The sequence below is a fragment of the Tasmannia lanceolata genome, unplaced genomic scaffold (genome assembly GCF_043159265.1).
Source record: "Tasmannia lanceolata isolate RefF3 unplaced genomic scaffold, GAP_Taslan_0.1 ptg000003l, whole genome shotgun sequence".
NCBI classification, from domain to species: domain Eukaryota; kingdom Viridiplantae; phylum Streptophyta; class Magnoliopsida; order Canellales; family Winteraceae; genus Tasmannia; species Tasmannia lanceolata.
The window spans coordinates 51,841,842-51,913,930 of NW_027518680.1; the positions used below are offsets into that span (position 1 = coordinate 51,841,842).

General features: G+C 40.0%; 1 protein-coding gene, 1 long non-coding RNA gene and 2 other non-coding genes across 4 annotated transcripts; 3 read left to right on the top strand and 1 right to left on the bottom strand.

The window, feature by feature from the left end:
* Nucleotides 1-16,301: 16,301 nt before the first annotated feature.
* On the bottom strand, nucleotides 16,302-19,488 carry LOC143869881 (uncharacterized). The gene is made up of 3 exons (XM_077376440.1): nucleotides 17,764-19,488; nucleotides 16,435-17,673; nucleotides 16,302-16,310 (listed from the first exon to the last, which is right to left on the bottom strand). The coding sequence occupies exons 1-3, from the start codon at nucleotides 19,486-19,488 to the stop codon at nucleotides 16,302-16,304; spliced, it is 2,973 nt and encodes a 990-aa protein (XP_077232555.1).
* Nucleotides 19,489-39,116: 19,628 nt separating this feature from the next.
* On the top strand, nucleotides 39,117-39,206 carry LOC143870149 (small nucleolar RNA SNORD96 family). The gene has a single exon (XR_013244942.1). It is a non-coding gene; the product is annotated as a small nucleolar RNA SNORD96 family (small nucleolar RNA).
* Nucleotides 39,207-39,527: 321 nt separating this feature from the next.
* Nucleotides 39,528-39,617, top strand: LOC143870145 (small nucleolar RNA SNORD96 family). Its single transcript, XR_013244939.1, has one exon. It is a non-coding gene; the product is annotated as a small nucleolar RNA SNORD96 family (small nucleolar RNA).
* Nucleotides 39,618-40,298: 681 nt separating this feature from the next.
* LOC143863015 (uncharacterized) lies at nucleotides 40,299-41,078 on the top strand. Its single transcript, XR_013240652.1, has 2 exons — nucleotides 40,299-40,460; nucleotides 40,547-41,078. It is a non-coding gene; the product is annotated as an uncharacterized LOC143863015 (long non-coding RNA).
* The last annotated feature ends 31,011 nt before the right edge of the window (nucleotides 41,079-72,089 follow it).

The following is a 72,089-nucleotide window of genomic DNA, read 5'->3' on the forward strand; positions in this document are numbered from 1 at the left end:
AAGCTCTCCATTCACGTGGATGATCCTGAGACTGCGCGTGGGGACACGTCCCCCGCCTCTCTCTCGGATCGGGGTCCACACGGGGATACGTAGGCTTCTTTGGATGAATACCAGACCATCCGAAGACTCGGGCTAATCATTTAGAGTCTTAGGATTTATTGTGTAATTATTGTATGATTTGATATGTTTTCTTACTTTTTTGTACTGATCCTATACTTTTAGCTATAGTTTGCATGTGTTTGCACATCAGAACTTAGATACCCATTAGGCATGTCACTCATAACCTAGCTATGCTTAGGTGACACATCTTTCATTTTATTTTATATGTGTTTATTATCTTTATCCTCATGAAATGCATGCTTAGGTAGACGATTCCTGAGGATTGTTCCCATTTCACATGATTTTTATCCAAACTTCTTTGGAGTTAATGAAAATGGCATAAGAGACCAAGTGCTTGCACTCGGACGAATTGGGGGTGCTCTCAGACCTTCTCCATTCGTAATCAGGCACGAACCCATATATATTTCTGGTTATCCATTACACAGAGGATTTGATTTTAGGGTTCCATGGCATATCCATGGATGGCGACTCTGAGTTTATTTCAGGTATGTCTTAGTTTCGAGCCTTGGCTCCGGATCGAGACATATCTCTTTCTTTTTATATCGCCACTCGTGCTATGCTATGAGGGTGGCAACCGTTTCGAGAGTTCCTTGGTAGAGCTCTCCTTCACATGTGGATGATCCAGAGAGGGTGTTAGGGACTAGTTCCCTCGCCGCTATTTCGGATCGGGGTCCACACATCTATACTATACCCAGAGCCAATACCTGCGTTTTCATTGCATGCATCTAAAATGACCTCTAAACCTTGTAACTTGATCATTGGGTCTATTATTGTACTTGAAAAATATAGAGGAATTTCTTGAAAATATTTTCTAAATTTATCCTCCTGTGGACCCCGATCCGAGGACGGTGCCGAGGGACGCGAGATCCCTCCTGCAATCCTCTAAGATCTCCACAACGGTGAAGGAGAGCTCTACCAGGGAACTCTCGAAACGGATGCCACCCTCACAGCACAGCATGAGTGGCGATATAAAAAGAAAGAGATACATCCTTATCAGGAGCCAGGGCTCGAAACCGAGATATATCTAGAAATAACTCAGAGTCGCCATCCATGGATGCGCCATGGAACCAAAACAAATGCTCTGTTTGCAATGGATAACCAGAGATACAAAAGGTCTGTGCCTGATGACGAATGAAGAAGGTCCGAAGAGCGCCCCCAATTCGCCGAGTGCGAACACTTGGTCTCTTATGCCATTTATTATTAACCTCAAAGAGTTTTGGGCAAAAATCATGTGAAATGGGAACAATCCTCAGGAGTCGTCTACCTAAGCATGCATTTCCTGAGGATAAAGATAATAAACACCCATGAAATAAAATGAAAGATGTGTTGCCTAAGCATAGCTAGGTTATGAGTGACATGCCTAAAAGGTGTCTAAGTTCTGATGTGCAAACACATGCAAGCTATAGCTAAAGGTATAGGATCAGTACAAGAAAGTAAGAAAACATATCAAAAGAAATACAATAATTACACAACAAATCCTAAGACTCTAAATGATTAGCCCGAGTCCTCGGATGGTCTGGTATTCATCCAAAGAAGCCTACGTATCCCCGCCTCCACGAGAATCAAGGCAACGTAGTTCTTCGCACTTATTCTAAACTATGATGCCTAAGACACCTAGACCTATATCTTAGACTCGATCTAAAAGACCGGACTAGTTCTTAAAGCTTATTGTATGATTATTTAAATTCCAGTGAATTGTAGATTTTAGGACACCCTATATGCCCTAACTGAATGCAGGTTAGCCCTAAGCTAATGCAGGTGGTTCCTACAACCTATGTGTAACTAGGCTGTATTTCCTAAGGAAAACAATGGGATCACTAGCGCATTCTAGACCTAGTCATCAGTCGCCGATGTGAATCGACAACTGACCGGACGGAGGCGCTCCTATAACTCTAGGACAAACCCCTAACTCTAAAACAAGCACACAATAACCACAACAAATCAAAGACAAATCCCCTAACTCTAAAAGAAACTCTTTATCTAGGAGAAACTCCTAACTCTAAAGGAAGAGCTTTTTGAAAACACGGTTTTAAAGAAAAAAGGTTAAAATATACTTATTTACAAAGTTTGGCTGGACCTGAGATGAGAATCTCAAGCTGCACTACGTACCTCGTGGAAGAGGATCAAGCCAACGTAGTTCGAAAGCAAACTTTCTTAACTACGCATAAAATGTTTTAAATTTTCAAATGTTGTTAATGCTTTCAGATTTTAAAATGAGTTAACACCCTTTCAGCTAGAGGGGATCCGATAGAAGAGCCTCTATACCCACCATATCGCGGTAGAGTATTACAGAGGGAAACGGGATCCCTAAAGCCTAAGGGGGGAAGAAATCAAAACGGGGGAACTAAAGTCCCAAGGAAAAGAACAATCGCAAAGAGACAAAAATAAAACTAACGAGCCCTAATCAATCTCCAAATGAGACGATATCTAACCCGCGAGGGAAAATCCTAAAAAAACGATAGATGAAAAGCTTCCTAAACAAAAGGGGACCGACAAGAACTCTATAAGAAAATCTATTAAACGACCAGTCACTTAGAAAAGGTCCTAACTAGCTAAACACTCTAAGAGGAGAGAATCCCTTAACCTACGAAAACTTTAAGGCAGGAAGGGAAGAGATTGGCTCAAGAAACGTTCCATCGTCGCCACCTGAACCCGAGAGAGGTGTTCCCAAAATCGATGAGATCCTGAAATGCAAAGGGAATCCCGAGGAACGCGTAAAGAGTAAACCCAAAGAACTGAGGTAGATCTCGAATGATAAAGATGATCCTGAAAAACCTAAGAAATTGCGAATAGGGGATGGTCACACAAACCTTACAAAGATCCTGAACGCTAAGGCAAAATCTATATGAGAGAAGAAAGAGAATTGGCCAGGGGCTTGTTCCTGACTTGTTCCATATGAAACGAAGTCGACTCAACAAGAAACACCACGATTGCAACCAATGCAAGGGACCTGCCGACAGCCGACTTGTTCCAAATAAAGTTAACTCGGCCTAAGCAATGGGATGTAGCTTGCGAATGAAATCAAAAGACTCAAGTCATGCATCCTCTTAAGGTGAGAGAGAAACAAAACCCTACACAAGTAATGTAACATCTCCAAAATAATACCGACAATTGGGTTGAGCCAAGCAAATGAGAATTTGATTCCTATATATAAAAGGGTGCTATACAGGATTTGATATTCACAACACAAGTAGAATATATCCAACACTCATCTGCCCATCAGCCCAATCGAGAACTTGTCATTCAAGTACACCTAAAGCCCTTCGAATGACACTTACCACATGCGGGGTTCAGGAACACAGGCTATTCTTTCTATACCAGTCCTTTTTTGATAAAAGTCAATACTTTGAGAATTCAACTACCATGCAAACAAGATTAGACAATCAATATGCGAACAACATGGAGAACATGTTTAGCATAGCAGGCTGTTGGCATTACTCAAACAATTAGGCCACTTCCCACTGGATATTCAAATGTCACCCAAACAAGAAAATTTTGTCTCTGAAATGATTTACTTAAATGAACTCCTGATGGTCTGAAATGCCATCATTGACTCAACCATGGATACATTCTTGAATCGGTAAGCATAAAAACTACCAGCTGCATTGGAATTCAATAAGAGACATACACTCTAGAACTTCCAAATTCAGGGACATAATCATCACAATTAACACAAGACAAAAAAAAAGGAGCGCTTTAGTAACCCAAAATACCAAACTACAAGCCTCTTCTAGAAATCCAGACACACATTCATAGATATCCACATCCAGAATCTACTAAAAAAAAAAAAAATTAAAGAAATTGGTAAGAACAATTTACCTTTGATTCTTGCAGTAGCTTGATTTAAAATCACAGATTCAACCCACGCTTCATCGAAATAAATGAAATCTGCTGGTCGATGAATAGAGGATTGCAGATCGGAGTCGGATTTTTGCAAAAAATTGACAGAGGTTAGCGACGGAGAACGAAGATGGCACCGATAACCGGAGAAAATGGAAACGTGGTCTGTGGAAAGGATGATGTACGGTGGGAAGATGGGGATTTTAAAAAACAGGGGAATAGGTCAGATAAGTAATGGGTAATGGTGATGAGAAATTGAGATGGTGGAGGTGGGAAATGAGAAGGGAAATGAGTTCCGTTGATGGGTTTGAGATGGTTGAGAAGAGGATGGGTTTCTATCGGGGTTTTGAAGTGGGTTTCAATGGAGGTGGAAGATGGTGATGGTGGGGGTTGGTTGCAATGGAAGCAAGGGCGGAGGCGCGTCCGGATTCCGGTTGGAGGCGTGGCCGGAGAAGATGCGAAGAATAAAAATGGTCGGTGCCTCTTTCTCTCTCTCTCTCTCTCTCTCTCTCTCTGTGATTTTCCAGAAAATGGGTTTTTGCTATAAAAAAAAATGGTGGTGGTGTGGACCCCGATCCGAGAGAGAGGCGGCGGTGAGGGACGTGTGCCCCCACGCGAGTCAGTCTCAGGATCATCCACGTGAATGGAGAGCTCTACCAAGGAACTCTCGAAAGAAGTGCCTCTCACAGCATGAGTGGCGATATAAAAGGTGAGATACCTCTCGATTCGGGGACTAGCCCAGATTCGAGGCGTACCTTAAACAAAGAAGAGTCGCCATCCAAGGAAGTGGGCCAAGGATCCCATACTATGCTCTGTTGCAACGGATAACCAGAGATTATAAAAAGAGGGTTCGTGCCTGGTTACGAATTCGGAAGGTCTGAAGAGCACCTCATCCGCCCAAGTGCAAGCACCTGGTCTCTTATGCCATTTGTTATTGATTTTGAAGAGTTTTGAGCGAAAGTCATATGAAATGGGAACATATATCTCTGAGAAGACGTCTACCTAATCATGCATGTCTCAGAGATGAAAATTAAACACATACACAAAATAAATGAAAGATGTGTCACCTAAGCAAAACTAGGTTATAAGTGACATGCCTAATGGGTGTCTAAGTTCTGGTGTGCAAACACATGCATGTCACAGCTAAATGTATAGGATCTGTACATGAAAGTAAGAAGACACAGCAAAAACAATACAACACAAATCAACTCTATACCTGACTGGACAAAATGAGTCCTAACTCTAATGCGACCTGACTCGGACCAAGATGGCCGTCCATCCCAGCTGCTCTACGTATCCCGGCCTCGGGAAGAATCGGAGTCAACGTAGTTCGATGCCCTATTCCAAACTACTATGCCTAACCATCTAGAACCACTATCCTAGACTCGATCCACTAGACTCGACTGATTTTTAAAGCTTTTTTGTACAATTGCTTAAGTTCATGTGAATTGTAATTTTTAGGACTCTCTATATACCCTAACTAATGCAAGTTGATTAACCTTAAGCTAATGCAGGTGGGCCCTATATCCTATGTGTAACTAGGCTGTGCAACCTAAGGAAAACCATGGGCTGACTATATGCTTCCTAGTCTAGCCATCGGTTTGACTGAATGTCTAACCGATCGACTTGATGCCTCCTAACTCTAGGGACACTCACACGACAGGACACACCATATCAACAAATCAGGACAGACTCCTAACTCTAAAACACCCGAAACGGCTAAGACAGACTCCTAACTCTAGGAGAAAGATCTTTTTGAAAAGGTTTTGAATTTTTTTTTTTTGTATTTTTTTGAATGTTTGAAATGTTTATTTTTGAAAGTTTGGCTGGACTTGGGATGTGAATCCCAAGCTGCACTACGTACCTCGTGAAAGAGGATCAAGCCAACGTAGTTCGGAAACAGAATTTCCTAGCTACTCCTAATGACTCGAGATTTTTGAGATTTTTGGTTTTTTTAGATGTTTTTGATGTTTTTTTGACTCAAGAAGACAAAATCCTATCATCGTAAGGGGAGGACAGGCTCCCGATATCCCGCAAAGGTTGGACAGCATCCTATGCTTTGCAGGGGAAAAAGACAGAAACACGACTCTGCAAGGGTTGGACAGCATCCTATACCTTGCAAGAGCGGATAGAAGAACATGATCTGATGAAAGGTTGGATAAAATCCTAACCCCTATGATGATAGAATTTGATTCCTGAACAAGAGGACTGACTCTCTAGACTAAGGACGGATTCCTATGCTAGTGGACTATCAAACTAAGATAAAGCTCACAAGTAATAAGGAAAAAGAAACCTTGTGCATATTTGGCAAAGGTAAAACACCCAGCCGGGCCGGACAGCTACCTAGCCATATGGTGCAACAAATGTGCAACCCAATACCCATAAGGGTAGGGGTATGTTGCCAAGCCGAGTAGGGTGTTCTCCCAAAACCAAACGACGCACAAAGAGGAGGTTTAGCAAGAGAGTGAGACTGGGTAAGTATCTTAGACACAGAGGTAGGATAGAGAAAAATGCCAGCAGGACTGGGCAAGTCTCCTAAGCACAAGGATGGGCTCCAAGAGAGGTGCTGCCGAGACATGGCATGTCTCCTAAAGGTGAACTCACTAATGAGACAAAGCTTGTCTCTAAAGGGTATAACTTTTCTTACATGAGACATAGCCTGTCTCTCTAAATTGGGGCTCTAAATGACAATGTTTAAGGGTATCTCAAAAGACTGGGCACGTCTTAAAAAACAAACGAGGGGAGGGCTACTCGGACTAAGAGAGTCCCCTAAGGATGGGCTTAGGCTAGCGCCTTCATCGCCCTTGCAATGAATGGAAACCTATGTTCGAGGATATTTAAAAGACTAAGAAATCCCTACTTAAGGAAGGGGAAGGAAGAGAGAGGGTACCACCATGATTAAGTAAGTCCCTCTAAAGATGTAGACACAAACATAAAAAAAAATGCTATGATCGCATATACATGCAACACTACACCTTTATTCTAACATCATTTTTTTTATAAGCAGCCACTATAGTATATAAGGAATCACTGACAATCATTAAAATAATCAAATGTGAGTGCCCCTCTTAAACCATCACTTTACACATCCCTAATGAACAATTTTAGGTTCACAGTTCACAAATATACAAATGAATCTCAATCACAGATATCATAGACCAAAATATCAAACAAAAATAAGTGTGACACAATCAAGGCAATATTAGATAAATGAGTTTAGCATTATTTTCCGCAAGCAACTACATTAGATTATAGCAAAGAAACATTGTCTGATCAATTCAAAGATAAGAGCTATGCTATATGAGAAGTAGAAAAGACAATAAATTCTTGTCACTTTAGATGAATTCAATTTGAGAAAATGAACTGACTATTAGAAAAATTTACTTGTTCCAAACCACCATGTACTAAGCTTTCTAAATTGGTTTTTGAAATAGTAGAAGTTCACAAGATGAGTGCCAAAATTAAAATAACTTGGTGCTATTTAAGACTCTTTCTCTACCACTTATGCTACTATTAAATGGCACCTAAGCTCTCTATTGAAATCTCATCAGAAGGCACATAGCATGGACTTCCCAAGTCCCACAGCTGCCATTATTAACGATGCAAGGGTTGCTACTATCACAAAGGCATGAGAGGGCTGCCACAGACAGAATTAATGTCACAACAGAGGCTGAATTATGGATAGAATTACACCAAAACTAGGGCTGAATTAAGGACAAAATTGTGCCAAAGTTGGGGGCTGAATCATGAGCAAAACGTACCAAAAACTGGGGCTGAATCATGTACAAAATTGTACCAAAACTAAGGCTGAATCATGTATAGAATTGTACCATAACTGGGGCTGAATTATGCTAAAAAAACAAGAGCTGTTTTGTGCTAAAACTGTGACTGAATTATGTCAAAACAAGGACAACAATATGGACTAGCATTCGTGTCAAAACAGGGACAGCAATATGGACTAGCTCTTATGTCAAAACAGGGACAGCACTATGGACTAGCTCTTGTGTTAAAACAGGGACAGCACTATGGACTAGCTCTTATGTCAAAACAGGGACAGCACTATGGACTAGCTCTTGTGTTAAAACAGGGACAGCACTATGGACTAGCTCTTATGTCAAAACAGGGACAGCACTATGGACTAGCTCTTGTATTAAAACAGGACAGCACTATGGTCATCACTGCATCTGCATCCTAATATATTTTGGAACTTTGAGTATCCCCTTAGCACGTCCTCCCAATATCTGATACAGACAACCTTATTCAGGTAACATAATATTCTACAACTGCCAGCCCCTAACACTGCGTTCAGAGGCATTGTTGATCTCCTTCATAGAGCCACTGTGTGGAAGAAGCAAGTAAAATTTCAAGAGTAGCTTCTACTTCACCAAAATCACCATCCCCATCAAGTATAATTGGAGGATTACCATTCACCTTTATACAAGTTTTCCTTTTGTGAAGAGTTTCAACTTGACAGTCAATGAAAACAACATAGTTGTGTAATCCCCTACGACCTTCCAAGATGTGTATAATACAATAGCATTGTTACAAATTCAAGCTCCAACACAAATGTACTGGGAATTGATTAAACGAACTAATAAGATAGTTGAATCTGTTGCATCTTTGCTTCATTATGAACATACAGAATTTCAAAACATGTAGAGTAAACTGACAATGAACCAAGTGTATATGGATCAGATTTATTCGTTGTTTTCTTTTTATTATTTCATCAATTGACCAAACGATGCCACGAATAGGTGCTCAAGAGTAGTAGCTGTATATATCTCTAGCTTCAGGAACTTACCTTCATAAATTAGTACTAAAACATATTAATCTTCAAAACAGCAAAATGATAAACAGATCAGAATAGATTAAAAAAAAAAAACTCTTATGATGAATTATAGACAAAAAGCAACGTGAATTCATCCCATTAACAGATCGAATTAGTCAACAAGATCTGCAACAAAGAAAAAAATAGATCTAAAAAATCAGGAATTCAAATTTGATTTTTTATTAGATCTAAAAAATCGGATATACTCACTCTTAAAAAACAAATCACATATAATCACAAGGAAGTAATAGAATACACTTACCTCTGAGTAGACTTCTCTTAGAATACATTCAAATCCTTGATTTTTCTTGAAATTCTAGTTCCGATCTTTCTTCTTTGAGATTTTTCAATCGATCTCTTTCCTTTGATCTCTTCTTTCTCTAATCTTTCCTCATTTCTCAGCAGCCGGAGTTGAGGAAGGTGTGCGGTTGTGGCAATGGAGTTAGGGTTTTTCTAGGGTTTCGGAAGGTAGATCTAGGGCTTGAGAGTTTGGATCTTGAATTTGGATGAGTATAAGAGGGAAACGGATGTAGCAATGATGATCTAGAAGAACTCCGGCAGTCGGATCTCCAGATTCGGGCGAAATCTCGCCAGAGAAGAAGGCTAGGGTTTAGGCTTCAGAAATGAGTAGATCTGAGGTTGCAGATTTTTGCCAGAGCTCCGGTGGATTTTATCTCACTAGCTTTCTTTCCATTTCTCTCTCTAAAACGAATCTCTCTCTCTGCAAGATGCTTGATGCAGAAGGTGAATCGGCTAGGGGAAATGACCGGAATTTGATCGGATCAAATCGGAACTAAAGAAACTGCCGGAGAAGATGACCGGCAAAGGAAAAGGAGGATCGGCAGAAGAAGATGCCGGAGAAGGATCGTTACCGGAGATCGTGATTGCCGGAGACGAAGGAGTGGAGACCGGAAAACGATCGGAGGGTTTGGACGAGATTTGATTTCTCTCTCCTCAGAGCATCTCTCTCTAAAAAAAAATTAAGAAAAGCTTCAGATCTGTAAAATGAGGCTTAAGCCTTTATTTAAAGGAAAATGAGTGGTTGATATCAGCACTCCCATTTGATAAGCGCACACATGCGCGACCCCAGTTGGCTAATGCACCCTCCCCACGCTTGATAACTGCACTAACTCCACTTGTCTTTTGTGAATTTTTTCGTCGGATCTTTCTGGAATTTTGCAGGGATTTTTCTGGGGTCTTAAGGTTTCCAAAAATGTATTCATGGGCACTTAAGGTCTTTGGATGACGGGAACTTTCCTTCAAATACACGGATTTCAGAGTAAAATGAAAAACTTAGCGGGCCTCCCCCCTATTTACACTACACACACCCTCTTAGCCCGATTGCTGGGCAAACGCGCTCAGATCATGATGAAATTTTGCAAGGGGTTAAAAGAGACCCGAATCCAGCCTAGGGTGAGGTTTGGGACCCCAATGCTGAGATTCGGATGGATTTGGCACAAGCTGGGAAGGTGTAGGGCTTAGTCAAAATGGGGTGTCTACAGATGCCCCTCTTTGGCAAAGCGTGCTTGTCGCGCGAATGTCAAAGTTGAACAGACGTCACATTTTGACTAGCCCCAAAATTGATTTAGGGAACAGGATGGAGAAAATGATTTGGTGAAGGTTGAATTATTAGAGGGTTGGTTTGTTAGGAATGTTGGTTTTCTGCTCAGAGGCGGATGGTTTTATGCTCAGAGGCAAAATGGTTTATGCACGGAGGTTGAAAGGTTTTAGCTTAGATGCTAGGGAATTTTAGCTCGGAGGCCTGAGTCTTTGCACAGAGGCTTGTTTCTATGTTCAAAATCATGGTTTTATGCTCAGAGGCGAGGATTTATGCTTGGAAGCAAGGTTTTATGCTCAAAGGCAAGGATTTATGCTCGGAGGCAAGGAATTTATGCTCGGAGGCAGGATTTAAGCTTGGAAACAAGGAATTTATGCTCGGAGGCAATGATTTATGCTCGGAGGCAAGGATTTTATGCTCGGAGGCAGGGTTTTACGCTCGGAGGCACGGATTTATGCTCGGAGGCAAGGAATTTATGCTCGGAGGCAGGGAATTATACTCGGAGGCAATGGGTTTATGCTTGGAGGCAGAGTTTTTATGCTTAGAGGCAGGATTTTATGCTCGGAGGCAGGGTTTTATGCTCGGAGGCAGGGAATTATGCTCAGAGGCAAGGAATTTATGCATAAAAGCTTGATTTTTAGCTCGGAGGCTAAATGGTTTATGCACAGATGCAGATGATTTAATTTGAATGCTTGGTTTATTTACATTTTGTGGATAGAAACTCCACTGGGGATTATGAGATAGATTTTCAATAAGATGATAAGAAAGACTCTCAGAGGAATTTGACCAAAAACTCTACTGAAGCTCTTCTTATCTTCATTTAATGAAATTAATTATCTCAATTATCAGAGTTCACTTGATATCTTTTATAACCTGAACAGGTTATAAAAGATGCCCCTAGTACGAATTTACTTCCATGACAAATTCATAGGAGAACAAACATAGGGAACATTGTAGAAAAGGTTTTCATTTCCTGAATTTTTGAAGTTACAAATCTTTTCAAATACAACAGACTGAATCTGATAATTTTCTTCTCTTTCTGTCCGCTGCCAATACTTCGAATGGTCTGAGTACTATCCTTCTGAACTCTGCTCTGCTCTGTATCACTTTCGAGAATCTACAACCTCATCATTTTTCTATCACTCCAACCTTGGAGAGACATTGACCACACAGGACTCCCCACACAAGACTTTGGAGTTTAACCCTGACTTTGACAAGGACTGAACTGTGACTAACAACAAAAGAAGACTTTGACCATGACATGACTTGGGTTCTAAGAGAAACTGAATCTGCTTTTCAGCCTGATAAGTATTTTAAAATGGTACAGTCTACCACTTCTTAGAATCTTTCGAAAACCGTATTTAAAGGTATTTCATCCCTCTTTTCAGGTTTTCCGTCATGGTTATTATCCCTTTGGTTTGCTTAGTCTCAACTCCTTAGCTTATAGAGTATCAGAAGAATCTCTACTGGCGCTTACTCAGATTTCAGAGTAATGCCTCAGAAGAAATAAAAGTCTTGCTGGCATTCAGAGGTTTTATCCTTTTGAAGTCACTGCCATGACCAAATCACCTTTTCGGGTTTTTGATTTGGCGGACCGTCTGTCTTATATTTTGCCTGGACTGTCTGCCCTTGCAGATTTTCCATCCAGCAGGCTCTGCACCTTGATTTTTGCCTAAGCCGCCCTTTCAGGTTTTCAACTTAGCAGGTGAATTACCCTAATTTTTGCCTAGACCGCCCTTTCGGGTTTTCAGTCTAGTGGGTCTAAGACTCCATCATTTTTTCTTTCTTTCTGTTTCTCTACAAACCTGGACCTAAAATACACCAGAAGGACTTTTAGGTAGGCTTGGGTTCAAACAGGTTAAACTTTTGGTTTGTTTTATGTATTTAACCGAATCTGGCCCTCCAGACTGCCTACGTATCCCTAAAGAAAAAATGGGAATCAGGTCCGCGTAGTTCGCCCTTTTTTGGGGTTTCAAGGATTTTTTTGTTTTGTTCTTTCTTTCATATTTTCAAGGATTTGAAAGATTTGAAGGATTTGAACAATTTGACCGAACCCGAATTAATCAGGTGGCCTACGTATCCTGTAAAAAGGAATCAGGTCAGAACGTAGTTCAAGCTTACTATCTTTTATGACGCAAGTCATAAAAGATGCCCCTGGTTTGTGTTTGTCAAGAAAAAAGGATTTTTTTTTTTATAGGCCCAAAGGGTTTGCAAACAGTATTTTGACTTTTGGGTTGTTAGCATTTGGCTCTGATCGATCAAGGATGGCCTCCTGGTGTATTTAAGCATAGTACTTCTTTAGTTGATCCAGGTTTGTAGGTTCTGTTAATTTTTCACCATTTTCATTGAGGAGTCTTACGGCTTTTCCAGGCAGGACTTCATCAACAATGTAAGGACCAGACCAGTTTGGCCTGAATTTTCCTCTGGGATCGAACACCGGTGCTCGATAAGATTTCAAGACGAGATCTCCTGGTTTCAGGTCACGAACCTTGACTTTCTTATTGAATGCCCTTTCAATTCTTCTCTGATACCCTTGGATGTGGTATAAGGCTCTGAGCCTCTTTTCATCAATCATCTGCAATTCATCATGTCTGGCTTTGGCCCACTCAGACTCTGGCAGATTCGCTTCCATCATAACTCTTAAAGACGGGATTCTCACTTCAACAGGGAGGACTGCTTCCATTCCGTAAACTAGAGAGTACGGAGTTACACCTGTAGAGGATCTGATCGACGTCCTGTAAGCCCACAAAGCATACGGGAGTTTATTTGACCAATCCTTATAAGTCTCGGTCATTTTGCTAATAATAACCTTAATGTTCTTATTAGCTGCCTCTACAGCACCATTTGTCTGCGGTCTGTAAGGAGATGACTTGTGATGCTTGATTTTAAATTCTTCGCACAGGTGCACTACCTCTTTCTTGAAGTGAGATCCATTGTCAGAAATCAACTCATGAGGTACTCCATATCTGCAAATGATGTTTGCACGGATGAACTTCGCAACTGTATTGGAAGTTATGGAAGCATATGAAGCGGCTTCTATCCACTTCGTGAAATAGTCAATGGCCACCAAGATGTACTCGTGCCCACTTGACGACTTAGGATAGACTTTGCCAATGATATCAATCCCCCATACTGAAAATGGCCATGGCGAGGTCATAGAATGCAGCTCTGACGGAGGCACATGAATAAGATTCGCATAGACTTGGCATTTATGACATTTTTTCACAAATGCGAAACAATCTGTTTCCATTGAGGGCCAATAGAAACCGAGTCTAAGGATCTTCCTTGATAGCATTTTACCATTCATGTGAGGACCACAAACACCTTCATGTGTTTGTTCAATGAGCTCCGCAGCCTGATCTTCATCAACACACAGAAGCTGAATCCCATCAAAGGATCTTCTGTACAATTCTTCACCACAAATGATGAAGTTAGCGGCGAATCTCTGAAGAGTTTTTCTCTCTTTGCTGGAAGCTTCAGGGGGATGCCCCTTGCCTGAGATGAGATTTCGGATATCAGTATACCACGGTTTTCCATCTGGACATCGCGCTGATATCTCAATGGCATTTACATGCGCTGGAGCCCATTGCGACCTCACAGCTAAAGGCTGAACCTCCATTGTCTCAGAAATATCCAACATCGAGGCTAAGGTAGCCAAGGCGTCTGCAAAATGATTCTTGGTTCTCGACAGATGGGTAAATGTGATGCTTTTGAATTTCTTGGCCAGAGATTCGAGATAGAAATTATACGGGATCAATTTCGATTCTCTTGTCTTCCAATTACCATTGGTTTGACAAATTATCAGAATTGAATCTCCAAATACATCAATCTCTTGGACTTTCAAAATTAAAGCTGCCTCAAGTCCTGCGATACAAGCTTCGTACTCTGCCATGTTATTTGTACATTCGAATTGCAACTTGATGGATATTGGGATGTATTCTTTCTTGGGAGATACAAGCACTGCTCCTATTCCTTGTCCTCGATTGTTAATGGCTCCATCAAAGTACATTGTCCATCTGGTACTTGGAATTTCTTCTTCAAGTTCCATGATCTCTTCATCAGGAAATTCAGCCTTCAGAAAAGCATTCTCCTCAACAGGAGCATCAGCTAGCTGCTCAGCAATAACCCGTCCTTTGACAGATTTCTGAGTGACGTATGTGATGTCAAACTCAGATAACAATAGTAACCACCTTGCAGTTCTTCCTGTAAGGGCGGGCTTCTCGAATAAGTACTTCAATGGATCCATCCGTGAAAGCAGAAATACCCTATTCGACAAGAGATAATGTCTAAGCCTTTGAGTCGCCCAGACTAATGCTAGACAAGTCTTTTCCAAGATAGTGTACTTTATCTCATACTCTAGCATTTTCTTACTGATGTAGTAGATAGGCTTCTCCTTCTTAGATCCTACATCTTGCTGAGCAAGCATACAACCCATTGCTGTATCTGTGATGGACAAATACATCAACAATGGTTGACCAGGAATGACTGGGGATAAGACAGGAGGCAAAGACAAACACTGCTTGACCTTTTCAAATGCTTCCTGACATTCTTCATTCCATTTCTTGGAGGAATTCTTTTTCAATAATTTGAAGATGGGTTCACATGTCATAGTTAAATGAGATATGAATCTCCTCAAGTATTGCACTTTGCCAAGGAATCCACGAATTTGCTTTTCCGTCTTTGGTGGTTGCATTTCTTGGATAGCCTTGATCTTCTGAGGGTCCACTTCGATTCCTCTTTCACTGACCATGAATCCAAGCAACTTCCCTGACGTGACCCCAAATACACATTTATTTGGGTTCAAGCGAAGTTGAAACTTTCGGATTCGCTCAAAGAACTTTCTCAAAGCGACTGTATGCTCTGGCTGAGTCCTGCCTTTGACAATCATGTCATCGACATAGACCTCGACCTCCTTATGAATCATGTCATGAAGAAGAGTTGTCGCAGCCCTCTGATAGGTAGCTCCAGCATTTTTGAGACCAAACGGCATTACTCGGTAACAGTACGTCCCCCATTGAGTAATAAATGCCGTCTTCATCATATCCTCAGGCGCCATCTTGATCTGATTGTAGCCTGAAAACCCATCCATGAAAGATAACAGAGCATGTCCAGCAGTGTTGTCTACCAGGATATCGATGTTCGGAAGAGGAAAATCGTCTTTCGGACTGGCCTTGTTCAGATCTCTGAAATCAACGCACATCCTGACTTTTCCATCTTTCTTGGGCACAGGAACTATATTTGCAAGCCATTCGGGATATTCCACTATTTCAATGAATTTTACTTCGAGTAGTTTCTTCACCTCATCATGAACCTTCAACTCCCATTCTGTCTTGAGTTTTCGGAGTTTTTGCTTCTTAGGCTTGATGCCAGGGATTAGAGGTAATCTGTGTTGGACAATGTCTTCGTTCAATCCCGGCATGTCATCGTAAGACCAAGCAAAGACCTCCTTAAACTCTTTTAGCAAGGTGATTAATTCTTCGCGCTCCTCAGGAGATAAAGTTTTGCCAATCCGAATCTCCCGAATTAAAGTTTCATCACCTATATTTACGGTTTCAATTTCTTCTTCGAGTGGTTTTGCTCGGCGAATCTCCTCTTGTTGAATCATGTATTTGATTTCAAAAGGAGTTTCGTCGGCTTCCTCGTTTGAGGGGGAGTCTTGATTATTATTATTATTAGTTATTTGATCAGGCTTTGAAGCAGAATCAGAAACAGAATTAGAAATAAAGACAGGATCGTACACAAATGAATCTTTTATTTCTTTTGCAGAATTGATGATTACATCGAATGATTCACCCACATCGGGCGTTACAGACTCTGAATTCAAATGAAATGACATGTTGACATCAGTATCAACATAGACAGGACTATGTACAAATGAAGAATTAGTGAAAACATCTTCTGACCGAGACTCGACAGGAACCGACTCTTCACCACCTCCGAGAACTACTCCGACCTCTATGGTACCTGCATCAAAAGAAAAGTTAGAAATGACAGACTCTGGGTTGAACTCAGAAACTGACACATTTTTTGAAATGACTGACTCTTTTGAAAGGACTGGACTATACTGGAGGACTACTTGGGGTATAACCTGTGCGGTCCAATTGTCTAAGGGTCCAGTGGCTGGAGTAATGCAATCCCTTGGGCTCGTGAAGAGCACATTTCCTCCAATCATAGCGACGATTGGGGCCTCAACCTGATACAGGGAGTCTAGGAGATGTGGCTCAATATTTTCCGCCCAATCTGTAGCTGGTTTTTCTGCTATCGATGCCAAGGCAAACTGCTCACTGTAGAAATCTTCTGACAACTCATCTGTGAAGAAGATCTCTAACCCTGGAAGCCTCTTCCCAGTCTTATCGCACCAGGTCTCAGGAAAACCATAGAACGGACAGTCTGCCCCTTCTCTTCTGAATCGGCCGTTCATAATCATGCTGTACGGTCCTGTCAGAAATTCTATACCTCGACGACGACATTCAGCCCACTTCATCATATAACGATTCATTTCTTGAACCTCTTTCGGAGTTGGCTCGTACCCTAACCCGAATAATCCGCCGACTGCTTTCAATTCCGGCCACTCAGTTGGGCCCTGCAGATTTCTTCCCAGGCCAGCTCCTGGGACATAACCATATTTTCTCATTATCTTTACTACTTGGGTGTTTGTGCTCGAGAGAAACATTATTTCTTCATTCATTGCTTCCCCAAAGGAAATAGTAGAGACTTCTAATGAAAAGCCAGTTAAACTAACATCTCTTGATTTTTCAGTGCTCAGTTCAGATGTTATTTGTCCAACTTCCGGCTCAGGGTCTCCTCGCACTGTGATCACCTTGTTATTCCTAACAAATTTCAACTTCTGATGCAAAGTTGAAGGAATAACTCCGACCTTGTGCAGCCAAGGTCGGCCCAGAAGAAGGAAGAAAGAAGTCTTTATATCGAGTACTTGGAATTCAACCTCAAAGGTTTCTCCCCCTATTTCGATATCGGTGGCCAGTATCCCGATCACGTCTCTTCTCGTACCATCGTATGCTAATATGCCTTGCTCAGATGGTATGAAGTTGTTGGGCCCAAATCCCAAAGTAACAGCGGTGCTCAAAGGACATACGTTTAGAGCAGACCCGTTGTCTACTAGTACTTCAGGTACCCTTTTCTTGTTGCAGATTATGGTAATCCTGAGAGGTCGAGTGTGATCTCTACCCTCCGGAGGCAAATCCTCATCAGTGAAGGATAAAGTCTTTGAGGTCCTTGCCATGGCAACTAGACTGACTAGTTCGTCAGGAGTAATCTCGACTGACACTTGGGATGCGTTAAGCTCTCGAAGTACAACTTGTCGGTGCTTTGGGGATGCCATCAACAAACCCCAAATTGAAACATTAGCTTGTGTTTTCTTCAATTGTTTCAACAAGTTGTCTTCTTCTTCTTCTACAGTCTGTCTTTGCCTCTGATTTTCTGATGCTCGGGCTATTTCGGCAGGATTCTCAGCTCTGAGTTCAACTGGCTTAAAGACCCGACCACCACGTGTGACATGACGAAGCTCGTCACACTGATCCTCTAGAAGCAACAAGTCTTCTTCCTCTAGTCTCAAAACATAGGGGACTTTTTCTTTCATCTCTTCTTCCTCCTCACTCTTGAGGACATAAGAACAAGAACACTCAGAGGATCCTGTTAATCCTTCATCTGGAAGGGACAGTATGTAAGGCTTCTTGTTTTCAATCGCTTCGTCTTCATCATCCCATCTCAGAACATACGGTCTATCAGAAATAACCGCACAAATACGGGAGTGATCTAAGAGGATTTCTTCAGTGAAAATGGCATACACGTTCGGGGGAGGCATTGCATGTGTAGGCAATGGGTTTCGAGTGACATTCGGTGCTTCAACGGCAAGATCCTTTGCTTCTATCATGTCTTGGATCTTGTGTCTTAAAGCCATGCATTTGTCAGTCAAATGCCCTGAATTCTGATGATAATCGCAGTACTGGTCCTTCCTCCAATACTTGGGCAAAGGGTTAGGAAGCTCTCTAGGTTCCAACAAAGTAATCTTTTTATCTCTCAGCAACTTCTTCAAAGCCACTGATAAGGAGTAAGGGAGGGGGTCAAACTGACGAAAAACCTTCTTTTCAATAGGCCTCCTGACTTCAGTCACCGTTCTGGATGGTGGTTGATCATAACCCGGTGGTCTGGCATAACTGGAAGGCCTGGTATAGTTAAGATTGTGCACCTCCTTCGGTGCCACAATAGGTCTTTTTCCCTCTCTCACATCAGACGAAGATCTTGATCTTAGTCCCTTGGACAAAGCATCTTCGATTTGAGTCCCTGTTTTTATCAGATGATTGAAGTCCAGAAAATACTGAATAGCCATGTGATGATAGTATTGCGGGGATAGGTTCTTGACAACAATCTTAATTTGATCGGCATCTGATAATCGATGTGTCATCTGCGCCGCTTTACGCCTCCATCGGCGAATGAAAGAAGTGAAGGTTTCATTGTGCCCTTGTTTCAGCGCCTTCAGATCTCTTTTTGTCACATCTATTCCCTCCTCCATGGAGAATTGCTCAACAAATCTATTGGCAATATCCTCCAGAGTTCTGATCTCTTCGGTTTTCAAGCTTAAAAACCATTTCTTTGCTGTTCCAGTAAGAGATCTAGGGAAAAGAAGAGCAATCTGCTCTGGAGTAAGCCCATGCTGCTGTAAGAGAGGAATAAGGGCTTTCAGATGACTCTTGGGACATCCTGTCCCATCATACTTATCATGATCCGGCATCTTGAAATTAGGAGGTAGCACAACTCCCGGTATTATCATATACTCGGCCATGTTTAATTTTTTCGGACCCTGCATTTTCATGCTCTCCATCTCCTGGGCCATCTTATCCAACCTATCGACTATCCCCTTGCCTTTATCCAGATGGGGGAGACAGTTCTCTTCTTCATACTGCTCGTCATCAGAATGGTCAAAGACTGGCAACACAGGAGGCTGAGCCATCATAGGAGGTGGGCGAGGCATGATTGGGGTTTGCTGAGGTGCAGGATTTTTGGAAGTAGATTCTCTGTCATTCTTTAATCGGGCTATTTCTTCATTAATGGTACTCAATTGTAACATTATAGCTTTCATCATCTCATTGGTGTCCATACTATTTTGCCCATTCTCTGCCATCATTTCAGGGGTTGGTTGGACTGGTGAAAGTATTTCTTGAAAATTCAAGGAAGGCGATAAAGGAGAAGTAAAAGAAAAAGGTGACAAGGATTGCCGGCTCAGCCTGGAATCAGATGTCTGACGGGACCAGGTTGGTTTTGAAACGAGGATTTTCTTAGGAGCAATGGCTGCTCAATCAAGAATCCTGAAATGGAAGTATAATCACTAGATTAAAATTTTGATAATCGAGATAAACTATCTTGATCAAACAATGACAAAAGAAACAAAAACACACTTTCATTAATAAAATCCAAATTGTGATTACAACGGATGAAAAAATTAATCTCTGATCACAGCTGGATAAACAGACTGACAAGAATGGGAAATGCAGAAATCGGAATAACAAAACATGATATGGATCTTCAAGGTTCCTCAATCCGAGCTCGCCGGCTTGCGGGCTCTTCCGATATTTCTCCACGTCGGAATTTGCGAGATAGACCTAACCTCCTTTCTATATTTTTGTTTCCCCAAGCAGCCACAATGGATCGGACGAGATCAGGAGTAAGATCTTCACAAAGAGGAGGGACTATGATTCCGGGAGGACATGGAATTCCCGTAATCTGGTGGAGAATTCGAATGGGTGCATAAAAAGAAGATTTCTCGATACCCATGAGGTAAACAAATGAATGTGGGTAAGTGCTAGTAAAAACATGAAAACATGAATGACTTACCCAGCGAAACTGGCTCTCCTCTACATGTTGTAACCAATTGTGCCATTCATCAATGGACTGAGGTTGGTTGGCTATTGGTTTCCATGTATGGAAATTCTTCAGGGTATACGGATTTTGTTTTTGTCGCTGAAGAATTTGAAATTTTTCACCAAGCCAGACATACAACAACTTCACACACCCACAGAAATTGTCTTTGATATTTTGGGAAGCAATAAGATCTAGTCCCAAAAAGGTCTCTGCTAACATGGTAGGAATGGGATTCCTCCCTTTGTTAATTTGGTCTACCACAGTTAACAAGGTTAACGGAGCAACACGAGGGTTTTTCCGAATGACATATCGCGCAAAGACACTAAAAATCAAAGCATTGCGTCGACAACTCTGAAAACGAGAGCTAGTAGGATCGACGTTTTCAGAAAAAAGGGTGATGAGTTTTTGAACTTGCACACACGTATCCGTTAAGCATGAAAGTACATCAACGGTTTGATTTTTGAATAGCTTGCAAAAAATGGAATGAGAGGAATCTATGTTCGAAGATTGTATCCAAAGTCCATCTGTTGGGAGCTCTAATAAAGCACACCAATCTTCGAATATAGGACAAAGCTCGAATGATCCAAATCGAAAAACATGAAGATTAGGATCCCAGAATCTAGCGGCTGCTTGGAGAAACTTCCAATTTATATCGGAAACACTCAAATGACTGAAGGCACAGATGAACCGATCAGCCATACTCCTATCCGAGGATTCTAGCGGAAGAGCCCCAATAGTCTCGCTTATCCAGCCTTTCAACAAATTATTCGCCATGATTTAACATAAACACAAAGAATAGGATGGGATAATTAGGGAATGGAGAATAACTTGGAATAAACAAAGAGTAAAGATGGACTTAACCAATAATCACAAGAAGGATATAATTGGCGACATCAAATGTTCCATTGATGATCAAAGATGATCAGAAACTCAGGGAAGAGACCACGGTCATAAAATGACAAAAGTAGATCATAGACCGGATCTAAATCTGAAAGGTGGACGACAAAAATGTACGATCAAGAAGATCAATAATGATAGACTATGGTCATAGAGACAGCAGACAGGCTATCGACCATATCTAAGACAGGACAAACAATAATCTGAGTAATACAACAAAAGAATGGATAAATGAGGTTTGCATTTGAAGGATGAAAACAGGTAATATTTATCATTACTGGGTCGAGGAATAAACCATAGCTATGAGTGTGACAGGTAGAAGCCACTAGCTAGGTTTAGATCTGAAAAATGAATATACACTATTGATTGATTAAAGCCCAGGAATCTCTACTAGAAAGTAGGTCCTGATCTTATAATCAAAAGATATATGGACAAAAATCTCAATGAATAGAGCAAAAGATAGGCCACGACCATGAGAGGGCAAGTAAAAGCCACTGGTCGGGTCTAGATCCGAAGAACGGACTGATATGACTAATTTGATTAGATAAGGAAGCCTCACTAATGAGTAGGCTCTAATCTGATAATCAAAATATAGATATATACATATATATCCTAACCAGGGGCACCAGCCCTAAATATGATCCCATAGAGTCAAGAAGCTTGACTCAAGACGGACATGTGAGTGTATTAGGACTGCGTCTGTAGCCACATAAGGTGAACTGCAATAATCTATGGATAGGCCATGGCTCCTAAATCTAAGCTCCAACATGTGTAAGCAACACATGTTTCGTCCTTATATGAATGCAATATATATATAAGCACATGCAGATCCTAATTGGGTTTTACTAAATCAACATATATATCCATGTACATAATATATGTAAAATGAAAGTAGAGCTCCGGACTCAATATCAGGTACTATGCATATGATCCATACTTTAAGTATATAACACAAGTACACCGAGTGTTATATACAGTATGCTTCATTGCTCACCGGCTGCTGTAAACACAAGTACACCGAGTGTTTACGACTGCAGCACTGGCGCATAGCTTGGTAATAGATACAACAGCACCATCTGGATAGTGATATCCCATGAGGCACGCATTATATCTATCCCGTGGAGCCAATAATAAGAAAATCAATAAAAGAAAATAAAGAACAAAATGATGTATGCTGTGCAATGTGTGAATCCCTTGTTTTAAACACCTATCTGGTGCCCCTGGATTCTAAGCGATTACATTCCCATTTATAATGATTTCGGCTCAAAATTCTTCAAAATTAATAACAAATGGCATTTTAACAGAGTTAGGCAATGTTCCAAGAACTCCCCAGCAGAGTCGCCAGCCTGTGGACCCCGATCCGAGAGAGAGGCGGCGGTGAGGGACGTGTGCCCCCACGCGAGTCAGTCTCAGGATCATCCACGTGAATGGAGAGCTCTACCAAGGAACTCTCGAAAGAAGTGCCTCTCACAGCATGAGTGGCGATATAAAAGGTGAGATACCTCTCGATTCGGGGACTAGCCCAGATTCGAGGCGTACCTTAAACAAAGAAGAGTCGCCATCCAAGGAAGTGGGCCAAGGATCCCATACTATGCTCTGTTGCAACGGATAACCAGAGATTATAAAAAGAGGGTTCGTGCCTGGTTACGAATTCGGAAGGTCTGAAGAGCACCTCATCCGCCCAAGTGCAAGCACCTGGTCTCTTATGCCATTTGTTATTGATTTTGAAGAGTTTTGAGCGAAAGTCATATGAAATGGGAACATATATCTCTGAGAAGACGTCTACCTAATCATGCATGTCTCAGAGATGAAAATTAAACACATACACAAAATAAATGAAAGATGTGTCACCTAAGCAAAACTAGGTTATAAGTGACATGCCTAATGGGTGTCTAAGTTCTGGTGTGCAAACACATGCATGTCACAGCTAAATGTATAGGATCTGTACATGAAAGTAAGAAGACACAGCAAAAACAATACAACACAAATCAACTCTATACCTGACTGGACAAAATGAGTCCTAACTCTAATGCGACCTGACTCGGACCAAGATGGCCGTCCATCCCAGCTGCTCTACGTATCCCGGCCTCGGGAAGAATCGGAGTCAACGTAGTTCGATGCCCTATTCCAAACTACTATGCCTAACCATCTAGAACCACTATCCTAGACTCGATCCACTAGACTCGACTGATTTTTAAAGCTTTTTTGTACAATTGCTTAAGTTCATGTGAATTGTAATTTTTAGGACTCTCTATATACCCTAACTAATGCAAGTTGATTAACCTTAAGCTAATGCAGGTGGGCCCTATATCCTATGTGTAACTAGGCTGTGCAACCTAAGGAAAACCATGGGCTGACTATATGCTTCCTAGTCTAGCCATCGGTTCGACTGAATGTCTAACCGATCGACTTGATGCCTCCTAACTCTAGGGACACTCACACGACAGGACACACCATATCAACAAATCAGGACAGACTCCTAACTCTAAAACACCCGAAACGGCTAAGACAGACTCCTAACTCTAGGAGAAAGATCTTTTTGAAAAGGTTTTGAATTTTTTTTTTTTGTATTTTTTTGAATGTTTGAAATGTTTATTTTTGAAAGTTTGGCTGGACTTGGGATGTGAATCCCAAGCTGCACTACGTACCTCGTGAAAGAGGATCAAGCCAACGTAGTTCGGAAACAGAATTTCCTAGCTACTCCTAATGACTCGAGATTTTTGAGATTTTTGGTTTTTTTAGATGTTTTTGATGTTTTTTTGACTCAAGAAGACAAAATCCTATCATCGTAAGGGGAGGACAGGCTCCCGATATCCCGCAAAGGTTGGACAGCATCCTATGCTTTGCAGGGGAAAAAGACAGAAACACGACTCTGCAAGGGTTGGACAGCATCCTATACCTTGCAAGAGCGGATAGAAGAACATGATCTGATGAAAGGTTGGATAAAATCCTAACCCCTATGATGATAGAATTTGATTCCTGAACAAGAGGACTGACTCTCTAGACTAAGGACGGATTCCTATGCTAGTGGACTATCAAACTAAGATAAAGCTCACAAGTAATAAGGAAAAAGAAACCTTGTGCATATTTGGCAAAGGTAAAACACCCAGCCGGGCCGGACAGCTACCTAGCCATATGGTGCAACAAATGTGCAACCCAATACCCATAAGGGTAGGGGTATGTTGCCAAGCCGAGTAGGGTGTTCTCCCAAAACCAAACGGCGCACAAAGAGGAGGTTTAGCAAGAGAGTGAGACTGGGTAAGTATCTTAGACACAGAGGTAGGATAGAGAAAAATGCCAGCAGGACTGGGCAAGTCTCCTAAGCACAAGGATGGGCTCCAAGAGAGGTGCTGCCGAGACATGGCATGTCTCCTAAAGGTGAACTCACTAATGAGACAAAGCTTGTCTCTAAAGGGTATAACTTTTCTTACATGAGACATAGCCTGTCTCTCTAAATTGGGGCTCTAAATGACAATGTTTAAGGGTATCTCAAAAGACTGGGCACGTCTTAAAAAACAAACGAGGGGAGGGCTACTCGGACTAAGAGAGTCCCCTAAGGATGGGCTTAGGCTAGCGCCTTCATCGCCCTTGCAATGAATGGAAACCTATGTTCGAGGATATTTAAAAGACTAAGAAATCCCTACTTAAGGAAGGGGAAGGAAGAGAGAGGGTACCACCATGATTAAGTAAGTCCCTCTAAAGATGTAGACACAAACATAAAAAAAAATGCTATGATCGCATATACATGCAACACTACACCTTTATTCTAACATCATTTTTTTTATAAGCAGCCACTATAGTATATAAGGAATCACTGACAATCATTAAAATAATCAAATGTGAGTGCCCCTCTTAAACCATCACTTTACACATCCCTAATGAACAATTTTAGGTTCACAGTTCACAAATATACAAATGAATCTCAATCACAGATATCATAGACCAAAATATCAAACAAAAATAAGTGTGACACAATCAAGGCAATATTAGATAAATGAGTTTAGCATTATTTTCCGCAAGCAACTACATTAGATTATAGCAAAGAAACATTGTCTGATCAATTCAAAGATAAGAGCTATGCTATATGAGAAGTAGAAAAGACAATAAATTCTTGTCACTTTAGATGAATTCAATTTGAGAAAATGAACTGACTATTAGAAAAATTTACTTGTTCCAAACCACCATGTACTAAGCTTTCTAAATTGGTTTTTGAAATAGTAGAAGTTCACAAGATGAGTGCCAAAATTAAAATAACTTGGTGCTATTTAAGACTCTTTCTCTACCACTTATGCTACTATTAAATGGCACCTAAGCTCTCTATTGAAATCTCATCAGAAGGCACATAGCATGGACTTCCCAAGTCCCACAGCTGCCATTATTAACGATGCAAGGGTTGCTACTATCACAAAGGCATGAGAGGGCTGCCACAGACAGAATTAATGTCACAACAGAGGCTGAATTATGGATAGAATTACACCAAAACTAGGGCTGAATTAAGGACAAAATTGTGCCAAAGTTGGGGGCTGAATCATGAGCAAAACGTACCAAAAACTGGGGCTGAATCATGTACAAAATTGTACCAAAACTAAGGCTGAATCATGTATAGAATTGTACCATAACTGGGGCTGAATTATGCTAAAAAAACAAGAGCTGTTTTGTGCTAAAACTGTGACTGAATTATGTCAAAACAAGGACAACAATATGGACTAGCATTCGTGTCAAAACAGGGACAGCAATATGGACTAGCTCTTATGTCAAAACAGGGACAGCACTATGGACTAGCTCTTGTGTTAAAACAGGGACAGCACTATGGACTAGCTCTTATGTCAAAACAGGGACAGCACTATGGACTAGCTCTTGTGTTAAAACAGGGACAGCACTATGGACTAGCTCTTATGTCAAAACAGGGACAGCACTATGGACTAGCTCTTGTATTAAAACAGGACAGCACTATGGTCATCACTGCATCTGCATCCTAATATATTTTGGAACTTTGAGTATCCCCTTAGCACGTCCTCCCAATATCTGATACAGACAACCTTATTCAGGTAACATAATATTCTACAACTGCCAGCCCCTAACACTGCGTTCAGAGGCATTGTTGATCTCCTTCATAGAGCCACTGTGTGGAAGAAGCAAGTAAAATTTCAAGAGTAGCTTCTACTTCACCAAAATCACCATCCCCATCAAGTATAATTGGAGGATTACCATTCACCTTTATACAAGTTTTCCTTTTGTGAAGAGTTTCAACTTGACAGTCAATGAAAACAACATAGTTGTGTAATCCCCTACGACCTTCCAAGATGTGTATAATACAATAGCATTGTTACAAATTCAAGCTCCAACACAAATGTACTGGGAATTGATTAAACGAACTAATAAGATAGTTGAATCTGTTGCATCTTTGCTTCATTATGAACATACAGAATTTCAAAACATGTAGAGTAAACTGACAATGAACCAAGTGTATATGGATCAGATTTATTCGTTGTTTTCTTTTTATTATTTCATCAATTGACCAAACGATGCCACGAATAGGTGCTCAAGAGTAGTAGCTGTATATATCTCTAGCTTCAGGAACTTACCTTCATAAATTAGTACTAAAACATATTAATCTTCAAAACAGCAAAATGATAAACAGATCAGAATAGATTAAAAAAAAAAAACTCTTATGATGAATTATAGACAAAAAGCAACGTGAATTCATCCCATTAACAGATCGAATTAGTCAACAAGATCTGCAACAAAGAAAAAAATAGATCTAAAAAATCAGGAATTCAAATTTGATTTTTTATTAGATCTAAAAAATCGGATATACTCACTCTTAAAAAACAAATCACATATAATCACAAGGAAGTAATAGAATACACTTACCTCTGAGTAGACTTCTCTTAGAATACATTCAAATCCTTGATTTTTCTTGAAATTCTAGTTCCGATCTTTCTTCTTTGAGATTTTTCAATCGATCTCTTTCCTTTGATCTCTTCTTTCTCTAATCTTTCCTCCTTTCTCAGCAGCCGGAGTTGAGGAAGGTGTGCGGTTGTGGCAATGGAGTTAGGGTTTTTCTAGGGTTTCGGAAGGTAGATCTAGGGCTTGAGAGTTTGGATCTTGAATTTGGATGAGTATAAGAGGGAAACGGATGTAGCAATGATGATCTAGAAGAACTCCGGCAGTCGGATCTCCAGATTCGGGCGAAATCTCGCCAGAGAAGAAGGCTAGGGTTTAGGCTTCAGAAATGAGTAGATCTGAGGTTGCAGATTTTTGCCAGAGCTCCGGTGGATTTTATCTCACTAGCTTTCTTTCCATTTCTCTCTCTAAAACGAATCTCTCTCTCTGCAAGATGCTTGATGCAGAAGGTGAATCGGCTAGGGGAAATGACCGGAATTTGATCGGATCAAATCGGAACTAAAGAAACTGCCGGAGAAGATGACCGGCAAAGGAAAAGGAGGATCGGCAGAAGAAGATGCCGGAGAAGGATCGTTACCGGAGATCGTGATTGCCGGAGACGAAGGAGTGGAGACCGGAAAACGATCGGAGGGTTTGGACGAGATTTGATTTCTCTCTCCTCAGAGCATCTCTCTCTAAAAAAAAATTAAGAAAAGCTTCAGATCTGTAAAATGAGGCTTAAGCCTTTATTTAAAGGAAAATGAGTGGTTGATATCAGCACTCCCATTTGATAAGCGCACACATGCGCGACCCCAGTTGGCTAATGCACCCTCCCCACGCTTGATAACTGCACTAACTCCACTTGTCTTTTGTGAATTTTTTCGTCGGATCTTTCTGGAATTTTGCAGGGATTTTTCTGGGGTCTTAAGGTTTCCAAAAATGTATTCATGGGCACTTAAGGTCTTTGGATGACGGGAACTTTCCTTCAAATACACGGATTTCAGAGTAAAATGAAAAACTTAGCGGGCCTCCCCCTATTTACACTACACACACCCTCTTAGCCCGATTGCTGGGCAAACGCGCTCAGATCATGATGAAATTTTGCAAGGGGTTAAAAGAGACCCGAATCCAGCCTAGGGTGAGGTTTGGGACCCCAATGCTGAGATTCGGATGGATTTGGCACAAGCTGGGAAGGTGTAGGGCTTAGTCAAAATGGGGTGTCTACAGGTGGAAGGAGAAGAAGAAGATTAAGAAGAAGGAGAAGGATGGTGGTGGTGGAGGGGAGTTGATGGTGGCCGGAGATGGGTTTGGGAGAAGAGAAGGGGTTTCGCCGGATTAATGGAGGGGAAATGAGGAGAGGGTTTAGATGATGGCCGGTTTTAATGGTGAAGAGGGTGGCGTTCGGAGGTGGCACGGCCGGAGTAGATGGAGGACCGGGGTTTAGATCTAGGGCTGAGATTGGTGGAGATGGTGGGAGTAGGGTGCTGCTATGGTGGTGGTGGAGTGAATATGGTAGAGGGAAATAAGAGGTATGATTGGAGGTGGACGGCAATGACGGAGGTGGAAAGCCGGCACCGGCAACAATGAGGTTGGGGTATACAAACCCCAAACCTCTCTTCTCTGCAAATGCTCTCCTCCCTTTTCTTTTCAACGAAAATGGGATCACCCCACCTTTTTCCACCCTAGTTCGGTTCCTTCTAATCAAAAGGGAAATGACATATTTTGCCCCCCATCTTCCTTGGACAGCCCCTACACTAGTGCATCTATGATTACTCTTTTTCCTATAGGGAGTGGCTTGAGGTAGAAAAAGGGGTTCACCAAAAGAGCATCATACATTATACCCCTTTTCTTCCCCTTCAACAGCCCCTATCTAAATATTTATAACTATTCTTTTAGTAAAAAATGGGGGTAAAAAAAATGGGGCCCACGCAAGAGTAGAGGTGGGGCAAATGCTCTTTTCCTTCTTGAAATATTATCGGCACAACCATGTTTTGATAAGTACACCAACCCAACTGTCTTTTCGTCTTTTGTTAGCTTGTGCGAGCTATTTTAGGCAATGTTAACCTCTTAACAGCTCTTCAAATACTAAGACATAGCGAATTAGTGTAGATATCAAAAAGGTGGTGCGCGGATAAACATTAGAACTCGGGGAATTCAAATATGGGAGTGCCAATATTGAAACTCGGGGGATCTCGTAACTTTTTCAAATTTTGGGAAAATGCAAGGGAAGCTTAGGGCTATCAAACAAAGGGTATGACTAGGGCCCAAGGATCATCTAAGCTATCCGGGTTTTCAAAAATTGCTTTGCAAACGAAGGAATTTTGGATTTTTCAGGTTTTTCCGCAGTTAATGCTCGATTCTTTGGGAATTTCGGGACTCGGATTTCGGGATTTATTCATTTTTCGTAAATTGGAGTCAGGTCAAAAAGGGGTGTCTACACCTCCATTCTATGAAGTAGACTTCCATTTCCCAATCTCGATCTATTATTTTTAAAACAAATAATAATTTTATATATTTAACCCAAAATTAATTGTGAAGTTGGATAGTAAACACCGGAAAGGAGATTAGTTGCATTTAAAAATACTTCTAATAAATCTGCAATAATTTCACAACTGTTTCAATATTTTAGAGATATAGTATGATTGCAAGGTGGAGGCATATGTTCTTGGCAAAATGTTGTAATTATAGTTTTGAACTCAAATGATGCTTTTAACATTTTATAAGTTGAATTCTACCTACTTTTAATATCTAAGGAGATTTTTTATAGTTTTTTTCAAAAATTTTACATAAAGCTTTAAATTCTTGTCTTCTATGCCCTGAAGACTGAATAAATTGAAGACAATTCTTAATAATATCTATCTATGGTGCAATTTTTGATAAACCATCTTATACAGTTAAATTTAAAATATGGCATGCACATCTAATATGAAATAGTTGTTCATCTAAAATAGGTTTCAATTGCGATTTTAATAATCCTATTGATGCAGTATTACTACTAGCATTATCGAAGCTAATAGAAAAAAATTTCTTTTGAATTTTAAAATCGTGAACAGTAGATAATATAGATTTTGATATAGAATGACCATTATGCGGGAATTCTAATTGAGTAAAACTAAGTATTCTTTTTTCTAACATCCAGTTCGAATTAATATAATGTCCTGTTACACAAATATAGCCTTCATTTTGTTTACTAGTCCAAATACCAGAAGTAAGTGCAATTTTATCATTAAAATTTTCAAAACTTGAAATCAATTGTTCTTTGCTTTCAATAAATAATTTAAAGGAATATGATTTAATAGTATTTCTAGTCACTTTTTAAAAAATAGGATTTAGAGCTTTTTGAATATATTTTTCAAATCTTTTACTTTCAGCCACAATAAATGGTTTCTCATCTTATATGATGTATGATGCTAGCTCTCATCTATTCCTATCTTGAGAATAAGAAAAAGTTCCTAATGAACTAGAAGTGGGACTTAATTGGGTTTGTTTAGGGTCTAATGACCCATGCTTTGCACTACAAACAGTGGAATGCCTTGCTAAGTACCCTGTTCCACCTTTACTCTTACAACTAAAATCTTTTTTACGTAATTTACAAATAACCCTTTGTTCTAAAACTCCCTTAGAATCCTTCTTTTCTTCAATGGTAAAGAACTTCCATACTTGTGAAATCCTACCTCTAGACGTTTTAGTACTAGGAGCTTGACTCCCACTAGTACTACAAGGTCCTTCGGTAGGTTCCGGAGTAATTGGATATTTGGATTCTAGAGTATATGTATCATCATTCCAAGGTTCTACACAAGCCTCCAGTAATTCATCATTTCCCATGATTTCATTTGGTTGAAAATAGTCGTCACTTGAACCGGCCATTTTTAAAAAATTACAAAGATAGGCTATAAGTAAATTTTAATAAATAAATTCTCAACACCTCAACTTTGCTTGAATCGCCCACGGAGTTGTTAGGCGCCTTCTTGAATACTAATTACCGCAAGTTGTTAAGCACCCCCTTAATCCCTTCTTCTTAATCGCTAATCGAACTGCGTAACGGAGAGAAGGATTAGAGAGAATAATAAGAGAGAAGGATTAAAGAATTTGATGTAATAAGAGAATTTGATGTAATTAGAGAGAAAATTAGAGAGAGTAATATGAAAGAGAGAGCAATAAGAGTGAGAGTAATAAGAAAGTCATAAGAGAGTAATTGAGGGTGAGAAATGAAGGGGGGAGGGATATTTATAAAACTTGTAATATAATGAGTTACCAAAATACCCCCAAAATATAGTTGTTGGGGGGTTATTTTGGTAAAAACATGTGTAATCCCTAAAGTACCTCCAAATATAGTTGTTGGGGGGGTTTTTGCGTAAAAACAAGTAAAATCACTAATGTACCCCCCAAATATAGTTCTTGGGGGCATTATTTTGGTAAAAACATATGTAATCCCTAAAGCACCCCCAAATATAGTTGTTGGGGGCTTATTTTAGTAAAAACATGTGTAGTCCCTAAAGTACCCCCCAAATATAGTTGTTGGGAAGGGTATTTTTGGAACACAATAAATTACATAATGTAATTTTCGAAATTACCCTCCTCACTAGCCGTTTTTTCTAACTTTAAGGGGTTTTTTTTTGAGAAAATACAAAAAATTTCAAAAAAACATAAAAAAAAAACAAAGGCAAAATTGCCAGTGGGCCGTGCCGCGGGCTGTGGCAGGCTGTGCCGGTTCGTGCCGGCGGGCCTAGCCCGGCACGGCCCACGTCACTATAGCAATCGTGCCGTGCCGAGCGTGCCGCGGGCCTGCACGACCCAATTGCCACCTTGACCACAGTTGCAGTAACCCGCCAAACAAAGAAGAAGGAAAAGGATGAGAACTTAGAGGGACAGAACATAATCCGAAAACGCCATTAGCTTACAAAGCGAAAACCCTAAGCAATCCAAATCTCCTCTCTATATATCTATTCCTTAACCCTAAATCAAAATAAATGAAACCCACTCATGTTTAGATCCTGAAATTCCAAAAATAGCAAGATAGAGGCAAATACAGATTAATCTTGATCTAAATCAAATCAAACAAACAAATACAAAAAAAACATGGGCAGTTACAGATTAATAATAAACTTAATCAAATGAAAACACCATGGTGGATTCTATGGATCAAACACCAGCTTCCATGCTTCCTATGAGCATAAATCTAAATTGGACCAATTATGGTAGGGCCATGCTTATGGTAGAGCTAACAACTGAAGTTTAAAATAAAGGGCGTGTGTTAATATTCAAAATATGGAGGTGAAAATCATTTTCAGTCCCAATTAGTTTTGGTTTCCTTTGTCAAAAATATCTTCCGCCCTCAACAGGTTCCAAAAGGGAGTGTCAATATCAAAACATGGGGGAGGAACCATTGTAAATCCAATATCAGCTGATGGTCAGAACCCTACGATCAAATCGAATACGGGACATGATCAATCCAGTTTGATCGATCTGTAGGGCCATGTTTATGGTTGAGCTAATGAGAGAAGTGTAAAATAAAGGGCGTGTGCCGATATCAAAAGATGGGGTGAAAATCAATTTCGATCCCAATTAGTTTTCCTTGAAATTCAAAGAATATTCGTGACCAAGGGGCATCCATGCAATTTGAACTTAACCCATATCTCTCCAAGATCTATTTAAAAAGTGGAAAAAAACCCTACAAAAATAAATACCAGGCCTTACAATCGTTGTTGGGAGAGGAAAAATGAGGAGGTTTAGAGAGAGGGAGAGCCGTTTCTGGCTTGTTAAGGATGCCGGAATTTTTTTGGTTCCTGGGACTTTTGTGGAATTTCCGCAGGAAACCCACGTTTGGTTGCTGGTTATATAGTAGGCACAAAAGAATCCCATGAACCAAAATAACCCCGCACGAAACCCAAAGCTAGAAAAAAAGATCCCGGGAACCAAAATAATCCCGCACGAAATCCGAGGAACCAAAATAACCACAAGAAGAACTTTTTTCTTCCCAACAGTTCAAGCAACCAAAGGGATTTTTATTTTACCTGGATTTTTTTCCCACCATAGTCCGATCAACCAAACATGGGATTTTTATTTTACCGGGATACTTCCAGGGAGTTTTTTTCCCCACCAATCTCCCAGGAAGTTTTTTGTTCCACAAAAGTCCCAAGAACCAAAAAAATTCCGGCATCCAAACGGAGAATGATTTAATTTGTAACTGATTTTAAGGGATTTATTTGGAAAAAAAGGAGGCTGATTTTAAGGGATTTACATGCATATTTTGGGAGGAAAATCGAAGAGACACATGGTTGAGATCTTATTATTAGAATGTGAAAAGATATGAGTTGGAAAAAAAAAATAGGGAGCAGGTATTTAATAGCTACGAAGAAACCTTCTTTTATACCTTTTCTAAGGATATAAATCGGGAGATTAAATGACGCGAAATGCGTTTGAAATAATTCTAGCTTTTCTCTCCCAAGCAAAAAAAAAATTAGGATTTTTTAAACAGTTTTAAAGCTTATCTCGATTGAAAATGATTGAAAGAGTTTTTAAATTTCGGGATGCTGGAGTGCCGAGTGGCGACACCCCAGCTTACCACATTCAACTTTATAGATATAGATAGATAGATAGATTATTAGATTAGATTTTGAGTTGATTAAAGCATAACTTGTGCTTATAAAACACTCAAGAGATAACAATGATAAGATAGAGATAACAATCTATGAAGATAAAGATAAAGAACAATCCTAACTACATAATCTTATCAAACTCTCTCTAACAAGCACTAAAACATGACTATTGTTAAGGACCTGAAAGTCAATCCTTTTTGACGTAAAATGAGTGCAATAGCAAATTTTACACCCATATTAAGTAGAAAAAATTTGTTCTACACACAATTTATACTCGTAAGAAACGGAGCCTCAAAATTTTCCTTTATTTAACCCTTGATTGTTGTTACGACCATGGTTTTAAATTTCAATCTTGGTAAGCGTTTTGGCCCTCGCCAGAACAGAAATTACGGAATTTTGGCCAAAATAGGGTACACCATTAAAAAATAATATTTTATTTAATACCGAATTTCGGCCAAAATTTTAGTAATTTTGCTGAAATTTCTGGGAGAAAGCTATATAAATAAAAAAAAATTGAGATTTTTGGGTTGATTTTCTCGAAATCTCGGCCGAAATCTGGTATTGTTTCGGGTATTGGCAATTTTCGGTTTCGGTGTTGACCGACCAACGAAATTTAAAACCATGTTTATTGAAACGGCTACTTTAGCCCAAACCCTAACTACCTCATCGTTTGTGAACAAAGAGGCGGCGCCAAGGAACAATCACATCCGCTCATCTCATAAATCAACGGTTCAAAATACCTTTCTTTCTTAGTCAAACGATACGTATCGAACGATGTACGCTGATTACCTGATTCTATAAATGTGGCCCACCCATCCTATTTTACTTTCATTTTTTAGGGTTTTCTCTTAAACCCTCATTGTCCTTCATTTTAGGGTTAGGGTTTTTTTTTTCTGGTTTCAAAGGAAGAGATCTTCATCTCTTTTCAGATCTAGCGTTAGGTTTTCAGCATTACGACGTTGATTTTCATCTCAGTTTAGTTCTGCACATTGTTTTTCTTCTTTCCTTTCAGATTTAGGGTTAGGGTTTTACAATTTCGTTGATATTTATCCGTTCTTCTGGCTAGCTAAATCGCGTAAAATTTCTGCTATTTAGTTTCCGTTTTGATACAAGCTATAACATGGATTTTATAAGCTAAAACCTGGATTTTACAGTTCAAGGATTGTAAAACCCAGATTTTGGGTTGTAAAATCCTGGATTTTGGATTTTACAATCCGTTTTAAGCATTATCTGTCTTTTCGAATATTAATGCATATAATTTTAGTTTCTGACTTTATTTGGCTGGAAAGATTCAGTCTTTCATGATACAAGGATTTTATAATCCAGGATTGTAAAAACCTGGATTTTACAAGCTAAAATATGGATTTTATAAGCTAAAACTTGGATTGTATGGATTTTACAAGCTCAAACCTGAATTTTATAAGCTAAAACCTAGAATTTATAAGCTACGACTTAGATTGTAAAATCCAGGTTTTAGCTTATAAAATCCAAGTTTAAGCTCATAAATTGAAGGTTTTAGCTTAAAAACCAAGGATATTACAATCCTAGATTATAAAAACCATGTATCCAAACAACAACCGCTAAATGTTCCTTTTTTCTGCTTTCATACCCAAACCTTGAACTTTACTTGGTGTTATTTCTATTGAATATTTGCTCTAGTCTTTGACGGGGAAGGTTTTCTGGCTGAAAATCTCCTTACCATGTTGGAGCAAACAGAATTGTGTTTGTAAATTCCTTGGTAAACGTCATAGATAAAGCTCTGAGTTGATGATCCCTTTCTGGGATCTCCTCTTTTGTAGAGCGGTCTCATATTCCATTGCCTTGAGGAGCAGCGTTGCTGCCATTACCTCCTAGGACTAGCCATGAGACATACATTTTTCAATCTGTCAAATAATTGCACCATCTTTGTTTCCATTCGTTATTTTGTTCTTAGTTGATTCTTTTTTATTGGATTTAATATTTTATTCTTTAATTATCACATTGTCTTCTTTGATAAGTATGATTCTTTTTTATTGGATTTAATATGTATGGTTTTCATGTCATTTGTTTTTTTTTATTGCATTTAATATGTATGGTTTTCATGTTATTTGATGGGGTGTTGCTCCTACTATTTTCTCTTGGGCTATTTTGTTGAGAGATTTTTTATCCAAGTTTTCAATAGCCTATATTTGCTGGTTGGATTTTGTATTTCATTATATTTACATATTTCTCTATTCGAATTTTTCTTTGATGAATTGAATCTGTTTTGGATTGTTGTATTCTTTAACACCTTCTTGTATATAAGATCTCATGGCTTTGCATTTGGGTGATCTTGTCCTTTGCTTTGGTTTGAATATTTTGCCGGTTTTTTATCTAGAGAATCTTGATTACATGTTCTTTCCATGCATTCATGGTGGTTGAGTGCCATATCCCTACATTTCTGTAATTTGTTGCATGTATCTCCATTTTGCTGTAGGCAGACAACTATATGGATTGGAATTGTCATTTCTCTCTCATGATCGTGGTAGCATGTTTACGGGCCAACCTAGGTTCTTGGTTGGGTTGTAATGCTACAATTTTCTTGAGTGTCAATTCAAAGTGCGAAAGAGGAAACCGCCAATCCAGGTTTTAGCTTGTACAATCCAGGATTTTGCTTATTACAATCTGGTTCAAGTGTTATCTGTTTTTCGCATATTCATGCATATTTTTTTGAGTTTCAGAATGTATTGGCCATAAAGATCATAATATCCCAGTTTTAGCTTATAAAATGTAGGTTTTAGCTTGTAAACTCCAGGATTTTACAATCTTGGTTTATAAAATCAATGTATCCAAACAGCGGGTAAATGGCTTTCAGCTTTTTGTGACTAGCTATAAGGTTCCTTTATTCTGCTTCTATATGCAAACCTTGAACTTTGATAGGTGTCATTTCTATTTGATATTTGCTCTGGTGTCTGACGGGGAAGACTTTTCTGGCGGAAAGTCTCCTTAGTCCTTACCATGTTGGAGCAAATAGAATTGTGTTTGTAAATTCCTTGGTAAACGTCATAGATAAAGCTCTTTGAGTTTGATGATCCTTTTTGGGGATCTCCTCTTTTGTAGAGCGGTCTCATATTCCATCGTATTGAGGAGCAGTGTTGTTGCCATTACCTCCTGGGACTGGCCATGAGACATACATTTTTCAATGTGTCTGATAATTACACCATCCTTGTTTCTACTGTTATTTTGTGCTCAGTTGATTCTTTTGACTCTCACTTATGGTCTTCTTTGATAGCATTGCACGTATGTTTTTCATGTCATTTGTTAATTGATGTTGTCACCATAGTTGATGGGGTGATACTCCTACTATTTCTCTTGGGCGATTTTGTTTAGAGATTTTTTATTCAAGTTTGCAATAGCGTATATATGCCGGTTGGATTTTTTTACTAGCTCTTTTATTATATTTACGTATTTCTCTATTCAAAATTTTCTTTGATGAAGTGAGACTCTTTTGGACTGTTGTATTCTTTAACACTTTCTTGTGTCGTTAGTTCGCATGGCTTTGCATTTGGGTGATCTTGTCCTTTGCTTTGTTTTGAATATAACATCTTGTTTATCATTGAAAAAAAGAAAAGAAGAAAAATCTTGACTACAAGGTCTTTCCATGCTGTCATGGTGGTTGGGTTTCATATCCCTACATTTATGTCATTTATTGTATGTATCTCTTATGCCCATTGTAGCATGTTTATAGTTGTCCTGCCAACCTAGGTTCATGGTTGGGTTGTAATGCTACAATTTTCTGAAGTGCTTCCTAAATTTTAAAAGCCAAAGGAGGCTGCTGATGCCCAATTCTGTCAAGTAGACTGTACAAGGCAACATACTATCATTGCTTGGTCGTTCCCCCTTGTATTTGCTGATGCTAGGAATGTATTTTCCCTTAAATGACTATGAATTTATTTTTTGCCCATTCCATGCTTTTTCTCTAAATCTAATCTTGGTTGATTATTTTTCTTTACCACTTCTGCTCAAAAAATAACACCGGCCATGTATTTATTGGTTGATTAGAGCTAGCCTCTGTATCTAAAACTATGAATATAAGTCCTTCCCGTTGAGGTTTATACTTCAACTAATTGAACTGGCATAGTTATTAACTTTTGAAACCTCACGTGTAGCCTAATTTTGTGATATTCAAATATTTTGTGACGGCTATTTCATTTGAGTTTGCTGGAGAGAATTTACAAGAAAGTGGTGAAACTCATCTGGGTTGGAAAGCTGAGTATCCTTTTCGAAGAGGCTGTATCTGGCCTCTTTTTTGTGCAAAACTCCCCTGCACAGGAGAGGGGCATAGAGTGCCATTAGATAAACTCAGGTTACTTGCCATTTTGGTTTATCAATTGTCTGGCTCATAGTTGGCTGAAACTCCTTGGGCAGGTGGGAAACCCATTTCCCCTAAAATGCGTTTCTTGGGGGTGGGAAACTGGCATAAAAATCGGGAAACGCGTTTCTGAAACGTTTCCAAAACATGATAAAAAAAATTAGAGAAATGTTTTTCGTGTTTAAATCTACAAAACTACATATTTCATGTTTTCCTTGTATTTCATGTGGCTTCTTAAACGCTTCTAATGCATTTCCTAAGACGTTTGTCATATGATTTTCTATTGTTTTCACGTTTCTCGTTTCCCCTATATATATATAATTTTTTTTTTCATGCGTTTCCCGTTTCTGTTTCACGTTTCGTTTCCCGAATTCGTTTCCCACCATGGTAACTATGGTTTGGCTAATGAAAAATATGTTCACTTCATTTGGAAAAATTGGGTCTATCTATAACTGGATTGGTTGATTAGGGTGTCTCATATTCCTTCACCTTGGGGGACCATTATGTCATGGGATTGGCCATGTGACAAATGTTCTACTCTCTTTTGGCTTCTTGCATTGCCTTTTTTTCTATTTTTTATTCTGATATTGTTCGCTTTCCGTTGATGTTTAATTTCTGTTGGTAGGTAACTTGCTGCCACTTACTGTCAATTTTTACTTCACAGATATTATTTCTTTTGTTTGCTTTCATTGCTATTAGAGTAGAGTAGATTGCATGTGAGGCAATTTGGTTGTGTCATGGAAATGTCTTCAATTACTGGGTGCTCCTTCTAATGGAGTGGACACCTTGACATGTCTTATCCGTGTAACGATCCACATTTTATTTGCTTTTGTGGTTTCGGTGTTGTATCTTCTAATTGTGTTTTGAATTGTCCGTTTCTATTTTATCAGTGATTTTATGTTGAATACCTAGATTAATACCTTTTGGCTTGAACATCTGGTGTTTACTACATTTGCTCACTCCGTATCACTTTTTTGTCCTTTTCAAAGATTTATTTGGGCATAGGAATTTTGAACTGCTAGTTTAATAAACAACATACATATATGTGTGAAGCTGACTTTATAAATCCCTTTAGCAGCCTCTTATGGACTGACTCTTAACCCTTGAATCATTGTGGCCAAGTTTCTTTGGTTTTTATTTCACTAGGAATAGGTATTCATCTAGAGTATTTAACACGGTTGGCCAGTGGTGATACCATATTAAAAAACACCATCTTTTGGGACTGAATGTCTTTTGAAGCCTTGCTCTTATTCTACAATTCGGAGGCCTCTTTGCCTTGATCATGTGGTCTTTAGACTCTTTACATGTGCCTTCCTTTTTTTATCTGTAAAATTTCTAAAAATAATTCAATTGTGTTGTTTTTATGTCATTGAGACATTTCCCTTACTGTTGCATATTTGAAACCTGTACGTTCAACAAACTATTGACTTCGCTTCAGTTGTTTTACAGTGTTGTGCTAATTTAACACTTGAATTCAGGGTTCTAGCTTTTATACTTGGGTTTTATTTATTTATCTTTCTCTTACTGTCCTATATTTCAATTTGTTGTTACTGTGCTAGTAATGGTATTCGTCTAGAGTCTTAGCATTGTTGGCCAGTGATGATATCATGTTAAAAAACACCATCTTTCGGGACTGAATGGCTTTCGAAGCCTTGCTGTCATTCTGCAATTCTGAGGCCTCCACTATCCGTTTTTTAATCTGTAAACTTTGGATAATCAGTCACGTGTTTTTTTTTCTGCATTTATGTCCAGTTCCTTGATCATGTGTTTGAGACATGTTCCATGCCTTTACATTCAACATTTTTATGAGTTCTTTTTAGTTGCTTTACAGCGGTGTTGCTAACTTCATACTTAATCTTTGATTTAGCCATTCTACTTTGATTGTTTCTTCTACCCTTTTTTTGTTTAGAGGGAGGATAATTTTTAGGCATCCATTCAGTCTAAATCTGATGTCTCTATATTAAATAATTATGAAACTCACTAATTTTAAAGAGTTCTCATCGGTTGGGGAGTCTCTTGTTGTGATGTAGTAGATTGGTTCTTTTTTTAAGATCCTTTTTGGGCCTGTGTGATTAATTTTTGTATGGCATCCGGTTTTCTGTCCTTTTGGGCCGTAGTAATTTATTGTCCTTTTCATTAATTTCCTTCCCTTTTAGGAGGCTTCTATCCATTTTAGTTTTAGAGAGTTGTAACCTGTTGTCATCTCTCGCTGTGATATAGTGTAGGTTTCTTTTTCTATCGTCCTCTAAGGCTACTTGCCCAGATTTTTGCTAGATAAATTAATAATAAGCTTGATCTCATCGAAAGTATGGTTGCATTAGAAGTTGGATAAGTTCATTCCAGTCACCAATAAGTTTTTTGCTTTTTTGAGAAACTTGGTTGAAAGGGGAAGCAACTGCCTTTGAGCTTGTGGTTAAGTTCCCTCCATTACCATTATTGAAAGCCTACTTGGAAAGAATCCAAGAAGGTTGCTGAAGAAATCTGGAAAAAGGCAATAACTCAACTACTATGTCTCAGTTTCAGGTATGTGATATATCCTCTGCATCCCTCTATGGATTCCCCACATATTTTAACTTCTCTTGCATCTATTGATATCTTTTCTGCTACAGAGTGAGGGCTACAACCAAACAAATTGATCAGCTGGGCAACCATTACTGACTCCCTCCAACTGCTCCTCAAAGAGGAACCAATATTTCTATTGAATATTAGTCTCTGCCGGGGAAGGTTTTCTGGCTGAAAATCTCCTTACCATATTGGAGCAAACAGAATTGTGGTCGTAAATTTCTTGGTAATCGTCACAGAATTGATCAGCTGGGCAACCATTACTGACTCCCTCCAACTGCTCCTCAAAGAGGAACCAATATTTCTATTGAATATTAGTCTCTGCCGGGGAAGGTTTTCTGGCTGAAAATCTCCTTACCATATTGGAGCAAACAGAATTGTGGTCGTAAATTTCTTGGTAATCGTCATAGATAAAATCTCTTTGAGTTGATGATCCCTTTTTGGGGATCTCCTCTTTTGTAGAGGGGTCTTATATTCCATCGCCTTGAGGGGCAGCGTTGTTGCCATTACCTCCTGGGACAGGCCATGAGACATACATTTTTTCAATCTGTCTAATAATTGCATTATCCTTTTTTCTAATCATTTTTTGTATTCATTAATCTCTTAAAAATTCTTGGTTTTATCTTATAAAATCCAGGTTTTAGCTTTGGATTGTATGGATTTTTCAAGCTAAAACCTGGATTTTATATGCTAAAACCTAGAATTTATAAGCTAGATATTAGATTGTAAAATCCAGGTTTTAGCTTATAAAATCTAAGTTTTATCTCATAAATTGCAGGTTTTAGCTTAAAAAATCAAGAAATTTACAATCCTAGACTATAAAAACCATGTATCCAAACAGCCCATAAATCTCACTGTTTAGGCACTTTCAGCTGTTTGTAATTACTATATGTTCCTTTTTTCTGCTTCTATATGCAGACCTTGAACTTTGCTAGGTGTTATTTCTATTGAATATTTGCTCTAGTCTCTGACGGAGAAGGTTTTCTGGCTGAAAATCTCCTTACCATATTGGAGCAAACAGAACTGTGTTTGTAAATTCCTTGGTAAACGTCATAGATAAAGCTCTTTGAGTTAATGATCCCTTTTGGGGATCTCCTCTTTTGTAGAGCGGTCTCATATTCCATTGCCTTGAGGAGCGGCGTTGCTGCCATTACCTGTTAGGACTAGCCATGAGACATACATTTTTCAATCTTCCAAATAAGTGCACCATCTTTGTTTCTATTCGTTATTTTGTTCTCAGATGATTCTTTTTTATTGGATTAGATATTTTATTCTTTTAATTGTCACATTGTCTTCTTTGATAGGCTTGCATGTATGGTTTTCATGTCATTTGTCTGTTGATTTTGTAACCTTATTTGATGGGGTGGTACTCCTACTATTTCTCTTGGGCTATTTTGTTTAGAGATTTTTATCCAAGTTTTCAATAGCCTATATGTGCTGGTTGGATTTTGTACTAGTTGTTTCATTATATTTATGTATTTCTCTATTCAAACTTTTCTTTGATGAATCGAATCTGTTTTGGATTGTTGTATTCTTTAACACCTTCTTGTGTATTAGATCTCATGGCTTTGCATTTGGGTGATCTTGTCCTTTGCTTTGGTTTGAATATATTGCCCTTTTTTTTTAATCTAGAGAATCTTGATTTCTTGGTCTTTCCATGCATTCATGGTGGTTGAGTGTCATATCCCTACATTTCTGTAATTTATTGCATGCATCTCCATTTTGCTGTAGGCAGAAAACTATATGGATTGGAATTGTCATTTCGCTCTCATGACCATGGTAGCATGTTTATAGTTGTCCTACTGGCCAACCTAGGTTATTGGTTGGGTTGTAATGCTACAATTTTCTTGAGTGTCAATTCAAAGCGCGAAAGAGGAAATAGAAAAATGCCATAACTCATATCTGATGCTGCCTAGATTTTAAAAGCCAAAGGAGGCTACTGATGCCCTATGCTGTCAAGTGTATTGTAAATGGCAACATACTACCATTGCCTGGTCGTTCCCAGTAGTATTTGCTGATGCTAGGAATGTATTTTCCCTTAAATGACTACCAATTTATTTTTTATCCGTGCCATGCTTTTTCTTCATATTTAATCTTGGTTGATGTTTTTTTTCCCATCTTTTGCTCATAAAATAATACTGTCCATGTATTAATTGGTTGCTCAGTCTAGCCTCTGTCTCTAAAGCTATGATTATAAGTCTTTACTGTTGAGGTTGTTACTTCAACTAACTGAATTGGCATTGTTATCAATTTTTAGAACCTCATGTGCGGCCTAGTTCTGTGACCTTCAAATATTTACCAACTCCGGAGAGAAGTCACAAGAAAGTGTTGAAACTTATCAGGGTTGGAAGCTGTGTACGTGAAAAGAGGCGGTTTCTAGCCTCTTCTGTGCAGGATAGGTGTATCGAGTGCCATTAGATTAGATAACTCATTATATTGGCCGTTTTGGTTTACGAGTAGTGTCTCTGAATAAAACTTTGTTCCATTCATTTTGAATAACTAGCTCTATCTGTGACTGGATTGTTTCAATGGTTTTTGTTCACAAATAGTCTCTGATGTTGGTTTTCCTTCATTTCTAGAGGTTAATTAGGGTATAGTGTGCCATTTGATAACTAAGGCTGCTTGCTGTTTTGGTGTATGAATAGTCTGTCTAAATAAAATGTTGTTCACTTCATTTGTAATAAGTGGTTCTATCTATAATTGGATTGTTCAAGTGATTTCTGTTTACTTTTGGACATGTAGCATTTTAGTTTTGATGCTTCGATGTTGTTAGTCTTATGTGATTACATTTGATGTGCGCAGATATTTCAATTTGACTTTGACAAGAATCTTTTTGGTTAGGATGACATTTTAATTTGTAACGGTTGGCCCTTTAATATATGGTGATGCTTTGATGTGTGGATGTGATTTCATTTATTATTTAGTCATGATATAGAAACATGATTTTATACTTCAATTTGTTTGATGTTTTCAACAAGGGAGTTGCTAGCGTCCGTTGCAAAAGGCATGTCGCAGATTCTCTGTCCTATGTCAGAGATTGTCATTATTTTCTCTGTGGCTGCTCTGACATGCGACAGAGCATTTGCGAAATGCCTTTTGCGATGGACGCTAGCAAACCCCTTTCAACAATTTGATTTCAATTGGTTGATGCTAGGGATACCGCGAATATGACCAAGCAGGGGACCAAACAAATAGCATCTCGTCACAGCATTACAAATGACGTGAGGCAGCTCTTAGGTTTAGTATAAATGTATAATCCACAAAAAAGTAATTTTTTGTGGACACATGACGCATGCTCATTGTTTTTGTCTCTCTCTCTCTCTCTCTCTCAATCTCTCAGTTGTACTGTCGGTCTTCATATCATTTTCCCTTTCAATAATATGGGTATGGGTACTTTGAATTTTTCCCATATGATGCCAGATAGTGATAAGATAAAGATAGACACTAAATAGCAAATAAATGTAGGAGTTCTTTTGTATTATTGAATATTGAACTTTTATTGCATGTCCATTGGAAAAAATATTTTCTTTCTTTAAACATAAACTAAACACATAAAAGCTTTTTCTAGAAACATTTTTTTTTCTTTTCAGTCTCAAAAATCCAAACAGTAGAAAGGTAATTCTTAGAATTGTTCTGGAAATCATGAAAATGAAAAAAACCAAAGAAAAAAAATCTCATATAAGTGATTTTGCAAACAGTTTTAAAAATTACTTTTCTACTATTTAGATTACCGAGACTGAAAAGGAAAAAATTTTGAGGAAAAACTTTGGGCGATGATATTTTCACTCCCCCTGCGTTATGCGCGCATGCTCCCCTTGTAACTTGATGTGACGTGAAAAGTGGGCAACTTTAACACTTTTTGACGTCAAATCCCGTTATAAGGGGAGCGTGCACGTAATGCAGGGGGAGTGGAAATATCATCTCCCAAAACTCTTTATGTATTTGGTTTATGTTTAAAAAAGAAAATTTTTTTCTCAATTTTTTTTGATGAGCATGCGATGAAAGTTTAATGGCCAATAATGTAAAAGGGCTCCTACTTTAATTTGTTATCTAGTGTATTTTTAGTATCATATGGAAAATGTTAATAGTACTCACATTATTAAAAATCAAATTGTTGAAAACGTAAAAAAAAGAAATCCTCATATCCATAACTTTACTACTAAATGATAAATGTAATTATGCCCACTAACCTATATTTTCAGAACTTAATCAGTACGCATTAATATGTTATCCCATCCACATCCATGCATCAATTGTCTTCAACATAGTCCAAGAAAGGTGATTTTTGTCAAATTGAAACATCCATCTATCAAATGTCATTATGTAGGACTAACAACATATAAGCATCAAAACTAAAATGCTACATGTCCACAAGTCAACTAAAAGAAAGAATGATTAATTAGAAGTATCGAACACTGTACCAAATTGCGAACACTGTACCAGATTGCCCGATTCTATTAATGCGGTCGACCCATCGTTGCTTCAATGCTTCTACTTGTCGTCATTCTAGGGTTTGGTCTTAAACACTCGTTTTACTGCATTTTAGGTTTAGTGTTATTTTTTCCCAAGTGAATAGATCTTCATCTCTTTTCAGATCTAGCGTTAGGTTCTTAGCATTACGGCGTTGTTTTTCATCTCCGTTCGGTTCTGCACATTGTTTTTCTTCTTTCCTTTTCCGATCTGGGGTTAGGGTTTTAATATTTTGGCTATATTTTTTGTTCTCCGGTATATCTAAATTGCGTAAAATTCCTTCTATTTTCTTCCCGTTTGGATACAGGCTAAAACTTGGATTTTGTAAGCTAAAACCTAGATTATACATTTTAAGGATTGTAAAATCCAAGTTTTTGCTTATGAAATCCAGGTTTTAGCTTGTAATATCCAGGATTTTGCTTATTACAATCTGGTTTAAGTGTTATCTGTTTTTCGTATATTCATGCATATTTTTTTGTGTTTCAGAATGTATTGGCCAGAAAGATCATAAAATCCCAGTTTTAGCTTATAAAATGTAGGTTTTAGCTTGTAAAATCCAGGATTTTACAATATTGGTTTATAAAATCCATGTATCCAAACAGCGGGTAAACGTCACTGTCTAGGGACTTTCAGTGTTTTGTGACTAGCTATAAGGTTCCTTTATTTTGCTTCTATATGCAAACATTGAACTTTGATAGGTGTTATTTCTATTGGATATTGGCTCTTGTATCTGACAGGGAAGTCTTTTCTGGCTGAAAGTCTCCTTTCCATGTTGGAGCAAACAGAATTGTGTTTGTAAATTCCTTTGTAAACGTCATAGATAAAGGTCTTTGAGTTTGATGATCCTTTTTGGGGATCTTCTCTTTTGTACAGCGGTATCATATTCCCTCACCTTGTGGAGCAGTGTTGACGCCATTACCTCCTGGGACTGGCCATGAGACATACATTTTTTGATCTGTCTGATAATTACAACTTTCTTGTTTCTATTGTTATTTTGTGCTCAGTTGATTCTTTTGACTATCACTTATGGTCTTCTCTGATAGGTTGCATGTATGTTTTTCATGTCATTTGTTCATTGATGTTGTCACCATATTTGATGGGGTGATACACTCCTACAGGCCTACTATTTCTCTTGGGCGATTTTGTTTTGAGATTTTTTATTCAAGTTTTCAATAGTATGTGACGGTTGGATTTTTTTACTAGCTCTTTTATTATATTTACGTATGTCTTTTTTACTATATGTGACGGTTTGGACTGTTGTATTCTTTAACACTTTCTTGTGTAGTTAGTTCGCATGGCTTTGCATTTGGTTGATTTTGTCCTTTGCTTTTGTTTTGAATAGAACATCTTGTTTATCATTCAAAAAAAAAAAAAACATCTTGATTACAAAGTCTTTCCATGCTGTCATTGTGGTTGGGTTTCATATCCCTACATTTATGTCATTTATTGTATGTATCTCCATTTTGCTGTAGGCATTCAACTATATGGATAGGAATTGTCATTTCTCTCTTATGCCCATTGTAGCATGTTTATAGTTGTCCTAGGTTCTTGGTTGGGTTGTAATGCTACAATTTTCCGAAGTGCTTCCTAGATTTTGAAAGCCAAAGGAGGCTACTGATGCCCAATTTTGTCAAGTAGACTGTAAATGGCAACATACTATCATTGCTTGGTCATTCCCCCTAGTATTTGCTGATGCCAGGAATGTATTTTCCCTTAAATGACTACCAATTTATTTATTTTTACCCATTCTATGCATTTTCTCTCTAAATCTAATCTTGGTTGATTATTCTTCTTCACCACTTTTGCTCGTAAAATAACACCGGCCATGTATTTATTGGTTGATTAGAGCTAGCCTCTGTATCTAAAACTATGAATATGAGTCCTTCCCGTTGAGGTTTATACTTCAACTAACTGAATTGGCATAGTTATCAATTTTTGGAACCTCATGTGTAGCCTAATTTTGAGATATTCAAATATTTTGTGATGGCTACTTCATTTGATTTAGCTGGAGAGAAGTTACAAGAAAGGGGTGAAACTCATCTGGGCTGGAAGCTGAGTATCCTTTCTGAAGAGGCTGTATCTAGCCTCTTTTTTGTGCTAAATTCCCCTGCACAGGAGAGGGGCATAGAGTGCCATTAGATAAACTCAGGTTACTTGCCGTTTTGGTTTATCAATAGTCTGGCTAATGAAAAATATCTTCACTTCATTTGGAAATAGTGGGTCTATCTATAACTGGATTGTTCAATTTGTTTCTTGTCACAGATAGTCTCGGATGTTCTGTGTCCGTTGTTTCTAGAGGTTGATTAGGGCGTCTCATATTCCTTGGCCTTGATTAGGTTGATTAGAGCATTATCTCATGGGACTGGCCATGTGACAAATGTTCTACTTTTTTTTGCCTTCTTGCATTGCCTTTGTTTTTCGTTCTATTTTTTCTTCTAATTTTGTTCCCTTTCTGGTGATGCTTAAATTCTGTTGGTAGGTAACTTGCTGCCAATTTTTAACTTAACAGATATTATATCTTTTGTTGGCTTTCAATGCTTATTAAAGTAGAGTAGATTGCATGTGAGGCAATTTGTTTGTGTCCTGGAGATGTTTTCAGTTACTTGGTGAGCTCCTTGTAATGGAGTAGACACCTTGACATGTCTAAACCGTGTTACGATCCACATTTTATTTGCTTTTGTGGTTTTGGTGTTGTATCTTCTAATTGTGTTTTGAATTGCCCGTTTCTATTTTATCAGTGATTTTATGTAGAATACTTAAATTAATACTTTTTGGCTTGAACACCTGGTGTTTACTACATTTGCTCACTCCGTATCACTTTTTTGTCCTTTCTAAAGGTTTATTTTTGCGTAGTAATTTTGAACTGCTAGTTTAATCTAGGGCAAATGATGAAAAAAATGCAAAGTTTATTCAAAATTCTGAATGAAGGGTAGTAATTTGAAAATTATAAAAAAAGTGTAGTGAGGTGAGAGAAGATGGCATTCAGGACAAATATACCTCTCGACCTCTTTTTTCCCTCCACTATTTCACTTATCCCTATACAGTATTTCGTTCTCACCTACCGCCTTCTTCCTCAAGCCATTTGTAACGTGGAAAACTCCATGGTAGGGTTTTTTCTTCCTCAAGGCATTTGTAAAGTGGAAAACTCCATGAGAGGGTTTCGAAGGTTGCCATTTACCTACCACCTTCTTCTTCCAGAAGGCTTCATGGAAGGTTTTTGAAGCTTGCCATTGCCATTGTAGTTTTGGAAAAAAACTCCATTGCCAACGTTTCCAAGCTCCATTGCCAATGTTTTGAAGCTCTATTACAATTTTAGTGTTGAAAAAAAACTCCATTTGGAACGTGATAAAGGTCCATTGTCATTGTACTTTTGGAAAAAAGGCCATTGCCAACATGATATAGCTCCATTGCCATTGTAGTTTGGAAAAAAAAATCTCCATTGCTTATTTGGGTGCTAAACATATCTTCGGTTAGGTTTAACTTCTTCTGGTAATGTTTTAATGTTTTTTGTGCTTTGGTTTTTTCACTCTATTTATGAGACTCTTTGTTTTGTTGTAATGTTTATCTTGACCTCTCTCTATCTCTCTCTATGCATACAATCATGTTTGGTTACATGTTGGAATCTAGTGGTTCCGGGGTATAAAATGTGGTTCCGAAGGGGTTCCAGAGTAGAAAATTGTTTTGTGTTGAAAAAAACAGAGAAATTACTGAAGTTGTTCTAGGTTGTATAATTGTTTTCATTGTTTTCTTGGGTTTTAAAAGAAAGTTAGAACCACCATTTTCTCTGTTGAAAAAAGACCATTACTTGTTTCTACCTAATTTGGTTCGTACTAGTTGGGTAGAAAATGTCGTTCCGTACTGGTTCCGGCGTATAAAATGTGGTTCCCCAGTGATTCCGAAGTATAAAATTTGGTTTCGTACTAGGTTCAAGGATATAAAATGTGGTTCCGTAGTGTTTCTGGGGTATGAAATGTGGTTCTCTAGTGGTTCCAGCGTATAAAATGTGGTCTCGAAGTGGTTCCGGGGTTCAAAATGTGGTTCCCTAGTGGTTTCAGGGTATAAAATGTCGTTCCCTAGTGGTTACGAGGTATAAAATGTGGTTCCGTAATGTTTGTAGAGTATAACATGTGGTTCCCTAGTGGTTTCGGGGTATAAAATGTGGTTCCATAGTGGTTTCGGGGTATAAAATGTGGTTATCTAGTGGTTCGGAGGTGTAAAATATGGTTCTGTAGTGGTTCAGGGGTATAAAATATGGTTTCCTAGTGGTTCTGGGGTATGAAGTATGGTTCCCAAGTGGTTCCGGAGTATAAAATGTTGTTCTATACTAGGTTCAAGGGTATAAAATGTGGTTCCGTGGTGGTTCTAGGGTATGAAATGTGGTTCATTAGTGGGTCTGGCGTATAAAATGTGGTTCCCAAGTGGATCTGGGGTAGAAACTGTTGTTCCCTAGTGGTTCCGCGATATAAAATGTGGTTCCGTAGTGGTTACGAGGTATAAAATGTGGTTCCATAGTGATTGCGGGGTATAAAATGTGGTTCTGTAATGGTTGCGGGGTATAAAATGTGGTTCCCTAGTGGTTCCGTAGTGGTTCAGGGGTATAAAATATCGTTCCCTAGTGGTTACGGGGTATGAAATGTGGTGCCGTAAAGGTTTCGCAGTATAAAATGTGGTTTTGAAGTGATTCCTTGGTATAAGATATTTTTCTCTAGTGGTTACGGTGTATAAAATGTGCTTCCTTCTGGTTCCAGGGTAGAAAATATGGTTCCCTAGTGATTCCGAGGTATAAAATGTGTTTCCTTAGTGGTTAGGAGGTATAAAATGTGGTTCCGTAGTGGTTGTGGGGTATAAAATGTGATTCCGTAGTGGTTAATGGGTATAAAATTTGGTTCCGTAGTGGTTCAGGGGTATAAATATGGCTCCCTACTGGTTCTGGGGTAGAAAATGTGGTTCCCTACTGGTTCTGGGGTAGAAAATGTGGTTCCCTAGTGGTTCTGGGGTATGAAGTGTACTTCCGTACCGGTTACGGGGTAGAAAATGTGGTTCCTAGTGGTTCCGAGGTATAAAATGTGGTTCCGGACTGGTTGCGGGGTAGAAAATGTGGTTACGAGGTATAAAATGTGGTTACATAGTGGTTGCGGGGTATGTTCCCGGGGTATAAAATGCGGTTCCCTAGTGTTTACGGGGTATGAAATGTGGTTCCTGAGTGGTCCCGAGGTTACGAGGTAGAAAATGTGCTTCCCTAGTGGTTTCGGGGTATGAAGTGTGGTTTTCTAGTGGTTCCGGGGTAGAAAAAGTGGTTCGTTAGTGGTTCAGAGGTAGAAAATGTGGTTCCGGACTGGTTGCAAGGTAGAAAATGTGGTTCCATAGTAGTTACGAGGTATAAAATGTGGTTCAATAGTGGTTGTGGGGTATAAAATGTGGTTCCGTAGTGGTTCAGGGGTATAAAATATGGTTCCCTAGTGGTTAGGGGGTATGAAATATGATTCCGTAAGGGTTCCGGCGTATAAAATGTGGTTTTCAAGTGTTTCCGGGGTATAAGATGTTCCCTAGTGGTTTCGGTGTATAAAATGTGATTCCCAAGTGGTTCCGAGGTATAAAATGTGTTTTCCTAGTGGTTCGGGGGTATAAAATGTGGTTCCTGAGTGGTCACTGGGTATAAAATGTGGTTCCTGAGTGGTCACTGGGTATAAAATGTGGTTCCCTAGTGGTTCCGGGGATAGAAAATGTAGTTCCCTATTGGTCCTGGAGTAGAAAATCTGGTTCCCCAGTGGTTCCGGGGTAGAAAATGTGGTTCCCTAGTGGTTTAGAGGAATAAAATGTGGTTTCAGACTGGTTGCGGGGTAGAAAATGTGATTCCGTAGTGGTTGCGAGGTATAAAATGTGGTTTCATAGTGGTTGTGCGGTATAAAATGTGGTTCCGTAGTGGTTCCGGGGTATAAAATGTGTTTCCCTAGTTGTTAGGAGGTATAAAATGTGGTTCCGTAGTGGTTGTGGGGTATAAAATGTGGTTCCTTAGTGGTTCCCGGGTATAAAATGTGGTTCCGTAGTGGTTCAGGGGTATAAAATATTGCTCCCTAGTGGTTCCGAGGTATGAAATGTTGTTCCCTAGTGGTTTCGACGTATAAAATGTGGTTTTCAAGTCGTTCCGGGGTATAAGATGTGGTTCCCTAGTGGTTCCGGTGTATAAAATGTGGTTCCCTAGTGGTTGAAGGGTAGAAAATATGGTTCCTTACTGGTTTTGAGGTATAAAATGTGTTTCCCTAGTGGTTCCGGGGTATAAAATGTGGTTCCCGAGTGGTCACGGAGTATAAATTGTGGTTCCCTAATGGTTCCGGGGTAGAAAATGTGGTTCCGTAATTGTTTGAAGGTATAAAATGTGGTTTCGTACTGGTTGTGGGGTAGAAAATGTGGTTCCCTAGTGGTTCTGAGGTATGAAATGTGGTTCCCGAGTGGTCACGGGGTAATAAATGTGGTTACCTAGTGGTTCCGGGGTAGAAAATGTGGTTCCCTAGTGGTTCCGAGGTATAAAATGTGATTCCGTTGTGGTTGCGGGGTAGAAAATGTGGTTCCCTAGTGTTTCCGGCGTATAAAATGTGGTTTCGTAATGGTTCCGCAGTGGTTCCGCAGTGGTTCCAGAGTATAGAATTTTGTTCCGTAGTGGTTCCGAGGTATAAAATGTGGTTCCCTAGTGGTTACGGGGTATAAAATGTGGTTCTCTAGTGGTTGCGGGATAGAAAATGTGGTTCCCTAGTGGTCCTGGAGTAGAAAATCTGGTTCCCCAGTGGTTGCGGGGTAGAAAATGTGGTTCCCTAGTGGTTCAGAGGTATAAAATGTGGTTCCGGACTGGTTGCCGGGTAGAAAATGTGGTTCTGTAGTGGTTACGAGGTATAAAATGTGGTTTCATAGTGGTTGTGTGGTATAAAATGTGGTTCCATAGTGGTTCGGGGTATAAAATGTGGTTCCCTAATGGTTCCGATGTATAAAATGTGGTTCCGTAGTGGTTCAGGGGTAAAAAATATGGTTCCCTACTGGTTACGGGGTATGAAATGTGGTGTCGTAAGGGTTCCGGCATATAAAATGTGGTTTTCAAGTGGTTCCGGGGTATAAGATGTTGTTCCCTAGTGGTTCCGGTGTATAAAATGTGGTTCCCTAGTGGTTCCAGGGTATAAAATGTGGTTCCCGAGTGGTCATGGGGTTAAAATGTGGTTCACGAGTGGTCGGGGGGTATAAAATGTGGTTCCCTAGTGGTTCCGTGGTAGAAAATGTGGTTCCCTAGTGGTCTTGGAGTAGAAAATCTGGTTCCCCAGTGGTTCCAGAGTAGAAAATGTGGTTCGTTAGTGGTTCGGAGGTATAAAATGTGAATCCGTAATGCTTCCGGGGTATAAAATGTGGTTCCGTAATGCTTCCGAGGTATAAAATGTGCTTTCCTAGTGGTTCCGAGGTATAAAATGTGGATCCGCAGTGGTTCGAAGGAATAAAATGTGGTTCTAAGAGTCTAATTTATTGTTCCAATTGTGGTTCTAACATTCTAAAGTGGTTGTATCATTGTAAATGGTTGTTCATATATTAGTTTGTATTCAAATTTGATGTGGGTTTAATAATGGTTCTTATCCTAATAGGGTTTGCGAAAATGGTGGAAAGAATGGCTTCTTTTATGTTACACGTTGATGGGTACTTGAATGATAAAGTATCATTTGAGTATATTGGCGGGACGAAGATGTCTTTAATTGTGAATCGGCATATAAAATTTTCAGAATTTGAGTCTTTAGTTAACCAAAAAATTCAGACAACATCAACCGGTATCTCACAATCTATTAAATGTCGATATGTCGTGGATCCATATCAAATCGTGTTGTACGACATTCGAAATGATGATGACCTAGCTATGGTGATGATGCTTTTTGAGAATAGTCTCTTCAATTGTATGAGCCTGTACATAACCAAAGAGTATAGAGTAGGAGGAATTAGTTCTGCATCGATCCTCATCCGGAGGTAAAATATTCAGTCAGGTGGAAATTTTCATTCTTTGAACTCTCATTCGATTACACTATTAGGTGATGTGAAATTTGTCATTGATCAAGAATATGAGGGATCGAATTCAACATTATGAAGATCATATTTTATATGGAAATATTTGTGAACCTTCTTCTCGTCCTCTTGAACCGCCATTGAACCTCATAAATAAATCCATCCGTGCAGCGTTAGCAACACCTAATCAAAATGACGTTGGTGGTCCGAAGAACATACAAATATTGGGCAGAATCCGAGAAGATACCAATATTCCTCGGAATCCGAAAAGATATTCAGTGGACTTGAACCAAGACTATGAGGACCCTATTTTTAATGAGACAGAGGAAAATACAACTCAACATATGAGCACTGCCATGTAATCTTGTAATTACTAATTACATTTACTTCGCCAGTTCTATGTTTCTTTCATACAATATTCATTCTAACGTACTCCCTACTGTGCAGGCACGATGCAGAGTTCAGCAGGGATTTCCATAGTGATATGCATGTTAGTGATGGCATTGAATGTGGGGATGGTAACAGTATAAAGGGTGATGATTTATTTGGTGATGATGACTTCGTTGAGGACAGTGTGCGCGAAGGTGACTTTGGTAAGGAAGATGAGTGCGAAGCTGTACGCCCCCTCGTTGGTGTACAGAACGTTGTGGGCGAGCCGTTGTGTAATACGTATAGAAGGGAGCGGTTGGAAGTAGATGAGATGGTTGTAGATGAATTAAATGAGGGACATATAGGACTTGAGGAGATGAAGGTGGGGGGAATCTTCCCGAATTTGAAAGCATTTAAGAACAAAGTGAAAGAGTACGCAATTGAACGGAAGTTTGTATTCGTCCCAGTAGATTTAAAGCCTACAAAGTATGCTGTTAGATGCAAGGATAAAAGTTGCCCCTTCAGAATCAGTGGGAGAATTTGTTTGGATCATGTTATGGTAAAAAGGTTTGTGCCAGAGCATACATGCTCATGTACTATGAGGGGTAATGACCATCCCCTTGTCACAGTAGCTTGGGCAGCAGACACCTGCCTTGGGTTATTTCCTTGCCCAGGAGACGTGATGCCTACTTTGATAAGAGCATACATCAAGGATAAGTGGGGTATAACCATAAGCTATGTGAAGGCTTTCAATGCGAAGGTCATTATACACGAAAAAATGTGTGAAAATGCCGAAGCGTCTGCATATGCTGAAGAGATGGAGAGATGCAATCCTGGCACCATTATGTGTGTATATCGAACTCGTGACCTATGGACGGGTGGAGATAATACATTTTGTCGTTTATTTTGGTCATTCGGCCCTAGCATTCGCGCCTTCAGTCGAACAATTAGACCACTGATACTAATTGATGGGACACATTTGCGAGGCAAGTATAAAGGAATTTTATTAGTTGCCACTGCAGTAGATGGTGACGGTGGATTATTTTCGTTAGCATATGCAGTGGTTGAGAATGAGATGTATGAGAGCTGGCTATGGTTTCTTCGTTTACTCCGCCAAAGGGTGATACCAGCAGAAAAAAACAACATCGAATTCACTATTTCCTCTGATAGGATGAAGGGTTTGCCTAGAGCTATAGACGAAGCATTGCCGGGATCATACCATAGCTACTGTATTCGTCACCTCAATGCCAATTTCTTGAAGACCTTTAAGAGCCAAATACTTTGCAAACTTTTTTCGAGAGCCGCATATGCTTTAAGGGAGAGAGACTATAAGGAGACGATGGAATGTATTAAAGCGAAGAACGCAAAAGCAGAGAAATGGATATCTGAGATTCCTAAAGAAAAGTGGGTTAATGTATACTTTAAAGGGTCTAGGTGGAATATGTTGACAACTAATGCCGCGGAGTCCTTCAACAACGTATTAAAGGGCGCACGGGAGTTACCGATCGCGGCTCTAGTCGATCACACTAGATGGAAAGTACAAGAGTACTTCCACCTTCGCCGCAAGGCTGCTTCTGAATGGAAAACGCATTTGACCCATAATGCAGAAAAATGGTAAGCCAGATCATGTCTGTATGGCAGTAAGTTTACACCCCGGCCGTGTAGTTGGAATGAATATGAAGTGATATCGTCAACTAATATGGATCGTGTGCACTTAGAGAAGAGAACGTGTACGTGTGGTCTTTTCCAAATTATGGGATTGCCGTGTGGGCATGCCATAGCAGCCATGGGAGTAAACAAGCTGGACAAATATAGGTACTGCCAGGATTGGTTTTTGGCTTCAACTTATCGGACTACATATGATGACGTGATTCACCCTACTTTAGATCGCACACAATGGCCGGAGCCATCCCATGTTTTAGAAGTAGTGTTGCCACCACGAGTAAGAAGACAGCCTGGATGACCCAAAAAAGTACGAATGGAAAAAGAGCTGCAATTTGGACAACATCACAACTGCAAATCATGTGGGGAACCTGGACACAACAAAAGAACGTGCAAAAATCCCCCCCTTATAAATCGTCAGTTAAATATGACGCCCATCGGTCCATCCGCACCTACAGAAAATAGGTATGTTCCATTATTACTCACTCGATATGATTTCTCTATCAAACCCATCATTTTATTGATTGTTGCAAGTTTTTCTTGTAGGTCTGGTGTCTCATTCGCACCTCCTTTCTTTGCTTAGGGATGGAGTTGTTGGCTTGTTTGTACAAAGTGGCATTGATTTTGGGACACGTCATACTGCACATGATATTTACTCACACAGAATTTGTATAAATTAAACGTTATTATAGACTTATAGTAATACATTGGTTGTGCAGCTGATCGTGACTGTTGTAAAAGTGATCATTAATGTATCATTGGTGTTGGAAATATCATTGGTTCGAAACACTACCGAAAAGTCAGTCGCCCCACATTGTTTGGATCATCCAAAGCGTTCATTTGATGGGCCGTCACATATATAGGGTGTGCTCAAATAATCAGGTCCATCGAATCATCGTAACCCTTCCATCTGTGGACGAACAAAGTGTACGTATGATTACTCGAAAGTCCGAACCCAGCGTCGGACTTCCGAATGACTTCCAGCGAAAGCGCAATTCCCCTGGACTCCCGTCGGAAGTCCGAAAATGTGTTCGAAAATTCGACTCGGAAATCCGAACCAACGTCCGGACATCCGAAGGAAGTCCAGTAGAGTTGCCATTCTAGTGGACTTCATTCGGAACTCCGAACAGTTGTTCGGATTTCCGAACAGATTTTCAGATTTTCGAAGGAAGTCCACTAGAATGGCAACTCTACTGGACTTCCTTCGGATGTCCAGACGTTGGTTCGGATTTTCGAACAAATCTTCGGATTTCCGAATGAAGTCCACTAGAATGGCAACTCTACTGGACTTCATTCGGATTTTCGGACATTTTTTCAAATTTTCGACTCGGAAGTCCGACCACAGTTTCGGACTTCCGTCGGAAGTCCAGTGGAGTTGCGTCTCTACTGGAAGTGATTTGGAAGTCCGACGCATGGTTCAGACTTCCGTGTCGGAAATCCGAAAGAATGTCCGGAAATCCGAAGGAAATCCAGTTGACTTGGCATTCCACTGGGCTTCAATCGGAAATCCGAAAGGTTATTCGGATGTCCGTATCGGACGTCCGAACCATGCGTCGGACTTCCGAACACATTGTCGGACTTCCGACTGATGACCAGTACAATAGAAAGCCCATTTCAGTGGACTTCATTCCGAAGTCCGAAACAAAGTTTCGGATTTCCTATCTAACACCAATTCAAATCCCAGTGTTTCGAAAGGGGAATGGGGTTCAGAGGGGTGTATGGGGTCTTCATTACCATTGCTTGTGTTTGAAAGAAGGGGCTACTTTATACAAAATGAAACCTTTAGGAGGAGTTCGCCCTAATATCAAAACATTGTACTGCCAATATCAGCGAAAATAATAAATTGCAGATTACATTTATAAATAGTGAGAGACCAATGGTGGGGGGAAAAATTAGCACCTGCCTCTTGGTTTCATTGAACATAGGGACTGAAACAAAAAGTCCCAGCTGTGTCAGCTATGGGTTCAAAATAAAGATACAATCAACATTTAGAAGTTAAAAAAAATAAATAATTTCAGTGTGAACAATGAGTACTATTACTAAAAAATGATATGAGACAATCTCTTCTGTAACATCCACGACTTCTTTAACTTCCACTTCTTTGGCTTCATATTCTTCCTCTTCATCACTAGGTTCGCCATCTCATGCAACTGTCTCCAATGCTTCTCCCATCTCCCCCATTCTTCCTGCAACTTCTTCCGCTTCTCCCGATCCTGGTCACTCAGAAGCTTGCTATTGAAGGAGCAGATGTTGAAGTCATTCCTCATCCACGACTTCTTCAAGTTGCCACTAACGCTGAAGAGAGCCAGGATTTGGAACAAGGCTTACCTGCAAACAAGCACACTTACCATAATGAATAACTACAACATTTTGATGTTTCCCAATTGTTTGCAAAATATCCACTCACCCTAGCAGGTTGATTTCCGCCACCTACTTCTGAAACGAAGAGAGCAAGTATCGGATCAGCTGCCAAGCAATTGAAGTCTAATACATGTACAACCAACAACAATGTCTCCCAGGTAAGAATGTCAACAACTTATAGGGATACTGTCCCATAGACCCCATTCAACATTTCCGAATGTAGCGAAGCTTGCATAGCCGTAATATCTTTCTGGGTGAAATCGAGGCTAGCGTCACGGGTAATGTATTCCATCTCTTTCAAAACGAACAGCCTACAGTCGTGGCTGCAAAACATGAAGAATATATGCAAGAAGAAGAATTAATCGGTTACGGAGGTTTCGTAAACTGAAGTAATTGCACGTAACATACCTGTTACCTTGTAGGGGCTGATCGACCACTACATCAATGGGAAATGCACTTATATCAATGGCTTTGACCATTCTGAATCATTTAACAAGGTAATCGACCTAGAAATCAAAAATTCCGTACGTTAGGGCAGTAGTAAGAAAAAATTAATTAATAATTGGCCTACGAATGAAGTTAAGAGTAGTACTCACAAGGGGTTGTACCCTCCTAGAATCCGTGCGACTGTAAAGAGAATCGTAAAGAAGGAAGGTACGATACCCCATATCCAACACTAGAAGAACCCAATGAACCATATCTATGTTAATTGGAATGAGTACTTTTCGTATCTCTTGAAGAGGGATGTTCTGTAGACGATGTACGAATCTGGAATATGCATCGGGACGTTCACATCTTTCGTCAAGAATAAATTGCTGCAACCAGAAAAAGAAATGTTAGAATTGCCCGCAGCTTCAAAAATAAAAACCATTACTTATAAGTGAATTTAATCTCACAGTTAGATGGGTAGTAAAGCAAATGCATGATCCCTTTTCTGTTGTTCGCAAACATTCCTCCCGCAAGTTCAAGTAATCCGTATATACATTAACAATCTACAGAACAGACCATAGGTCAACGAGAAGGAATTTAAGAAGATATGTGTAGCAACGCATTATTCACTCTTTACGTTACAAACTGAACCATATAACATCTTACCGGAGATGATAACCACCCTCTACGATCGGTTAGTATAAGCAAGTCTTCTTTACACATGTGGTACCCATCACTGTGAATGACTCTGTCACTGCAAATTGAGTAAAAGGTCACCTACCTCTATGGACCTTTGGTCATATAATTGTACTGAAACAACCTATGTATGAAATTAATTGGAGAAATTAGAATTCCAAAACAACGTAGGTTGTACGACAATTTACCTAGGTTGTAGCGCTGCCAATGCATCCACCTTCATCGCTGCAGGCCCGGTGACATTGCGAAGAGCATAAATGCTTTTTCGGTTGCTTATGACATACGGTGAACTCAGTGCTCTACTAGGTTGTAACTTCCTTCGACGTTGCTTCACATTTTTTCAATGCTCCCAATCAGTTTTTCATCTTCTTTCTTATTTGATTTCTAACTCTGACTGAGGTTCAAATCAGGACTGTCAAGCAAGATAACCATATTAGCTGCAGCATCCCTGACATCCCTAGTAATTAGGCTATCAATAGAGATATGTTCTACGCTATCATCAACTATGTGTTTCCTCATATCATCTATAAAAACACCATCCCCTACTTTGTAATGGCCCTTTTCTTCAAAAGGAATGGTGAGCCATCACCCACCTTTTTAACTACAAAAAGAATGGCCGTTCACATAGACATTTCATCAAACAGTTCAATTGCATCAATTTATAGGGATTGTTTTGCACTTCTATGTCATTCCACCCACCAAAAATGGCTTTACATAAGAGAATAGAGCTATAGCTTTCATAAAGAGATGATTGGGAAGCTACCAAATCAACAATGACCAAGTAGAGAATAAAAACATAACATTCGTGGAAGCTTGGGATGGACGTCCAAGATGGGGAAGCTTGGCTGGATGGAGGGGATGCTCTCTTCAATGGTTGTGGAATATGGGTGATCTCCAAGGGCACACTGCTGCAAGGAGGATGGAGGATGGAGGATGGATGGGGTGCTCACTGCACCGTCCAATTAGAAAACCCACTGCCTTCTAAGTTGGTTGCTTCACTAGCATAGGAGATAAGTTCTTTGAATGTCTTGATTGCATACCACCCTCATCCCAAGTCAAGCACTTATATTCAAAAAGAGTGGTGCTCGTATCATTTTTGCCAAGGAGGATTAGTACAAAATAAGGCCATCTTATGGGCCATTTGGACACCAGATGGCTCCTTGGCCAATGCACTAAAGAGGGACTTCCACTCCAATGGTCTCACAATTGGGCCACCATCACTCGGTCCGGCCCCACGGATGATGCCCAAACACATAAAAAGGGGGCCCACACCGCTCAAACCTTGCAACTTCATTTGATCTTCGGCCCACTGAGTGGTCCCACACGAAGATGGCCCTTGGCTTATGCCCACATTAGCACTATAAGGGGTGCCTTCTTGAGAATGATCAAAAGGGTGGCCCTTGAACATGATGGAGCACAGTCCTCGATCAATGTTCCTAAAAAGGAACATTACAAATCTCCCCTTCCCAAATTGCTTGCCCCCAAGCAATTGGAAGAGAAATGATACTACACTGTCATTGTGTCGTCCGCGGTCAAATGGGAATCTGCGCGGTACATGGGGATGATGCGCTTGATGAAGTCCATGAGCATCGAGCAAATACTGACAACAACATTGTCGATCAATGTTGGAGTTCCAAGGGTACTGCGTTGGTTCCTCGAAATTGGGAATAATTACTAGCAGAGCTTCTCCATGCATCATGTCCATAGGTGCCCCTCCCAGCAAGAGGGTCATCAAGGTAGGGGCATCCAAATCCATATCCTCATCATGGGACATGGACTGGAGTGGTAAACAAAGCACCTTGATTGTCTCCACCTCATATGGAGCCACATTGATGATCTGCATCTGAAGGCTTGGTCCCCCACCTAAAGTGCCATCCCTACTATCACTGTGATCATCAACAACCTCTTCACACTCGGCCTCTGATTTAGCACCAATGGTATCAATATGTGCTGGCATCTGCGGTGTGGGCGGAGGTAGTGGTGGTGTAGGCGTGCAAGTCAGCAGGGGTGGTGTTGGGGTAGGACTGCAAGTCACTAGGGCACTAACTTCGCTCTCAAATGATGTCATAATATCCTCATAAACTATTGGTCGGCATGGATGAAGGGTTGGTATGTCTATGGTAAGGGATGTAGAGGCACTCTCCAAATCAGGGGGCATAGTCACCACCCTAAAATTGTTACCCTTGTTTGAGCGAGTTATCAAGCACTCTATAGCCTCGAGTAGGGTGCGCTCAAGGCGGGCAAAGCGGGTGTCAATAGCATAAGCAAAGCGTGCTACCAACCTCTCCTCTGCATCATTTTTCATAGGCCGTCTCTGTGTGGACTCCATGGGGACTCTGCAAATCTGTCCACCTATGGAGAATGCGGTCCTTTTAATTTCTCAAGCTGTCTTACAGGCCACCGGACACATGGTTGGTGTGCAGTCCCAAATCAACTATGTAGTCCCCTCATGGACCACACGACAAACATTTGGTGTGCATAGCGAAAGACCTTGATACCTCCTTGTAGCAGCTCCTATACAACACCCATGTTTGAAGTATCCAGGCCACACAATCACCACTTCAACGGCCAATGCTTGATGCACCACAAAATGCTAACAAGCAATAGTTGTGCAAACTCCTTTGATGTCTCACAGTGTACAACACAAACAATTGGCATGCAGGTTTGAGCAACGTCAGATTTGAGCCACCCCCCTTTGAAATATGGGTTCTTGTAGTCCTTCCTCAAAAACCTAGGGGGCGCCACAGCTTGATCATCAACAGTTAGCAAGTCTCATTGCAGCATTGGAGCATTTCATCGAACATCTAGGGGCGTCCGTGCCTTGGCATTTCAGCAGCCCAAAACTGCCAGAGCTATGCACTTCTCTTCAGCTTTTCTACAAACAGTTGGTGTGCAGTCCCATTTTGGATGTGCAGTCCCTCATAGACAACTCGACGAATTGTTGGTGTGCCTACCAAAATACCTTGATACCTTGTTGTAGTAGCTCTTATACAACACTTGTGTTTGTAATTTCTGTCCACGCAATCACCGCTTCAAGGAGCGATGCTTGAAGTCTCACAAACTTCCCAACAATAATGGTTGTGCAAACTCCTTTGATGTCTCACAGAGCACACAACAAACAATTTGCATGCAAGCTTTATAGATTGGGGTGTGCTGTTTTGAGTTATGCCCCTTCCTATACGGTTTGCATAGCCCTTTCTTCAAGCAGTCGGGGTACACCACGGATGATAGTTGTCCCTTTGTAGAATGGTTCTTGTAGGACTTTCTTCAAACACCTAGGGGGCGCCAATGGAGGAATGTCACAACAACTCAAAATTTGCTAGTCTCACTTGCGCAATTCGTCGAACACCTAGGAGGTGTCAGTAGCTAGGCTTTTTTTTTTTTTTTTCCAGCCCAAACACCGACCAAAAAATGTTTTTGCTCTTGGGCCTTTTCTCAAACAGTTGGTGGGCGTTGTTGCAAGTGTATTTCTGCAGTTCTAAACTGCCCAGAACTGTTACCTTCACTTGGGAATTTCCTCAAACACCTAGGAGGCGTAGTGGATGGAGCAATCAAGCCACTAAAAGCTGTCCAAACGTGGACCAATTTTCTCGCAGCGCATTTCTAAGTTCCCTTGGGCACCAAGGCTGGCAGGATGATGCTTTGATACCACTTGTAATGGCCCTTTTCTTCAAAAGGAATGGTGAGCCATCACCCACCTTTTTAACTACAAAAAGAATGGCCATTCACATAGACATTTCATCAAACAGTTCAATTGCATCAATTTATAGGGATTGTTTTGCACTTCTATGTCATTCCACCCATCAAAAATGGCTTTACATAAGAGAATAGAGCTATAGCTCTCATAAAGAGATGATTGGGAAGCTACCAAATCAACAATGACCAAGTAGAGAATAAAAACATAACATTCGTGGAAGCTTGGGATGGACGTCCAAGATGGGGAAGCTTGGCTGGATGGAGGGGATGCTCTCTTCAATGGTTGTGGAATATGGGTGATCTCCAAGGGCACACTGCTGCAAGGAGGATGGAGGATGGAGGATGGATGGGGTGCTCACTGCACCGTCCAATTAGAAAACCCACTGCCTTCTAAGTTGGTTGCTTCACTAGCATAGGAGATAAGTTCTTTGAATGTCTTGATTGCATACCACCCTCATCCCAAGTCAAGCACTTATATTAAAAAAGAGTGGTGCTCGTATCATTTTTGCCAAGGAGGATTAGTACAAAATAAGGCCATCTTATGGGCCATTTGGACACCAGATGGCTCCTTGGCCAATGCACTAAAGAGGGACTTCCACTCCAATGGTCCCACAATTGGGCCACCATCACTCGGTCCGGCCCCACGGATGATGCCCAAACACATAAAAAGGGGCCCCACACCGCTCAAACCTTGCAACTTCATCTGATCTTCGGCCCACTGAGTGGTCCCACACGAAGATGGCCCTTGGCTTATGCCCACATTAGCACTATAAGGGGTGCCTTATTGAGAATGATCAAAAGGGTGGCCCTTGAACATGATGGAGCACAGTCCTCGATCAATGTTCCTAAAAAGGAACATTACATACTTCCCCCTTCGCACTCACTATCTCGGCTTCCCCATCTATATTGTCGGCCTCTCGTTCTCTCTTTCTCGTTATCTTCGTTGGGATATTATTTCCTGACTCCAAACCTTCCCTCTTTCTCGAATCTCTCCCGAACAAATGAGTTTTTACTTCCCTCATTTCACGTTCAACTTTGGTTAACCTCTCCAACAATGAACTCTTTGTAACAGATTCATCTACTTCGGACTTCTCATGTGCCCCACTTCCTCTCCTACTCCTCCTTCTTTCCATCCCCTGCTCTGCTGCAGTTGGCGCCATTGAATCCCCCACTACAGGCACAATTGGACCCATGCCATCCCCCACTGACCTCTTTGTAACGGAGTCATGTACCTCAGACTTCCCATGTTCCCCTCTTCCTCTCCTACTTCTCCTCCTTCGTTCCCTCCTCTGACCCTCAGTACAGGCACAGTTGGACCCATGCAATCCCCCACTGCAACCACAATTGAACCGACTGAATCGCAAGGAATACTAACATCGTCGTGTTGATCATCGACTCGAAGTAGAGATTCTTCCCTTGCCGTAGCTTCGACCCTCCTAACCACCTGGAATACATTCTATATTATTAATTACAAATACGACTGTAAAAATAACACGAAAGACATACAACGACCAACATACATTATACTCTCACCTCTGAGGCTTTCACCGCCCCATGAAGAATACAGTTAATCAACTGTTGATGCTCCATCTTCTTCGTATTCATCTTCGAGGTCCACTTAAATAGACGCGGATACGCATGAGGAGAATTAGGTGCCCATAACGTGGTATGCTCAAATAGCCATACCTGCTATCAAACTAGATTAGATCCGCATAAGATAGAAAGAAAAAAACTATATGCAATGAATGGAAAATTACCTGTAAAAGGATAGAGCAACCCAATATATGTCCCTTTCCACGGAGTGCAGCATGTGAATCTAATGATCTGACCAAGAACTCATGAACGGGATAAGCCCATGCAACATTTCCTATAGTCTGCAGATCAATATACGGGAAGAGGCAAGAACATGCCTTATGGTCCCTCTGCACAAACAAGACAGTGCTGCAGAATAAAAATATCAAATGCTTCACAGTCGACTTCACGAAGTCTTCTTCGTCTGAATCCATATCGGCACGAATAACCTTGACCACCTCGTCAAAGGTGGCGGTTGGAGCCCCAAACCTCCAACCATTCACAGTATCCCTACTAGACCAATCAAATTGCGGCATTTCCCCAATCATACTTAAACCTAATATTTTCGCTACATCACTAACTAGAAATGGGAGTACGATGCCGCCCAAACGAAATGCTTTCCGTTTGGGATCCCATTTATTTACCAATGTCGTAAAAATCTTCTTCCGCAACTCTACATCTTCGAGGCCCTCATGCAGAATCAAATCTGTAAATGGGGTCTCCTTTATGAAATCCCTATGCACATCCCGTAACCGAATATTTTGTAGGGACTCGTGAAAGCGTGACGGACAGCATCTAGATAAGACATATTTTGCCTGAAAAAAATGGCACTATTAAACAGTTGAGGTAGAAACATGAGGAGATGCAGATGGAAAATAGAACAGTTACTCACCATGACGAAGATGGAAATAATTGATGGGAAAGATCAACAATTTTCTTAAGTTCGTCTGTATCTGTCGAAACCAGCAACAATCACTGCAAACACAATATTAGTCTATTCAAACACAGTATTACTCCATCGAAACAACAAGGATAGAGAAACCATATGTAATCACTTGAAACAACACAGGGCTCCCCAAGTAACTTGAAACAACCATACGTAAAGATCATCAACACCAAATATGACAACCGTAGCTAATCCCTTCAAATTTAAACAATCAAACATCGCTTCAAACAACATACGGCTCCCCAACTAATAGCAACCATAACAAACCGTACGAGACTCGAGCTAAACCATTCAAACTTAAACCACCAAAAATCAGTTAAAACAACCATAGCTATATAGATACTTCAATCAAATTCATAAGAACCATCAGAAACATACCATGCAAGCAAGACACAGAAATAGAACCATACTAACATTTCATCCATCCATCCATAATAACATATGAAACCCGTATATAACATAACATCCATCAATCCATAAATTAACCACAACAACCATAATAACATACGATCCATATACATGCCAAAAACAGTAAAGGAAAAAAAATTGCACAGCAACGGTCTAATGATCTGGGGGCAACAGACGGCAGACCAAGTTGGTGAGTGAAGAAACCTGCTCCGTGAGTGAGGTGACCGTTGTGCCGTAGTCCTGGCTGAGGGAGGTCACTGCCGTGGCGTAGTCCTGGCGGAGGGTGGAACCTCGGTGCGTAGCCCAGTCAAAGCTTCCTGAGTCGCCAATTGGTCCTGATGGTGGGATTCTAGAAGCTGATGAACTGCGGTAAACTGCCCGTCAAGGTAATGACGATGTGCACGAAGCTCCTGCGCAACAAACTCCTGTGATGCAAAACGCTGAGCCGGCTGACGAGGAGGGGGAGCAGGGCCCTGTATATCAAGCCGCATGGCCTTTATAGTTTTAGCATTGAACATAGTAGAGGGACTAAGGCGTTCTTCACCACCTTGTATCAACTTCTCATGGTTGAAGACATGCGTGAGAAGCATCCCGAATGGTAGACTAGCTAAGGCCTTCGTCCTCGTGTCCTCCATCAACCTAAGGAGGATATAGCCAAGGTGAAGGGGCGTGCCGTGAAGAAGTCGGTGCATAATAAAAGCCTCAAAAGGCCGGACCGTGTCAGCATTGCCTCCGCGAGGCGTGATATTGCTCGTCAGAATCTTGTGTAGGACGTTGCACATAGGGCTGAGGGAATTGTACGGTACGTTGGTTGACCCGTCAGTAGGTGGGCCTTCGCAACCAAGCTCCCCATATGCGGCGACCAGATCATGTATATAGGCACTAATGTCATCCATATTACTGGGCCAAAAGTAGATTTCGTCGCTTGTGGTGGGAAGAGAGAGAACTTCACAAAACTTTTCAAGTGTCATATGGATGGCTTTATTGTTTACTCTGGATTGGAACACCTTCAAATCTCTGTCGAATCTGTAATTGGCATAGAATTGCTTCACGAGAGTCGGGTACGAGTCACAGTGAATTTTGAGAAAATTGACCCATCCAAAGGCCAGAAATAAGAGTTTCACATTAAAAACTTCGACATCTTTAAAAATGACTTTCCTACCTCGGAGTATGCCCTTCGTTTCTATACGACCGAAGGACCCAACTTCTACATCTTCATCCTCATTGCCCATATCCGCGTCAGAGGCAGGAGGACTAGGGGAGGGCTCACAGATAGCCTTCCCACGCCGTTTGCGGGTGGAAGACCCTTCATCTACATTCACATTCTTCTTTCTTTGCTTCGCGCGCTGCATGACTATAGGGGTTTTGGCTTAGGTGCTTAGTGGGGTTCACAAAGTAAAAAGGGACCCGCTTCCGGTCCTTATCTGCAGAAAGCAGGAGAATAAACTTGGAGGGGATGATACTTCAAGTAGAAGATAGTTGAAAAGTTGAAAATAAAGATACTTCGAAGAAAATCATGTTTCAGATAGTTCGTACAAAACCCACTATTTAGAGACTTCGAACCACTTGAAACCAATGTTAGGATAGAGGAACTACGGAACCACATATTACAAAGTTCACAAATACGATTATTGGAACCACATATTAGAAAGTTCAAACCACAATAACTGGATAGAGGAACTACGGAACCACAAATTACACAGTTTGAACCAGTAATACTGGATACAGGGTCCATGGAGTACTGGTTCCAACTTGGGCAGAATATGTGGTTTCATGGATTCAACTTCCATGGAATAGCGGTTCTAACTTTCAAACCCCTAATTGAAACCCTTCAAACAAATTCAAAACATTGCAATCATTGAAAAGCATTGAAAACCATTGAAACCTCAAATGAAACCCTTCAAACCATTGAAAACCTATATGCAACCATTGAAACCCTAAATGAAACCAGCCAAACCATTGAAACCATAAATGCGAGCCTAAAACATTGAAACCCTTTCAAACCAAAAATTAAACTATTGAAACCCTTTGGAACCAAAATTGGTTCCAACTATATACAAAAAAGAAACCAAAGATGAACCTATTGAAAAATGCCGAAATAGAGGATCCTTGTTACGTGCAGAATCTGTACCAGTTATTTAGTTATTTTATTTTAGGAAAAATTGTCAACTGGTGACAGAAAAATACGAAAATAGTGAATGGGTGACACCCTTTTGAAAGTTGGTGAACGGAGGTCGAAACACCTTTTTCTAACATGGCCTTTTACCCAAATACCCCTCATGGCAAAAAGAACACGTTATACTAGATTTTTCTCTCTCTTACTTTTCACCTACCAAAGTTTACCGCCTACCTCTTGCAAATTTCTCCATTAACGCCTGAAACCCACGAAGTGTAAGTGAAGGTTAGTAGCTTATCTACTCTCTTAAGATTAATGCTTCCATTAATGCGTTTGAATCCTGTCTTTAGTGTGTGATAATAACCCTGTCTGTATTGTGTGTAATAACCCTATCTTTATTGTGATTGATAACCCTATCTTATCCTTTTAAAATGGTGACTTAGGGCTTCTGCTTCTATTATCTCTGAAACTGTTCTTATAGAGTTGGTACCCTACTAATAAAGTTGGTATTAGTGTTTGATGACCCGAATATAGATGGTTTATGTAAACCCTTTTGTACATGAATCACAATTTCTTGCACTTGATAATCCCTTATTTGTTGTTGGTAAGTCTCATATATTTACCTGATAAACTTGTTTTGACACTTGATGTAGTTGTAGGTGTTGGATGTATATGGGAAGTATTTGTGCGCCTCCAGCAATGCCTTGATTGGACGGATTGTATATATTCCTTCGTCAGTACATGTAAGAGGCTTTTTTGTAGCTATACATGTTACTTTACAACTTATCCATGATTTAGTGTTCCTACAAAATTCATTTCATTGTACAGGGATATAAGACTTCAGGGCGTGATTCAATGGATGACAAAAATAAGTTGGACTCCGATCGGTTGGAGAACGAGCTGTTGCATCGTACACTTGACCATATCCCGTCAGAAGATATTGGGATGCTTTTAATCCCATGCTGTCAAGACTTTCATTGAGCTCTTGTGCTTGTTGATATGGTGAATAAAAAGATGGTCGAGTTCAACTCATGGAAGAGGACTCATTTCAGGAGCGATCATCTCCCACTGTAAGTAAATTAACATCTTCCGTAACATTTAAAGTTACTTCCATATGTATAACACTCAATATTCCTTCATTGTCTTAAATTCAGGTAGCATTAATGAAGGAATATTTGAAGGGCCGGGGTTGCAACATCGATGACTTTCCATATTCACAGATGGATGGCTTCCGAAAGCAGAACAATGGGTGGGTTCAAACTTAAAACTTTCGATTTTTTGTTAGTATTCCTATCTCATTCGTAGTTAGCTTAAAAGTAACTCCATTCAATGCATGCTTTTATACAGGGTTGATTGCGGCGCTTTTGTCCTAAAAGCGATTGAGCATCTCTACCATGGTCAACCACTGAACTTTGGGCCGACAGACATTCATGAATTTCGGCTACAACTCTGTGAGAGATTTTTACGAGGAGAGTTTGGGGACTGCACACTTATATAGGAACACCTTCTAATGTTGATGGATGTTTATTTTTTCTGATGATCAAACTTTATTTTTTAATGGAGATTGGCAGGGGATTTGTTAAATGACAGAGGAAGTTGTTATGGTCTGTGTTTTTGTTTGTGAATGGGTGGAGAACTTGTAAATTGAAATAGGTTTAATGGAAGTGTGTTTGTGTTTGTGAATGGGTGGAGAACTTGGTTGGTGAAACAGGTTTTATGAAATTGTGAACTTGTTTATGAATGTGGAGAAGTTGTAAATGTAAGCAGGTTTTATGAAATTGTGAACTTGTTTATGAATGTGGAGAAGTTGTAAATGTAAGTAGGTTTTATGGAAGTGTATTTGTGTTTGTGTTTCAATTTGAATATTGGAACTTATAAATTTAAACAGGTTTTAGACATGTGTGTTTCTGGGTTGATAACCCACATTCGAAGGTTAATAACCCAAAAAAGGGAGGTTGGTAACCTTACGTTCCAATTCCAGCAACTTTACTTGGCTGGACAAATGGTTGGTGACCCTCTTTCTGGGTTGATAACCCACATTCGAAGGTTAATAACCCAAAAAAAGGGCGGTTGGTAACCTTAAGTTCCAATTCCAGCAGCTTTACTCGGCTGGAAAATGGTTGGTGACCCTCTTTCTGGGTTGATAACCCACATTCGAAGGTTAATAACCCAAAAAAAGGGAGGTTGGTAACCTTAAGTTCCAATTACAGCAGCTTTACTCGGCTGAAAAAATGGTTGGTGACCCTCTTTCTGGGTTGATAACCCACATTCCAAGGTCAATGACCCAAAAAATGGGAGGTTGGTAACCTTAATTTTCAAGTCCAGCAGCTTCACTCCTCGGACGGAAAAATGGTTGGTGACCCTTTTTCTGGGTTGATAACCCACATTCCAAGGTCAATGACCCAAAAAATGGGAGGTTAGTAACCTTAATTTTCAAGTCCAGCAGCTTCACTCCTCGGACGGAAAAATGGTTGGTGACCCTTTTTCTGGGTTGATAACCCACATTCCAAGGTCAATGACCCAAAAAATGGGAGGTTAGTAACCTTAATTTTCAAGTCCAGCAGCTTCACTCCTCGGACGGAAAAATGGTTGGTGACCCTTTTTCTGGGTTGATAACCCACATTCCAAGGTCAATGACCCAAAAAATGGGATGTTGGTAACCTTAATTTTCAAGTCCAGCAGCTTCACTCCTCAGACGGAAAAATGGTTGGTGACCCTTTTTCTGGGTTGGTAACCCACATTCCAAGGTCAATGACCAAAAAAATGGGAGGTTGGTAACCTTAATTTTTCGGTCGATCACCCATTTTCGAATGTTGGTAACCTCGTTTTGAGGGAGTCGATAACCTGGATTTTGAATTCCAGTAGCTTTATCAACCAAGGGAATGGGTTGATATCCAATTTTGAGTGTTGATAACCTCACTTCCGATTGGTTGATGACCTATTTTGGGGGAGTCGATAACCTAGATTTTGGTTGATAACCTAGGGAATTGGTTGATAATCCCATTGTTTGTGCCGGTAATCCAATTCTGACTGTTGATAAGTCCCTTTTCATGGTTTAGATGTAGGAGAGCGACAACTAAATAGAGAACAAATAGCATATCTATATCCAAAAAAATTGTTTATGTATTGATGTTCCAATTACAACCATTCTTTACAAAATAACAAAAAAGAAGTCATCACAATATCTGAGAAGTTTGTATGTTCAAGGGACCGTACTTCATATTCATGAACCCCAACTCGATAAGCTGTATACTGATGGCTCTCTTCCCTCGCTAATGTTATACATTCTTCTGCGTAATGAGTCAACTTTGTTTGCCAACTATGACCCAATTTCTAATGCTTTTGAATGAAGTCTGTAGTCTGATGTCTACTGTGCTCTACCAATGATGCAATCGGCAATCTTCTCGCATCCTTCAGGACAACATTGGAACACTCCGATCTATTTGTAGTCAATACATCATACCTATTCCCCTTAAAATAAAAACTAGCCCAGTGTTCGTTCGCAATGTCACTTATCCACTTGTGTGCACGTTCATTCCTCACCTTAATCTTCTCCATTGTTTCTCTGAACACACTCTCTCTCAAAGTCCGTGCGGCTTTCCAAAACAATCTCTCAAGTAGAACATCTTTGAACTCGGATCGCAAATTGGCGGCGAGGTGACGCATGCAATAACTATGATGAGAATTGGGAAATATGTTAGGCACTGCCTGCAACAACCCCTTATGTCGATCGGAGCATATGGTGAATATGTTCATCTCCGCTGCCAATACGTACTGCCTCAGCAACATAAAAAACCACCTCCAACTATTTTCGTTCTCCGTCTCAACAACCCCAAATGCTAATGGATATAAACCGTTGTTACCATCGACCCCGATTGCAATCAATAAGATTCATAGATACTTCCCTCGCAGATGTGTCCCATCAACCAAAATTATAGGCCTGAGTGTTCGATGAAAAGACCGTATGCTAGGACCAAATGTCCAAAATAAGCGAACAAATCTATCATCTCCCCTAGGTCGTAAATCTCTGGCTCTGAAAACACGCATATAGCTGCCGGGATTTCTTCTCATCATCTGAACTGTAAGTGCAGGCAATATTCGATAAGAGTCCTCCACATTCTCACACTTAATCTCAAGTATGATGTTCATCGCGTTGTACGCCTTCCAATAGCTTATAATTATACCCCAATGCATCTTGATATATTCTCGTATCATCCTCGTCCTCACATCATATGGGCAAGCAAATAAGCGTAAACATGTCTGAGCAACCCAAGCTGCTGTGACAAGAGGGTGATCATTGCCCCTTAATTTAGTTCTACACGTATGGTCGGGGACAAACGACTTCACTAACACACAGGTCATATGATTAGTACCCGTTATACGTCATTTCCAACCCTCTACCTTGCATCGAACGGCATACTTCTTCGGTGTTGACTTTGACCTCACGAACATAAACCTCTGCCGAATAGCGTACTCTTTGACAACCTTTTTGAAGTGTTGCATATAGAAAATATTGCCCCAACCGTTAACTGCTCAAACTGAAGATTATTAGTATCTACATCATGGGCCCCAACAAACATCTCATCTGCTTTCATTGGCCGACTACTGTTAGTCGGAACCGGTTGAGATCCCTCTTTGATAGGAGAATCCGCACTGAAAGGCTGAGCGCATGGACTAACACCGATATTTCCATAATCGTCATCATCATCATCCTCCTCCTCCTCCTCCTCCTCCTCATCATCATCATCACTACCATCGTCATTATCATCATCATTTCTTTCTTTTTCTAAATCTAAACCCCTCACACAGAAACCGTCTTCAAAAACATTACTGAAGT

What these genes read in the sequence shown, in the direction of transcription:
- LOC143869881 (XM_077376440.1), bottom strand. Translation starts at nt 19,488, where the DNA reads ATGGCAGAGAATGGGCAAAATAGTATGGACACCAATGAGATGATGAAA. An exon ending in ATCAGAGGCAAAGACAGACT is followed by an intron (nt 17,674 to 17,763) that starts GTAGAAGAAGAA and finishes GCATCCCCAAAG; the next exon opens with CACCGACAAGTTGTACTTCG.